This window comes from Phyllostomus hastatus, unplaced genomic scaffold, assembly GCF_019186645.2.
Source record: "Phyllostomus hastatus isolate PE091 unplaced genomic scaffold, TTU_PhHast_1.1 phas_scaffold_1674, whole genome shotgun sequence".
NCBI classification, from domain to species: domain Eukaryota; kingdom Metazoa; phylum Chordata; class Mammalia; order Chiroptera; family Phyllostomidae; genus Phyllostomus; species Phyllostomus hastatus.
Window position 1 is genome coordinate 626,997 of NW_025334011.1, and position 72,089 is coordinate 699,085.

Below are 72,089 nucleotides of genomic sequence, written 5' to 3' on the forward strand. Positions count from 1 at the left end.
TTCCTGTAAGTTCTTTCTTCCTATCTCCAAGTAGCTTTTGTAAAGAGGCTCTCTCTTCACCAGAAGCTGAGTAATAGCTTATTGTAAACCATTAGCAAGTTGCAGAGAAGACATGTCTGATACCCTTCCAGTTAAAGGGGAAAAGAAAGAGTAATTGATGAACTTTTTTTTACTATTTGTGTTGATTAGTGACAGTGTTTAATTTATAAAATTATTAGAAGATAACCAAATCTCTTGGCTACACAGACTTTTGTTCATGTAAGGGTAAAGAGCCTTTTGAACTTATAAAATAATTTTTAAAGAAACAACATTTTAGAAAAAGAAAAACTCAATTTTGAGAAATATTTTCCACTAACATTATAGGAAATTTAAGTATTACTTTTTATTTTTAAAACATAATTTTGGATTATGGAGGTAACCTAAACACAGAATGATATGCCCTATAAATCTGCAAATAAAGGTTTGTTATAAAATTATTATTGTCTGTATTACATTTCTAGTGCATTTCAAAACTTACTGTGGAAGGAAACAAAATACAATCTCCTGTGAATGATACTGGATAAACCAAACTTTCATATAGTAGAGGGATTTTCCAATTCTTGTTTTATTTTATGAAATGAAACAGGGCAATTAAAGAATATGCATAAAGGTTGTTCCTACATATCCATTTAGGTTGTAGCTTTGCAAAAAAGTACTTGCAAATTTTTTAATTGCTTGTCAATTATTTCCAAAAACTGACAAATACAAATCAGTTGTTCAGCAGCATTTAGTTTTTTGTTTTTGCTTTTGTTTTTGTTTTGAACCTGGTTGTTCCAGAAGATCAGAGACTCAGTTCATTTGAAGTGTTGTCTTTTAAGCCTTCTGAAATAAAAATTCATCTGATTTAATTCTCCAAATTAACTCTGTTTCAGATCCCACTGTTCAAGATGAAGAACCTGGTACTGATCTTGTACCTCCTGGAGATGAGTTCTGCAGTGCCGGTAAGTCAGAGTCTTCCTTAGTGTGTCCCTACAAGAGGCACTGTTGTACTCAAACAGTGCTGAAGGACATGGGCTGAGTGTCCACACAGGGACACTTTTGAATTAATCCAGTGGCATAACTCCTACTGAGCCAAAAGTCAGCTTCCCAGACATCAGCTGTACCCTCCAAAAGCAATAAGTCAAACAAATTTTTTTATTCAGAAAGAGATTTAAAATATTCCAAAGACAATTTCTAAGTCTTCTTCCATTCATTCAAAGATGGTGAAGGAATTTTAAAAAGGGAGGGGGAGGGATTTGTGGGCACAGACAACAGTATGGTGATTGCCGCAGGGAAGGGGGATGGGGATAGTAGAAGAGGGTATGGGGACATAAATGGTGAAGAAGACATGACTTAGAGTGGTAAATACATGATAAAATAAGCAGATGATGTATTATAGAATTGTATACTTAGAACCTATGTAATTTTATTAACCAGTGTCATTTCAGTAAATTCAATAAAAAATAAATTTTCAAAAAGAGACAGAATTATGCACAATGCTATGGCACCATTTTCTTAACTACTTGCTACTGTTATGAAATTAAAATGGAGAGAAAAATTCTCCAAGAAAGTGAAGTACATTTTCTTCATTTTTAAAAGAACAATATTAGCCAAATTCCATTTGAAGCTAGTAATTAACCAACAAATTTGCTTTATAAGGAAGATACCATGAGATAGAAAGCTGAAGTTTCTTAAGTCAAAACATGCCATGGCAATGGAGCTAATTATATGCTATAGTCACATACCTGGCCCACTCTATCAAACATTGAGATAATATTGTAAGAATACAATTCTTCTGGGCACTAAACTGCTGCAACAGGCATGTGGTTCTGTTTTCATAAGGACTTTATTCAGCTGCTATCCACTTTTGGCAAATGTTGACCAAGCACATGCCACATATCCAGCAATGTGCTAGACATTGAGACGACAAAGGCAAATGTGGCCTGGTGTCTTGTCTGGGAGCTCACAGTCAGCCTCAAATGCACTTTAAAATATTTCAGTTCCTTGAGAAAGAAGGTTAGTTATTTGGGTTTCTTAAAGTCAACCATTTTGGAAAAAGAGGATGAAAACTGATTATAAGGATGAATACCTCAATTCAACAAATAAAATGTTTCCATTCTATTGTTCAACATGTACTTTAAATGAAAGAGAAAATTGAAACTGCCATTCTAGCTTACCTTCACCTGAAACTGACATTGAGGTCAGCCTTCATCATCATAACACCTTGACACTATGGGGACCTATGCTACTCCACACCAGTAACAGATCCACTCTAGGGAACAAGGCAATTGCTTAAGATTGTCAGCTGACTGCCTGCCAAATCAGATGTTCTTCTCCTTCTGCTTCCACATGGGAAGTGTATCCCCTGCCTATTTACATTAACATAAATACTGTTCTTTAACCCATGACATGGAGCAGTTGGAAGGCAAAGCATACTTTGTACTATAGTTGAATCTGCTGTCCAAGGTATTTTATTTACATACTGGCCAACAAGAGGAAAAAGAGTCTACTCTCACATCCCCACAAATTCTGAACAATCTGCCCTCTGCTGAACACACACCCACATCACTTTTCCTGTCTACACAGCTAACCTTTTTCTCTACTTGGAATATTAACTCATGTTTATAACTCCTTTCCCTCTCCCCATTTCCAAAACTGAATGATTGGGAGCAATTTGCACCATGACTCAGAGGATGGGATTTTACCTATAAAAAAGTAGGAGGTAAAGAATAAATAATACATGTTCAAGAAAATATTCCTGATCTTCTTATTCATCAAAAAAATAATTTAAATACATTTAGTGAAGATTACATAAATATTTGTGGTGTGATGAAGGAAAGAAGGCATTAAAACCCCTTGACCCTAGAAACTAAGAATATCCAAATAACCAGAGACCCTCAAACTCCAACTTACTCTATTTCCTACTCTTCCATTCTTCATTTTTTCCCACTGGTATCTGTTCATATTGACAAGGATTGATTTAAAATGGAAAATACTTTACATTTTAAAAATCTAGTTCAAATATAGCTATGTTTTTAACAGTATTTAAAAAACACATTAGTAGAACTTATAGCTACAATGATTTTTATTTAAGAAAAAATACCTTTGATATGATCCCCAAAATATAAGCCCAGATCAACTGGCTATACATACAGTAATATTTCACTATAGATGATGGAGGATTTGTTAGAGCCCTTTGAATAGCAGGCAAGTTAGGTTTTGCACAGGGTTTTGCTGAATGCCACGATCACGTGCCCCATTCCACAAATCAGCAGTGTGTAGGTTTGTCAAACACACAAGAAAATTGACCACAAGTTGGTCCCTTTGCTTTTCTATATGACAACATTTAAAAATATAAAGCACTCTTACTTTCTATTTTGTTGCTTTATTTTGCTTCTTATGTAACTTTCTAAACTAAAACAAAATTTTGCTTTTAAAGCAACATAGCATTAAAACTCAGGCAAATGGAAGATGATTTCTGCAGGAGCAAAATTGTTAAATAGTATTGTAACTCCCCCAAATAACTTAAATTATTCCTCTCTCTGCCCAAAATTTCAAGTTCTTTGGGTAATAAACCAAATGATGGTCTCTCAGCTATACTTTCTACCAGTGGGTAAGGAAGTTTCTCATCAAAGAAAACACAAAATTGTTTTTCTTTCCATTTAGGTGTTTCCTCAGCAACCTGGGACACCAGGCATGGCTAGCTTGAGCTTGGAGGTATGTACTGTCAGAGCATTTCCATTTAATTTTTCCGTCTGTGTGTTCCTGATAGGGGAGAAATGCAGTGGGCTCTTTCTCCGTTTTCCTAGTCAGAAGTCAGTGGCTGTCCTCCTGTGCAGTTCTAGAGAAGCTCATGACATTTATGAGAGCCCTGTTTTATCATTTTTCTTTAATTTTAAATTCCCAAGTGTTTTAGTCCTTAGAACATCATCTGTGTGTGAATCAAAGCAATACTATTATTTAATACCTGATATAAATACATTAATGTAATTAGTGAATTAATATAATTACTCTATTAATTCAAACACATTGTTTTGGAGTCACAAATGGTTTATACTTAGTTCCCTCTCTTTATACCATATTATATTATAAAGTTCCCATGAAGAAAATTCACCTTACAAACTTAGTTATCTATAAGAACTCCTGTAAACAACGCTAACATTGTACCTGCTACATAACCTGTGGTGGTCTCATTACATGTCTCATAACTAACATATACTCTGTTTAGAATATCCCAGCAAAATGGAACTGCTTGACCATATTAATAGAATATATTGGCAATTACAATTAGAAAAATATTTATGAAATTATAAATTTTTCACAAGACTTTATAAATTTTGTTCAGATTATAACAATCTGAGGGCAATCAGTACCTGTACTGGCTAGATGCTTATTTCACCTGCAAGCTAATTTCACTGAGTTTCCAATTTAAACTCAATCAAAGCACTCTAAACCTATTCCCATTACATTGAAATTGACTTTCTGTTGAATTGCCAGTATTCTTGACAATCTATCCACATACCATTTTCCCCAATGTCTTTTATATTGTTTATTTTGAGGACTTGTTTATCTGGGGAGGAGACAGAGAGTCTCATTTTGTTTTGTTTGTCTGTTTGTTTGTTTTTCAAATTCCTCTTTAGGTTGAATTTTAAAAGACAAAGTAAGGTAAAGGGGGAGTAAGAGTCAATAAAGCAATGTTCTCATGATTGCATTTATATTTCAGTTGAATGAACTATTTTCCCATATTTCAATGTGATCTCAGTTAAATGATGCTTTGTCTCTTAATTAATAATGAAAAGCAACTCACTGCTTTAATGGCAATAATAGCAACAGTAGCAGAACCACATTCAACAGTTCCACTTTTCATGCCTAATTAATGTCTACTTCTGTTGTATTCAAGTTGACCCACTCCAAACTTTGTGCTACTAATATAGATTGAGAAATGAGTTGTGTCGTACAGAAAAAGAACACCTATGGTAAACACGGACCCACTCTTTTTTTTCTTTACAGACAATGAGACAACTGAGTACCCTGCAGGGATTAAACATGCTTTCTCAGGTAACCTTATTTTCCAATATTTCTCATTGCAAGTAGGAATGGTAGTGATGGGAGTAACATTAGCAGCAGCACTGGCACTTATAAAATATGTTTGCAAACAGGTGATATCCTAAACAATGGGGAAAAAATGAGAATGAGTAACTGAGATAACCTGAACCAGAATAAGATTCTGGGTTGGGCTGGCAAGGGAAAATAAAAACAATATTGAATTTTCTTTAGTAAAAAAATCTTTCTTTGAATTATAAATTTTATTGTATAGCCCAAAATATGAGTGCTTCAAAAGCTAAATCTCGAACAAATTTATGAAGATATTACAAGTTGGCTCAGAAGGGAATGTAAGTCTGTTTGAAGAGAGTGTTTACTTAACCATATTAAATTAACCAATATCACTCTTATTTTTTCTTTCTCTACACTTTCTCTGGATTTTCTAGAAAATAAAAACCAAATATAAGTCAATATTGAAATAGAAGTATGCTTCTCTCTCCTTCTCCCCCCCCCCGCCATGTCTTTAGTATTCAAAATTTGGCCTTGGGAAATCACTCAATTCTTTGTGGATGCATGGTCTCCTCCCAGCACATCCCCCCTTCCCATGGATAAGACCAAGGGAACATGAAACTCAACAGGTAAGTTATTTGCATCAATGTGTTTAAAACATCACGCTTTAAAATCTTCCCCTACTTAATTCTCTAAGTTGTCATATATTGCCCACAGACAGGTAAGAGTAATGAATAAAAAATTATCCAGGTACCGAGTACACCAAAACTTGTGCTGGGTGAGAAGGGTGAAGGGATTAAGCAAAGATAAAAAAAGAAAGAAAGACTCATGGACACAGACAATACTGTGGTGATGGCCAGAGGAAAAGGGAGGAGAGGCTGTAGGCAAAGGTGTCGGGGGGATAAATGGAGACTTCAGTGGGGGTGGTGAACACGCAATATGATATACAGATGATGTATTATAGGATTGTATACATGAAAGCTGTATAATTTTATTGCCCAATGTCACCGCAGTAAATTTAATTTTAAAAACCTGTAATTGTCTGCAGTATTTCAGAATATTACGAATACAGTGGTTCAAATTTTCAATCCATTTGAACATTTATTTAGAACAGGAAGATATAGACTCCAAAATATGAGACCTATGTTAAAGATATCAGCAATACAATAGATAAACTATCCTCAAAATGGAAACAAGCTAAATTCTGGTCAATTCCCATTTTAATCAAGATTCCCCAAATAATTAAAAGGCACATTTAAAACGATGCCAAAGTCTGGGTTAAAACATCACAACCCTACAGCAATTAATAACTACATTAGTTAACTTTAACCATTATATACTAGGTGCCTAACACATTAACCAAATTGTAGATTGGGAGTGAAAATGAAGATTTTTAAGAATGGCCCCATGGCACATGGAATTTCAGATCTGACTGAGAAGTAAGACAAAACAACATATTACAAAGTGCTAAGCTGTGAGGGATAAGTAATGAATGAGGAATAAGGAACAAGAGGCATAGGAGTTTAGAGATGGACAATACTTGTTGTAAGGTCCATGCCACTTTGAGGAGTTGGCAATCTCCTCAAATTAAAAATAATAGGGAGCCATTTACCACAGCTAATTTTAAAGAAGATCAACAATATACAGTTGTTTTACCAGGAACTGTTAAACCCAGGTGCCCCCCGCCAGCAACAGGCAGCACTGCCCACCCAACCACACTTAGTGGGGCAGTGAATTGTAGTAATGGCGACTGTTTTTCCTCTTGACTGTTTCCCCTCTTGACTGTTTCCCAAATGGGCTCTGTGGTGCAGAAATTTGATTGGTATTTTATTTAATTATTATTTCTTCTTTCATTAACTCAAAAAATATACTAAGTATCTATCATGTGCCAGGCACTTGTTAGGAGCTATAGTATGTTAAGTCTTGGGCTATAAAGATAAATAAGATGAATCTCTCCCTGTTGACTAGGGAGAAAGATTGATAACAAATCATTGTAATCCAGGGAGAAAATGGTAAAATAGAGATGCACAGGGGCAACTACGAGAACCCAGAGGAGGAAACGACCCGTTCTACAAAGCGGTTCACATAGCTTCCTATCTTCATGACCAGACTCTTGAAATACAAAGTTCCCCAAGTTCTTTTGCTTTAGAAATTCTAGGCACCACAGTTCAGTGAGCCATCACTTCCTGACATTCCTTTCAAATTTCTCTGCAGTATGAATATTCTTTGCCTGTGCATCCCCCACCTCTCCCATCGCAGCCATCCCTACATCCTCAACTGCCAGGACAGAAACCTTTCCTCCAGCCCACTGTTGTAACCGCCATCCAGAACACAGCCCAGAAGGGAGGACCTCAGCCTCCAGTTTACCAGGGACAGCCACCCTTGCATCAAGAAGAGGGGCCAATGATTCAACAACAGGTGGCACCATCAGATAAGCCGCCAAAGACTGAGGTAAGTCCTTCCTCTGAAGTCAGATCAGGACTACCCACTAACATAAGGAAAGAAAACAAATTTGCAGAGCACATTTAAATACTCAGAGCTTTAAGGCATAATGCATGAAAATGCAAATATGTTTTTAATCAGTTGACTACTCTGGGAGTAGAACATAAATATCCATTCCTGTACATTGCCATCAGGAATGAGGAATGAATTCTGAAAGATTCAGTGTCTAAAATTTGGTTTCTTAAGTGCAAAAAAAAAAAGGAAAGCTTTCAGAGAAAATAGGAAAGCCCAGAAAAGTCCAGGCTTCCTATCACCTGGGTCTTTTTCACTATTGGAAGGACAGAGAAAAGTGACTGAACCCTCAGCATTGTAAGGAATATTTTGTACTATTATTTCCCTACCTGCTAGTAGAGAAGGCAACCATGAAAAAGCATCTTGCAATAATGTAGAGAAAAGAATCAAGGACACAAAAGGAAGGTACCATATGTCTAGTATGCTACAGACATTAACATTCCCCTTATCATTCTGACTGTAGTCCTATAAAAATAGACTTTATTATCCTTTTTAAGAAGGAGAAGACAGACTTTGAGAGGTTATAAAATTTTCCCAGTATCACACAAAAATTAAGTGGCAGCGTCAGGATTCAAGCCAACCTGGTATGATCTGATTCCAAAACTCATTCTTTCTAGTGTGCAAGACAAGGCAAACCCACCACAGGCATGCTGCACCTCCCAGCCCGTGCACTTGCGTCATGTCAGAAACAGGTGACGGTAATCTCTTAGTTTGTGGCCCCCAAGACAAGTTAAAGTAAAACTCAGGAAACTTATTTGAGATTGCTTCATCATATTCGTAAATAAGAGTATATTTAATTTATTTTTTCTACTTTCATAGTTTAGTAATTTTTTAACTATTTATCTGTGATGCAGCTACCAGGGATGGATTTTGCTGGCCCACAAGACCCATCAGTAAGTACAGATCTCAATGAAACTTTCTTGGGAAAAATATCTCATTCTTCAAGAAAAGAGTAAAAATTTTAAATCCCCTCACATATTATGAATTAGAAGTATAATGAGTTCCTTTGTTTTCTTAAACATTAAATATTTCTTTGTCTTATGAATACTTCTGAAAATGTGTTTCCTGCAACTCTTAGAAATGGCGGTACTGGAGGGTTTGCCTGTATTGTAGCAAATGTGAATTACTTATTCTGTTTTCTACCCCTTAAAGATTTTCACAATAGCCCGTCTGATCTCTCAGGGACCAATTCCACAAAATAAACCATCTCCAGTAAGTGTTTTTTGTAATTCACTGAAAAGTTTTTCCCTTGGAAAATGCATTTTGTGTTGATTATTTTATTTATATTTAGCTTTTTCCAGGAATGTTTTACATGTCCTATGGTGCAAATCAATTGGTAAGTCTGTATTCTATAAAAAGTGTCATTTTTAATTAAATGTTATCTTAAGTGCTAAAGTTATAAAATCAAATCCTCACACAATAGGTTCCATATTCTCTGGATGCCTAAGTTAGCAAATGAAATGGCAAGGAGACCCTTCCTATTTGGATAATTCTGGCCACACACACACACACACACACACACACACAGCATTATTTGCTGTCTGGATTATCCAAATTGGCTACATTTATTAAATAATACCTATCTCACCACTTTACTCTGCCTCTGGACACAGCCTTAATGCTAAGATTTAAATTTTAAGGAGAAACTACATGACCTTTAACTTTGTCTTGAGTAGCTGCAGTAGGAGCTGGCTAGTTCCTAATACAATGCAATGTTTCTTTTTGAACAGAGTGCTCCTACCAGACTTGGTATCATGAGCTCAGAAGAAATGATGGTGAGTAATATCTTCAACCTTGTCTTAAAATAGTGTCCAGGGGGGACAGTCACAGATGACTGGCTGCAAGAGGTATTGGCTATGAATGTAGCCAAATACACAGCACAGGACTCAGATTGTTCCGCTCCAAAACCAAAAGCTTGATTCCGAAGTGGCATGCAAAGATTTCATCACATTTCCCACATACACATTTCTGAGAGATGACCTTCCTTAAGCATAGGGTTTTGCCCTATTTCTTAACTATGAGGCAAGAAAAAATCTCTCTTGAAAAGTCATCATTGAACAGCAAACACTGCAAACCAAAAAAGATACCCTTGGTTCATACACAGTTCCTGTTCCTTCTCAGACCATTTAACCCCTCAAAACAAATTCAGCAGCATCACAAATCATTTGGACTCAAAACTGAGAGAGCAAAAAGAAAAAGAAAATTAGCTAAGTTTAAAATTTCATTATTATACAATTGGAAGTGCATTAGAAAGTACATTAAAACTACAATTACATAATTGAAAGTACCATAAAAAGTACATTAACATTAAAAGTTAATTCAAGTATATTCCTATTCTGCTATTATCTCTGCATTTTACAAATTTAAAATGTGAAGTCCATAGACACACAATTTGACTTTTTCTCTCAAAAAGTTCATGTCACATCTGTTAGAGCATAAAGCAAAACAAAACCATACTGAATTAACAAATCGTTAGCAACTGCAGATCTTAGCAAATTAATGAAGACACCCACATGCTGTCACTGAGAGAAAATTTGCATCTCAACATTGAGCACTTCCTGTGAGCTAGACACAGCGAAACATACAACAGAGGCAAAATACATAAGTGTCCAGCTCTCAGCCAGTTTACAGTCTAATCCATGGGACAGTCAGTGGTAGGGCAGCTAACGTCGAAATCTTGTGATAAATCTATCAGAGCTATAAAAGACAGAAAGAAGAGGGCCGTTTAGCCCAGCCTAGGGGTTTAAAATGCCACTTTCTGTAGGAGGTGATGCCAAAAGGTAAGAATAGAGAGACAGGAGGTGAGAGAAAACAGTATTGTATCTATATAACACCAGCACAACTGGTTTGAAATTTCAAGTAAGTGTTAATTATCATCTTATAATTTTAATTAATTTGTTTATATTCTGCCTCATATGTGAAAGCCTTTCCTATAGCTTATGAAAAACACATGGTAAGTATAACAAAAAAAACTGAAGATGTAAGTTTAAATGAATCGAAGTTGTGAGAAAATGAGAATACAGATATGCAAGATACAAAGCCCTGAGCAATTCCTGTGAAGAGCCTGAGATTTTGGTTTCAAACTGTTGGGCAGCAAAGAGGAAAAAAAAAAGAAATATGTTCAGTTCTAGAATTCTAACTACCCAAAGAAAGAAAATATTGCAGTTCCTCCAGAGAAATCAAGCTTCTTTTTTCAATACATATTTTTTTAAAGAGGAAAAGAAACAGTCTTACATGGGGCTTCATTCATTCACAGGACACTAAGAAATTATATTGATGCAATCCTCCAAAACATCTCTCAATAGACTCAGGAATGGATATGTTTTTGTTTGTTTTATGATGTAGTATTGCCCACTTTAGTTGCTCATTGCTTTCTTCAAATTGAATTCAAGTTACTTTTTGCCTGTGGGCTTGGTTCTGCCCCACTTGTTTCTTTCCTATCCTTTCAGCCAGGCATGGCAAAGGACCTCCGTCTGTCTCCCTTTCAGAGAAGTGGGCTCCCCCACCAGGAAAGTGCAGAATTCTCTCCTTTGTATTTCAAAGCCAGCTTAGTGAGAAATGTGCTCACACAGAGATGTCAGCCAGCTCCCTGATCCTTACCAGTTTTGTATAGTTTCTCAGTGAATCTGACCTGGTATAATTGCATGGTACAGAATTGTATGTGATAACGGTGTCTTTGGTAAATGTTTTTTTTCCAGGGAGGCAGAGGAGGTCCTATGACCTATGGAGCCATGTTCCCAGGATTTGGAGGCATGAGGCCCAGCCTTGGAGGGATGCCTCACCATCCAGGCATGGGCGGGGACTTTACCCTGGAATTTGACACCCCAATGGCTGCAACCAAAGGCCCAGAGAAGGGAGAAGGAGTTGTGCATAGCTCTCCCGTGCCACCGGAGGCCAATCCAGTCAATCCAGAAAACCCAGTTCTGCTTCCAGAGGCAGTGGTTCCTGGTGCCCTTGGAGGGCTTCTCGCTCTCCCGAAGGACAATATTCCCAGCCTGACTGGAGACCCTACAGAGGACAACAACGGATCCCTCAGGGTTACCCCAGCAGCTGCTGACCCACTGATGACCCCTGGATTAGCTGATGTTTATGAGCCCTACAGTGTTGATATGACTACACCCTTGGGAGAAACGACCATGGATACCACAGTGACCCCAGACACAGAGCAAACATCGATGCCAGGAAACAAGGCCCAGCAGCCCCATATTATGCAAAATGTGTGGCATTTCCAAGAGCCCTGAGAGCCCTGAGATATCAGCTACATTCTGTAGGCACAAACTCCCTGGCTTTGTCCCCATAGCCCATCTTCTTCCCAAAACACTTATTACCCTTCTGCAGCAAAGGCATTATAAGTGCTCAGCATATATTAATAAATTCAAGTGGCAGAAATAGTGTAGGTTCCCTTCTTGCTTTCATTCTCTTATTGAAATAAAATCTGTTGACTCTGTGACATAGAAATACTATTAATCTCTACATTTGAAAATCACAGTTTCTTAGCTGTCATGGTCATCATAGAATTTCTCTTACTAGTGTAATATTGTTAGATCCAGAAAATGTGACACTGCTTTGGATATTTTTCTCTTAGCAAGGCACATATTCTCAGAATTATAAGCTATTTCATTCAAATGTTATTAAATGGGGATGGGTGGACAATCTGACTGGTATTATTGGGTTTGGTATGCTGGATTTTAAATTCTCATCTGTAGAGTATTTTATTTAATCTAGTAAAAACATCTAGCCTATTTTAAATAAAGAATTTTTCTCACTGAAAATATCAGGCATTATATGTTTATTATTTACATATATGTAAATGGTCAGGAAAACCAACTCATCCCCCACCTTTGCTACTCTTTAACTCGTTTTATTTTATTCACTCATTCATTCTTTCACAAAAAGTCCATTGAGTATCTATCAATGTCGTAGGTACTATACTAGGCAACATGGACATAGTCCCTTCCCTCACAACTTATAAGGAGACAGACAACCACAAAAACAATAAGAACAGACACTCTGGGCTGAGCTGAAGTACATTGTATATATTGTCTCACAACAGCACTGCAAAATAGATATTTCCAAACCCACCACACATGTGAAAAGTGCTGTGAAAAAGCCAAATACTCTGTGGGAATTAGGTCTCCCCTGTGAAATATGATGAGGGAAAATGGAGCCCAGAAAATCATTATTACTTGTAACCAAACTAGGTGTGTACAGTGAAGGCCATTTGACTAAATTAAGAGGTTCCAAGGCCAGGCTTGGTCACCCCTGAGAAGTAGCCTCCTGCCCCATTCTCTCCACTTCCTCCCAGGTTGCCCAGTCCAGGTCCTAGACTCCACAGAACTGAGACTCCCTTTCACCCCCCCCACCAAGACCCTGGGGTGTAGAAAAAGAGCCCTGAGAGGGCTTCATATTAGGGTACTTCAGGAGCCTTAGCAGGAGCACGCAGGCGCCACCTGTTGTCTCCCTCTCTCAGGCAGAGCTCTGCTCACCCCACTCGGTGGCTAGAGCCTAAAGTGACATGCAGGAGTTTAACATTCAGTTTGCGTCCCCTAGTGTCTCTGACAAAGGTGCAAGGGCAGGAGGATGACCTCTGCTGGGAACCCACTGAGACCAACCTTAGCAATCGACACACTCTCTTAACAAACACTATGCAAACAGGCACACAGACAGACCTGGGTTCGAACCTTGACATCACATCTAACCACCTATGAGTCTGTGAGACTTAATCTCTCTGCTCCTGTGTTTCCATTTTTATGGTGGAGCTACAACCCAACCCACCTCGCAAGGTCATTGTGAGACATAAATGAGATAAAGTACACAAATAAAATTGCTGAATTGTAGTAGTTTCTTCTTTTTCCTACTGATCTTTTTCATAAAGACAACCTAGCAAAATAGCTGCAGTAACAATGGAAGGATGACATTGTTCTCTCTCCCTGATGAATTTGTGCTTTTCTACTCACACACCACACACTGTCCTACTGATCCTTCTTGATAACTTGGAACATGCATTTGTGGGATCACATATGCTGGTTTTGCTGACAAATGTTATCGTATCAAGGGCTCAAAGTTGGCCTCTGCAATTGGCAGGCCAGGCACTTAATAGTGTTACTAGATCGACTTTGACAAGAAGGGATACCATGTTGTTGAACCCTTGAATAACCTCTGTCCCTGACACCATACACTTTAAATACTGACCCACAGAGCAAACACCAAAGTGGCCAGGGAAAGAGGTTGAATGTCACCCAAGAGGTGAGGGAGATCTTAATTATTGAGAATTTCTCCATCAGCACTTCCCTCTACGAGGCACTTACATGAGAAACGAGTATGTTCATACCATGTCCCATTCCGAGAGGTCTATGCAAATAGCCTGCCTGCTGGACCTCCTTATTACTAATACATCAATTTTATTCTTTCAAAGTCCCTGACCAGCCAACCAATCTAGGAATGACTCTGAGTCAATCTGTATCTCAGGCTAGGTCTCCTTCTAGATGATATAGACAACCAGACGTGTCATTTAAATTCTGCCCACTGAGTGGGGCTATGGCACATTAACTGTTCACTTCCAGCTGATGCCAGAATACCACACAGAAATCCGTGAACCAAGCACACACTCCTCTCTCCATTACTTGATCATAGATAGGATAGCCATATAATTGATTCTCCAAACTGGGACACTTTTGCTAATGAAAATAGGTATTGTGAATGATGAATGGATGTTGAATAACAGGTATAAACCAGTAATACCCAGGAAAAACTCGGACATCTAATTATTATAGTCATATGGAATTCCCCATGAAGCCAAATGTGCAGAATGAGGGGGAGGCATCAAAGTTATAAAAAAGGAGTACCTTAAAGTCTGAACTACTTGTTTGTGCAATTTGCTTGAGCCTTCTAGATTGAGGCCATGCCCATCATTTTAACTTAAAGTGGAATGCTGCTGTTTATATTCAATTTTATGTTCAGTGGATTATCTACCACCTACTTCAAGATGGGCAACTCAGATAGGATACTCACTTGACATTCCATAATCAGGCACATTGTGTCTATCAAGGTTCAGTGACAAAGCAAAAATTATTATGCTTCTCACACACAAAAAAAATCTTAAGGTTCTGTGGTGTTATTCTGTCAGGGCTTTCCCGGGGTCCCATACAGCCAGAGATAGTTCTGACATATTTCAGTCCCTGTGTCTTAATGCCCAAGTGATGGGGAAGCATATACTACAGTATAAACCTCTCTGAACTCTAAGTTCTCTCAAAACTGTCAGCCTTTCAAGTTATATAGTATGTAGTGTACAAAAGGGGAACCAAAAACACTGAAATTATCTTCTGGAGGGCAGGTGCCTTGTCATACATGTTTCCTCGGCTAGGTGAGTATTCTAGGAACCCAACTGTATCAGTGTACTAGCCGGCGTTGTTGTGAGAGCCTGCATTCAACTTTGGTGAATTTTTTTTAAGACTCAAGAATTTGCACTTTTCATGATAGGTGATTTACAGGTGCACCTACCCACACCATGCTGAATGTTCAGCAGTTTTTGACCAAAAACAGAATGACCCCGATGCCCCATCCTCCTATTCACCCAATCTTGCCCCAGTGACTTTTTTTTTGTTTCCTGGATAAAAAAAAATTCCCCAAAGGGAAACAATCACCACTGTAGAAGAAGTGAAACAAAAAATGGCAGAAACACTCAAAGGAATCAAAGTCGGCAAATTCAAAAATTATGTTGGGCAGTGGAAAAAACATCTCGATAGCTGTATTGCATCAAATGGAGAATACTTTTAAGGTGACTGAAGTGTAAACATGTAAGAATAAATACACAATTTTTGATAAATAAAGTCTGGGTTTTGGGGGTCCCTCCCCTCGTATGTTGCCTTTGAAACACAAAGAAGTGTAAGAAGCACTGTGGTTGTCTCTTCTTGTACAGTGCTGCAAGCTGCAGCAAACTGCCTTTCCCTTTCACTATCCTGACATGCCCCAGACGACTAGGCCTTTAGAAGTGTCAGCAGCTCAGTGAACTTTTGCACCATTTATCTTCCACCCTCTGGCTTGCTGTTCCATGCTAATCAAAACCCATTGCATTCTGTCTTCAGTGTAGTGGACTGGTGTGGCATCCTGTAGAAGATGAAGGTGATCAAGGATCCTTAGGACTGTACTATAAAACATTGCAGGGGAGGTGACAGAGTCCTGGGGCAAGAAAGTTTAAGTTTGTATTGGCCCTGATTTTTCTTACCAGTTGGAATAGAAAGAAAGCATCTGCCAGATCAATAACCACATGCTTGGTGCCATGGGTTATACTGATTTCCTCCAAACTTACCGCATCTGGAACAGCTACAACTGCCATCACCATCTTACTGAGTTTGCAGTAACCCACTGCAATTCTCCACTATCCATGTAGCTTTTGTGTCAGCTAAACAGTTGAGTTAAGTGGGGATGCAGTAGGACAAACTCCCTGTGTTTCTCAGGTCTTCAGTGGTGCCAGTGAGCCCTGCCATTACCCCTACAGGAATTAGCATCTTGTTGGGGGTTTGGAGAGGGGGTAGAAAAAAGTTTCCACCGACACCCCCAGGAGCTTCTTCCACTTGGCCCTTCCTACCATGATAGCTTTCATTTCACCGGTGTAGAAACCGATGCAGGGTTCTGCCAGTCAGTCATTAGGTATATCTAGTCTCACTATACATTCTGGGACTGGGGAAATGAGCACCAGACAGATGCTTTGGACCCACTGTTACATGCATGTGGACCCAGATTCCATCTCTCATCCAATTTCTGTAAGCTTTAATTGGTAAACTATAAAGGCTTTTCAGGTGAGGAACCACTATCTAATAACTTCCAGAAAGTCCAGGTATTCCCCTTTTCTGCCTCACCCTACACAGTCATCCTTGTAAACTGCTTCAGGTCCCTCTGGAGAAAGCTTAAGGAGACTTCCACGGTCTATACATGTGACCAAATTCAGTCTTGTCTCATAGGAGTCTGGTCTCCTCTTGGCTGAAGGGCTCTAGGTTTGGGAACTGAATCAGAAAATGTGAATCCCACCATAGTGATTTGAGTTAGGCTCAGTGAAGCTAGAATTTTTTTTGTCTTTTTATGTCAAGTAGCACCTTAAGAGGATGTCCACCAATTTTTTTTCCAGAAACCCATGATCTTCTGTTCCTATTGGTGAAAGCATCCTGATGATCGTTTCATTCTGTGGCTTATTGCATCCTCCTGTCTCTGACATTTTGGCCACACAATCTGCCTTCCATTTTATAGTCTTATTTCTCCCACTGAGAGTCCAAATCAACATCTACCATCATCATATCTGGGCTCCGGAGGATAAAACCACAGAGCCCTTCATAAAACTTAGTGAAGAAAGTGTTTTCTGGACCCTTCTGGATGAGGAAGGGTGAGAGAGTGAATCAGGAGTGTCAAACATAATCTATTCATTATACCTGTGTGTCTCAGGGGATATATTTGTATGTAATTCTTGAATAATCTTATTTTTACTTATATCAAGTGATGCTTGTTTTCCATTTGCCAAGGTAAAGATGAGGTTTCTTTTAAAATAAATTGTTTCAAAAATATTAAGTGAATAGTACAGTAAATAAGGCAGTACATAAATGACTATGAACATGAACAAAGTTTGAAAAGAACATTGATTTAATTCAGTCTTCTCATTTACATGTAAGGAGACTAAGGCCGGAAGAGTACTATCTTTTTTCAAGCTCTGGTTGGTATTAGAAGGTGAAAACCCAGGACTTCAGGTTTCTGTTCTGCACTCTGCTACAGAGAACCACCACAGTGGTCAAGCATTCATTTGAGAATCTAATGAGAGCTATGAATGATCTTTCCTTAAAAATGGAAAGAACGCATTAAATTCTGCCGACATTTTCAGTGACTACTCAGAGGGCCTAAAGTTTGATCACTCAAATACCTACCAGTGTATGATAATGTTGAAGTTGAAGCAAATATTCAAACTGACCCAGACTCACAATCTGAATTTTCTTTGGAACTTGAAAATATTCTCCTTGGGAAAATAAGTCCCAAACACATAAAAACTTTGAGTTCCTAAGTGTGTTCCTCATACACCCAAAACTGCTCAGCACAAACCCTGGCCAGGTAGTTCAGTTAGGTTGTGGGTTTGATCCCTGGTCAGGGCACATAGCACATACAAGAATCAAACAATGAATGCATAAATAAGTGGAACAACAGGTTGATATCTACCTCCCTCTCTCTCTCCCCCGACCCTGGCAAAGAACAAAAAAACTGCTCAGCACTAACGGATTGACTCACATAAACAACACATGACTCCAGACGACATCCACAGACAGACAGGCTGTGCTGCATTTTCTAAAAAGGGAGATCAAACCAGATGTTTAGGCAATTTCTTTCTTCCATGAACATTAGAGACTAGGAGGAAAGTAGAAGTACCAACAACCACACTTCACAAAAGCCAGACATTAGAAACAAAATCCTCAGCTTTGAGAAATGATCATTATGAAGCTGTTTGTCAGAACACCTTTTGCTGATGCCCTCAGCTCTCTTCCTGCGCTTTCATCTTTCCCCAGAGTTCAGCAGCTTTCTACCAAGAGATCCACCTAACAACCAGTTTGATAATGACTTTAAAATAAGCTGTAATGAGCACAGTGAAGGAAATGACTGTGAGTTTTCCAGAGTGGATGGGGATTTACACTCTAATTTATTCACAAACTAGAAACGTCTGGGTGTTATTTAAAGCTGTGTTTGAAAAACTGACATGAAAAGGTCAACCCTGGAGTTATGTGTCCAGTACATTGTGTCTAACATCGTTCCAAATATGACTGTCTAGGCTATGCTACCTCCACAAGGCAAGGAGGACTGAGTCCCAAACAACAGAAGCTACAGCCTTTCTGCAGGTAGCAACCTTGGAAAAAAGAAAGAAATCCTGATAGACACTCTCTGTCTCTCTGTCTTGGATCTCTAAGGTGTTCTTTCATATCCACCCAAAGCCCAAATACGCCAAGTCAGCTACGCTCAAACCAAGCTTTTATAAAGTGTAGTTTTCCCTTAAATAGCAAATTCGAAAAAAATATAACATTTGCCTCCTTTTTTTTGTAGTTTCAGAAAGGTTAGCACAAAGCATACACTTTTGTAAAAGATTTCATGCTGCTTCTGAGGGTTATTGTGTATCCCAATCTTCTGTAAAATATGTCTGTTCAACGAAGATTCATGGGCACACCATGCACTGGGCACTGTTCTAGGCATCAGGAAGCACGAACGTGAAGTCTCTGATATGATGGTAGGTAGTGACAAACACCGTGAAGAAAACTACAGCAGGGTGAAGGAAGAGAGAGGAAGAAGGAACTATGACTGATCAGCGGGCACTCCCTGAGGAGGTAACATTTGAATGTGATGATCTCAAAACTGAAAGGTCCTTAGAGAACAATTAGTCAAACACACACATAAAAATTAAAATGTGGTATCGATTGCTAAGAATTGATCAAAACAAAATGTCACGCAGTGAAATGGACAGTAAATTGAAAGTCAAAGCCCCCATCGGTGACCCTAACCATCAGTGGGAATTTGGAAAAATCGATTTATCTCTCTAGACCTCAATTCCCTTATTCGTATAATAAGTGTTAAATTACCAGATTTTATTTAATCCTGCCAGCATTTACTGAGTTCCTACTACTTTCTAGGTTCTAGAGATTCAGTAACGGACAAAATATACAAAATTCCCTGCCTTTATTGTAGGAAAAAAAGAGACAAAAAATGAATTTAAAAAAATATGTGTTAATTGATGATGAGTAAAAGAGAAAAATTAATCAGGAAAGGGGTTTGAAAAAGATGATAGAGTTACAATTTTGATTAGGCAAAGCTTCACTAAAAAGGTAGCATTTGAATGAAGACATAAAGGAAGCAAGAGAGTAAACCATGTAGACTCTAGAAAAAAGCATTCCAAGCAAAGGGCACAGCTAGTGCAAAGGTCCTGAGGCAGAAGCGTCCCTGGTATGACCAAGATAAAGAAACAAGGCCAGTGTGGATGGAGAAGAGGAAGGACAGAAGAAAGTATGAGGAGGAGGATGTCAGAGAGCTGGCACTGGGTCACATAGGGCCTTGTGGCCAGGTAGTTACTGTCTTTAATGCAGGCTGAGATGAGGATCTACATAGTCAGTATATTTCTCTGGCTGCCAATTTAGAATAAACTGAAGAGAAACAAGAAGTAGAGAGACCACTAAGGTGGTACAACTGGGCCACAGTAGTGCAAAATGGTCCAATTCCGGATCTATTTTGAATGCAGAGCTGACAGAATTTGCTCAGGAATGGAGGAAGAAAAGAGTCGAGGGTAGCCCCAAGGTTTTAGGTTTGTGAAGCTAGAAGTACAGACACACATTCCTGTAAATGATCCTAAGTTCTCTTACAACTCTGAGATTCTATGACTTAAAGAAGCTTTTTCTCTCTCTTCATAGTAGAATCTTCCATTTATTTAGAAAAAAACTGAAAATATTAAATCTCTGTTAAATTATTTTCTCTCTTAAGGAAGCTTTATAATAAAGGAAAAATCTATGACAATAACCTTTCTTAAAAACAATGAAAGAAAGTTGTCCATTTCTTTAAAAAGAAAAACAATCTTTTTCAGCACTCACCTTTTGAACCTAAATTGTGCTGGGTTAGGAATATAGCTACTTTTATTATAGATAAAGCAAGTATTGAATTGCTCGGGGGCGGGGAGTGGGGAGGACAGAATGATCTTATTATCAGAGGAAAGATGGGACAATGCCCAGAAACAGAGGCAAATTGCTTATGACTGACACGGTGACCCACTGACTCTGGCGGCCCTGGTCAAGCAGCGTCCCCTGCCCTGGCGTTTGCCCAGCCTGTGAAGAACATATTGTGGCGAGCGGAAAGTGGAGGCAGACAGCCTTGGTGCAGACCCACACTTGATCTGTGCAGCCTTAGCTCCTGTTTGTACCTTTATCACCCCGAGCCTCCATTTCTACAAGTGTTAAATACCTACTGTTCAGAGGTGTGAGGAAAAGACAACATATCTGAAGTACACACCTTTTTCCCTAGGTCACATGCTGAACAAATAGGTAGCAGAACCTTGGAATTTGAGGACACGTTCGTATAACATCCCAAGGGTGGACGTATGACAGCCATTACCTATAAGTAGAAGGGTGAATTTGTGTGGTGATGGGTAGAAAAGGGAACTCATACAACACAAAAGCCATAAACAGAGGGCTGCACCCCTTTTGTTTAGGAAGAGGAGCTTGAACCAAATATGTGTGTTGTTCAATGCATTTGTGTCCATGTAGATGTTAACATTTCTGAAAAAAGTGATTAGATGATGTCTGGTAAGAAATGATGTGATAGACTCCACAAGCTTCAACTTACTCAATTATCTTGTCTGCTCTAACTGTTTATTTAAAGTTGATTCATCTTGCCCAGCATACACTACACTCCCAGCACCAAGAGAGAGCACCTTGTTTTCAAGAGGAGTAAGAGTTTTTTTTTAACTTTATATGCAATTGCACTTCAAAAATTATAATCCATGTCAGTATTTGGAATTGAAGTTGTACAAAACAATTTCCTTACAGTTCACATCCCATGTCATTTTTATAGGAAGCCCTTTACAGAATCTTGTTCTCACAGCACTGGTAAGAACATGCAGACTGCACACGGCTACACTAGAATGAAATGGTTAGCCACAGGCAGACCTAGTTCCAAATCCCCATTCTACTTCTTAGCCTCCAGCAAGTTATTTAACTTAACTAAGAGTCCATTTTTTTTCAATGGTAAAATGTTGGTGGGGGGAATCATAGCACCTACCTTACAGGTGTTTTATAAATGTTAAATAAGATAAATTGTCTAAAGCACTTAAATAAGTGTACTGTGCCCAGTACAGAGTAAATGATGTTATTACTGTTACACATTTCAAGGTGCTATTACTACAAGAAAACAATAATGACAAGATTTAGTGTCACTACATTATTAAATTTTTATAGCTATCTCTTTTCAAGAAGTGTTTTCAGAGAGTTCACAGCAAGAAATAGTTAATATAGTTAATAAATTTAGAAGGTAGGCACAGCAGAAAGGAAGTTCACAGATAGGTTCAATGTGGAGTCAGAAATAGAGTCACAGTGAAACTCATGAGGCCTGGGCCCCTTCCACGCCCTCAGAGGGGCCCAAGTGGTGTGTTCACGTGGCCATGAGGTTTTGTAAAATTTTCCTGTGATTGTCTAAGAATGCTGTCTCTTCCCATTCTCATAAGTCCCTCCATCCAGCTTCTCCTAGTTCAAATGGTGTTGGAATAGCCATGGGCATTTTGAGGAAATTGTAAGGGAGAGAGATTTCCTTGTGTTTCTTGCAATATATTATGTGATCCACTGTCAATTTCTGTATATGGTGAAAATAATGCTAGCCATTCTCATGCAAGAGTGGCTTTTAGGAATATTCCTACTTCCCATGCCTAGCTCTCAATGCGTACTCATTCTACAGGTGACCCCAAAGATACAAGACCAGAAATCATATTGTGATATGAATGTGTCCTTGGCTGCTGATGCTAAAAGTATGTGGGTAGTGGAGAAGAGACAGGGCTTGAAACATAGAGATGCTTGATAAAGGCTGGACAGTTAGTAAATATATTGTTTCTCCAGATTTTGTGATGCTTGCACTATTTGTCACCTTTTTAAAATCTGACATTCGTTGCAGTCTTCTCTTATCTAAACAAATATTTACGTTCTTTCCTAAATTTTGCTTTTTTAAAGAAAGTCCCTTAAATTATACTAGCTTAAGCCTCATATAACATGAATCTACCATAAAGCATCAAATTTAGCTCTGAGTTTCCTAGTAACCAGAGTGACAGAAAAACACAGAGCATTACATGCTTCTTATGGTGAAGAGGGAAATAAATCATAACAGTAATTGTTGAGAAAAGTGATCAATATTCTTTAAACAAGATGTAGAATACAAAGGCACTAGTCTGGATTCCCCCACTAGCAATGTGACTCCAGAAAAATAAATTAATACATGTCAAAGACAGCAAGGTCTTTCCTGTGTAGCATTTTATATGATATGCATGATGTGATGCAGTGCTGTTTTCAACTGTACTTCATGGGAAAGTCCTTCACTAGGCTTGAGAGTACGTTGGGCTCTCCCTGCTCATCTCTTCTCACCTGGTCTCTCACCACTCTCAGCCCTGGAATCTTTTCCAGCCATTCCAGACCTCGAGAGGCGTTCATATGAGCCTTGCTGACTCTTCCTCCAGACTTCACCAACACTGTGCTCCGCCTTCAATACTTTTCTATGTTCTTTTGGCTACCTTCAACCCAGACATCAGGTTATAGCTGGTATCTCACTTCCTCTGGGATTCCTTCTGTAAATTCCCTCCTCTGCACTCTGAACTTGCCCAATCTTATTTCTTATTACACAGTATGGCATCTGCTTTCCAATGTCTGTTGCACAAATGTCTCTATGAATGTATAGACTCCATTCATGGTGTTCACCATTATAACACCTCTCACTTGCATTGGGCCTGGAACATAGTAGGCACTTAGTTAGAGCAGATTTCCTGCGTATCACTTATTTGGGAGCATTAGTAAATGTGACTTCATGAAGGTGCCTTTTAAAGGAGATAAATGAATCAAAACATATGGGGTACCGATAGTATAATTTAACCCGTAGACAGATCTCAGAGTTTCCAGAAGACTGGGTGAATAGTGTTTTCCCTAAAACCACTTCTCTCAACCAGGCATTTCATCAGAACTGAACTGCACATATTTTAAGGTTCTCTTAGACCGAAAGTCCAGACTACTAGTATTCCGCTCTGCAGGTGAAAGACAATAAATTTCACGTGCTTTGGAAAACATATAGACAGGTTCTTGTCAAGAAAGGGGAAGCAAAATGGGGTCTAATGACATTCCCAAAGTCCCAGAGTTGGTGAGTGATTGAACAAGATCTAGAAACTAAATATTGTGACTCCCTGTGACTTTTTTCTCCACCATTAAAATGAAGACAGCCAAACAGGGGCGATGGCAACCAGTGTTATGAAGGGAAAAGCTAGGGAAGCTGTGTGTTAACCTCATTGCTTCAATCCAGGCCAAGGCAGCATGGAGTAGAGGAAAGAACAGGGATTCTGGAGCCAGACTACCTGCTTTACCCACTTATTGGCTGCAAAACCCTGAACAGAGTACTTAAATGTTTGTGTCGTATAGTAAAATGTGGATAATAATAGAACCTATCTCATAGGCTTGTTGTGAGGAATACTTGAGTGCTAAACCATAAAAAGTGCCTAGAGCAGCATCCGTGTAGTAAACGGTCAATACAGATGGATAGGATGACATCACAACCAGATTATATGACGTATAAGAAGTGTAAGAACATCTAACCCATATGAAGCACTTTCTAAAGCACAGTGTACACATTACTCGGTATTGCAAAGCTCAAGGCCCATGTGCTTAACCACTGGGTTACATTTTCTTCTCAGGGTGAAGAGAGAAGATGGAGAAGAAGACAGTCTTCTTAAATTCTAAATCGTTTTAAAGCCTGTCTTGAGTACATATATGAGAGTGATTACTCAGAGCTTCAAGAAATAAACACTACCTTTGAGGGTGGTCCACAGAAATTGCCATCCACCAGCTGCAACACGCCAACACCACAGGGCAACATTCACTTTTAGACAAAAGCTGGACTGAAACTGGATAAGTCTGATAAACTTTATGATTCAGTTTTTTTCTCTTTTCTAATTATGTGTAAGACATGTTTGATTGCTTGTTGGGAGATTTTTTGTTTCTTTTCTGTTTTTCTCGTTTTGTTTTGATGAATAAGCACAATGAGGTGAAACTTTCCTCAAAACTTGTTTAGGAAGCATGTCCCTGGTCAGTGTTAAAGAAACAATTAAACAATCTCTAATCATAATCATTAATGGGTAACATTTATATATCTATTTATTTACAACATTAATTTGCACAATATGCTAAACATTATTTCATTAAATTCTCAACAAACCAATAAAGAAAATATTATTATTATCATCCACTCTACAAATGAGGAAACTTAGACATAAAGAGATTAATTCACATGATCAAGATTTGAAAACATGTAAGTCATTATATGAAGCCAGAGTTGAAACCCAGTTCTGAGCTCTGACTCAGAAAACTTCCTAACCTAATGTCTCATACAGCATGGGTGGACACCTAAGCTGGGGTTTTTCAAGAGAGGCCATTTAAGAAACGTGTGTGGAGTAAAATGTTATTAATCATTTAGTATGTGGGAGATGAAACGGCACTCCCCTTCTCCTGGGTCAGAAGATTTTCTCAAATTTAGAGCCTGTAGATGTACTATATGAATGGTTCCAGAGAGGTCAAGGTTGTAGATTCTTAGACACTATTTGGTCACCAATAACGAATTCCTGACACACAACTTTACCCCAACTGTCTCAAGTTCAAAAATTCTGCAGTGTTGACGTATTCTACTAAAAATAATCCACGGACCTTCAGGCTGCCTTTATTACTCTGAAGTCCTTAGTAAATCATTGTAAGGTCAAAGGTGGGACCATGCAAGTAACTCATGTATTCATCAGCTAGTCACTAATCATCACTCAGTGCCTACCAGGTACCAGGCATCTTCCATACATTATTACATTTGCTTCTTAGAATAAACTTACTACTCCCTAATTTACTGAAGAGGAAATTGAATAGTTGGATAATTTGCGGAAGGTTTAAACTCAGGTTTGGCAACGTCAAAGCCTGGCCTCTTTTCACCATACCTAAAGTAAAAAATAATCAGAGGACTCTGCTGCTCCCAGCAGCTTAAACTCTAGGGCAGCAATTTTCAACCTTCTTCATCTCATGACACACATAAACTAATTACTAAAATCCTGCAGCACACCAAAAATATATATAAATCTGCCAATCTGACAAAAAATAGGTATAATTTTGGTTCATTTACACCGGATGGATGTTGTTGTGTCAGCTGTTGTCATTTGTTCTATTTGACAGTCTAAGGGAAAAAGAGGTCAGTGCCCCTGACTAAATAGTCAGGTAGTACATGTTTAAAATTTTTTTGGCACACCAGTTGAAAATCATTGCTCTATGGCAATGAGAGGATCTTAACAATTGGAGGAAAAGAAAAGTGGGAAGGTCACAGACCTCTGGAGGATATGAGTTCTTTTTCAGGGAATAATAAAAGTGCATTTGTGTACACACACAAATACTTATATACAGTTTCATGGGTTTACAGATCCTGTTGAGGAAGACTTGTTTTATGGACAAGAAGATGGGGAGGGGAGGCAAACAAGCAACAAACACACAGACACACTTAAACATTTTAAAAAGCCAAATCATAAACACATTTGCCAGCAAGAAGGGGGAAAATTATAAAATAAGTAGAGATGACTGAAGCAGATGGAGAAAGGCTGCAAAAGACTGGTTTCCAAATATTGTATCTAGTTAAGCACCTCTTCAGAGTTCTCAAAGCAAAAAGAGACTCAATCGTTTTTTCTCAATCCAAGCCACCGCTACTAAAAGTTCACCCGTTCAATAGCTTGGCTGGATTTTTAAAACATGGATTGTTTCACAACCACTGACCACTCTTGTGGTAGCAGGAACAGGATAAATAGAGAAGATGATCAATTGTGAGGTTTAATGGCATTTTCCAATAACCTATCCGGCCAAGGCTGAAAGCAAAACTTGAGCCCCTACATGGAGGGCGCAGGCAGAGGCTGGCGTCATCACACAAGACAATTCCTATTTCACCTCCATGAATACACTGCACCCTAGGTGTCCTACCACTTGCAAATTCATCTCACTGTATACACAGTACATAAAATATTATAATTTCTACCCAGCTTCTACAAAAATTAGACAAAGACAGCCAGGCTTAGATGTACCTTTGCACATCTTTGATACCTATAGGCTTAAAAAATATTTAAAGTTTAATTTAAAGTCAAATATTCTGGAGCAATTTTAATTTGTGGTGATCCATACAGGGATCAGGGTGGGGCTAAGAAGTGCAATGTCATCTGGCTCCAGAGACAGGACATGACCCCTCTCGTGACTTGGAAAAACAGCGGCCTGTGCAACCCCTGGATGAACTGATGTGCACAGGCATACAAAATAGGAACCGGCTTTCATCATCAAATTTACATTTTTCACTTTTAAATGTAAACATTAAAAAAGCAAACTCACCGCTACAAATGTTTTCTCTTATGGAGCCATAAGAGGACAGGAGAATTCAAGTTCAGCAAAGATAGCAAAGCTTGTTCTTGTCAATGAAAAGTATAACTGTCCAATTTATTTAGAAGTGAAATCTTTATTATGGTAAGTCAGGTTTCAAAAAAAAACCCATAGTATATAACCCATTCGGTGAATTTCTCAACTCATACTTTTAAGAAGTTGTGTTGTCATAAATAGCTGAGAGTTTGTTTGTGATTTTGCCCATTTCCTCTCAAACTCTGAGTCCCCAGGGACTGAACCACAGCTGACTTCAGAAAGAACACTAGGTCCTGACAGCCTTGTGTAATTGGAACCAAATCAAGCCTGTCCATGGACATGACATTCCAGTTAATTTTAATTATATATATGAAATATATTAATTACACATTAAATTAAATACATATATTGGCCTGCCTTTTGATGATGTTCAATGATATATGACAATAGCACATAGTAAACATTCACCTTTGTTCCTTAAATGTCTTTGTATAAACAGAGTTTCTATACCAGAAAAGCCCAGATTCATCAAGGAATGCATCTTCTAAATCTTGCTGCAAGCTCATTTTCCTAGACTGTTATTATACATAATAAGAGACTTGATTTGACAGCGTCTATAATAACACACTATAAATTTTACATTGGATGTGTTTTTTTACCTTAAACTCTTGTGAGGGCAAAACCATTTTTCTCAAAGCTGATTGGTTGTGCAGGTCAGCAACGGTGCTTAAATGTGACCTTGCTCTCTCAAGCTCTTTCAACAAGGAGGAGCCTTTTTGGTACCGAACATGGTATCTTTATGAAGAATTTGTTTTATTATTCAGAAATAAATGTGTCTTACTTCTTGAAATTTCTCTGGCTTCAGCAATTTGTAGTCATTTCCACTGTAGACCATTAAGAATATACTTCAAAGACAGGCTAACTAAGTTCAAGTAAAAGTTATTTTTTAAATATTGGAGCTTCTAACTGGCATTGGGTGAGTATTGGAGATTATCAACATAAATAATGTAAAGCCAAATAACGTAAATAACATAAAGCCAAAAGTAAACTTAATTCATAGGTGGTTGATTGACTTCTTTATTGCATTCTTTGATATTAGTTGTATAACCATGGTTTGCAGACTGATTTCTGATAAAACTTGAAACTTGGTTTCTTTGCTGTATTTTTTTTCTTATGAGTTTTCTTCCAACCTACTTACATCTCATTTAACACTGTGATGTTGTACATTTTCCAACAGAGTAGCCAAGTTTTATCAACATAGCACTGGAAGTTATCTCATAATACAGTGCCCAAGTCATTTTCTCTCTGATTTAGTTTCTTCTCTACCCTTAAAAAAAAACAGACTAAGCTTGATTTTGAAGACCCTCTAATAAAAGTATAATTGAGTAAAATTAACTTTTTATGTGCTGCCATAGAACTGAAGCTTTGCAATTCATTTTGTTTGTTTCATTCCTATATGAGCTTTTTCTCATGCCAAATCATCTCTTTCTTGAAGGCTTATGAAAATTTTGGTGAAAAATGGTGCTGCTTCAGTGCAGACATGGTGCCTCTTTTCCTAAGCTAGATAACTTGGTGAGTATTTTCACTTATTTTTCCTAATAGACACAGGTTCCATACCAAACTAAATATTGTCAGAAGTACACTGGATGGAATAAAACACTATTTCAATATGTCAGAAGAAACAAAGAGCATCTGAGTTGACAGCTGGAATAGAAAAAGTAGGAACTTACACAGCCATCATATTTTGTAGTGATCATTATGAGTGTTATTTTCTGTTCAAAAAAATAACTAATCACAAATTTTCATCTAATCATGAACTTTTAGAATTGGAAGGAATCTTAAAAGGCAACCAACATAACATATTAATTTTACAAAAGATAGAATGAGTAGCATTTTATATTTGCAAAATAAAAGACCACATCATAGAATGAGTAGCATTTTATATTTGCAAAATAAAAGACCACATCATCCTACATAAGTGTGAAACATTATCAAGAACCTAAGTGACAGCTACCATAGAGATGGATGACTAAGCAACAGAGAAATTAAACATCCAAAAGTTCTCCAAAATCTTAGGCCATAATCTTAGAAAGTCGATTTAAGGTAAAAAGCATTCATCACTATTCTCTTTATTAGCTTCCTTGAATTACTGTAGGCTATACTAAACACATCAGCTTCAGTTATTTTTAATTCTCTACAATATTATAATCCTGAAAATCTTTAATTAGGAAACAAGGGATTTACATGTTACTGCTTCCTTTGTTTAATTACACTCTCTCAGTTTCTCTGATATATAAAAGGTAATTTATTATACCTAAATTTTAGGAAAATGCTGAAGTATCCTTTAATTATATTGCTAGGAAAGAAGCAGCAGGGTGAACATTGGCTCAAATCACTACCAGATGCATTTAATGCCTAGAAAGAAGCAGCAGGAACAAAAGGAATGAAAAACTACTGGCATCTATATGCTTGTCACTATACAGGGAATTGTGTTGTATCTGATATACCATGAAAATAAATCATTCTGATTAGAACGTTTATTTTCCTCTATCATATATGCAAATATTACAGTTTTCTTAAAAAATTATCCAAAGAAATGCTTCAGAACAAATCTTGTTTGAATATGTAAATACAAGCTCTAATTATACAAGGCTTGAATAATTAACTAAAGTAGGATAAATGAAATCCATGAAAATAATCTCTGAGCTACATATATGTCTACAGTTTCAATATCTCCCTCTATATGTTTAATCAAAGTATCTAACAAAGAGATGAAATTTTAGTTTTTCTTATGTTTTTCTATTTGTCTGACCAGCTCTTGAGCAGAAGTGATTTTTAAAAAGATAAAATGATAATAAACAACAATAGAGGAAAAAAGGAAAGGATAGGATTCTGGACTATTCTAGCTTATTTCGTTAGCCTCTATATAACTGGATGTTGTCTATAGCTTCTTAGGTAGGAGTTCAAAGTACTGATGTTGGAGTGTGCCCTCACTGAAACTGGGATTATTCTGAATAATTAATATAGTCAGACATTACTATGCCTTTCCTAATCAAGTGAGCAACTAGAAATTCAAAACCAGCAATATTCATATTTTTCAGGTAAACTCCTAATTTCTAATTTCCACATTCCAGTGCTATGAACCATCTTTCATCTTCTCAAGCACCAATATACTCTCTTGCTCCCTCTCACTCACTCTGTCTCCCTCTCCCTCTCCCTCTCATCTTTTCTTTTTATTTGACCCTTTTGGCAGTTTAGAACGGCTCCAGGTAACAACTATCTAATAGTTTCTTAATGTAAAATAAGAATGGCAGCAGAGGACCCTATCACTGTCTATTTCTGCATTCCCCTTGACAGACAGGTGGGCTGGTGCCTAAATAAGCGCAGAGTACCCCCAGCATAATTATTTCATAGTTCAAAACTAAAATCCATTTTTTAATTTCAGGTACCAAGTGGAAAAATGAAGATTCTTCTGGTCTTTCTAGGTGTGCTTGGTAATTCTACTGCTATGCCAGTGAGTATTTTTAAAAATTTAGGACTTTTTTTGTGTCCTTGTTACATATCTTGGAGGAAATTATTGGGCTTATTTCAACTGATACTCTGACATTGTCATTGATATTCTTTCACTTCCAGATGCAAATGCCCCGAATGCCTGGATTTAGCAGTAAAAGTGAGGAGGTATGTGTGTGTAGTCTCTGGGGCAAAGTTCCCCAGAGCCCTGTTCTGAGAGTCCATTTAAAGAGCAGAATATTGAGAAACTTTCTGATATATAAAATTTCTTATGAAAGAGATAGAGGAAGTGAGATTGAAAGACTTAAACTCTCAAACGAAGGCAAATTGATAATTTCCCCAGCATCATCCTACCTATGTATTTCAATATTCCTTTTCAAGGTAAATGGGAATTTGTGTTACATATAGATAGCTTTTTTGCTGAGTTTTCAAGCTAGCAAATGTAGACATTTGTACCATTTGGCTGTTAGAAGGTAGACACTTAAGCATATAAATAACTTTTACATGACTCATATCCAGGATCATTAGCCAAATTCATTACACATCAAAAGGGAGGATCATCCTTTTATAGAATTATCACACTCTCAAATCCTGAACTCCAAAAAAGTACAGTAGAATATTCAACAACTTCAAAATAAACAAGATTTTTATTCTCTATTATTCTATATCGATTCTTCTCAAAATAAAATTCTGAGTAAAAAATTAAAATCCCATAGAAGTTTTTATTGCATATTTACCTTAAATTTATTAATAACCACTAAAAGATATTAGGGCTCTTATAGCTTAAAATCATAAATTCAACTTATTTATTATGATTTGTGGATTTATTGAATGAAAATATTTCCACTGATGGATTCCTTTGGTTACAGATGATGCGGTATGGTCAGTTCAACTTCATGAACTCTCCACATGTAAGTGATTATTTCTAATGATTTATATTATTTTTTATGATTTCTTGTTTATATAGCCATAATTACATTATAGGGTTTGTCTTAGCTAATTAAGACATCAATAGCTATCTATACATTTTAATTACAATATAACCATTATAAGAGTTTCAAGGGGTAGAAATAATTTCATCTATCCCCTTACATCAAATTTTCTTCTTTCTTTTAGATTTTATTTATTTATTTTTAGAGAGAGAGGGAGGGAAGGATAAAGAGAGGAAGAGAAACATCAATGTGTCATTGCCTCTTATGTGCCCCCAACTGGGAATCTGGCCTGCAACCCAGGCAAGTGCCCTGACTGGGAAATGAACCAGCGACCCATTGGTTGCCAGCCATGCTCAGTCCACTGAGCCACACCAGCCAGGGCTCAAATTTTCTTCTTATTCATTACTATTGTTGTTTCGAGTAAATAAAACTCATTTGTTAATTACAAGTATTCTTTAAATCCATGAGAAATGGGCTTTGGGAAAAGATCACACAAGACTATTCATGAACAATGAGAACATGAAAATAGCATAGTAAATACTCAGAGTATGGATTATCTTGAAAGATAACACCAAAATTATGAAATAAGTTCTTATTTTATTTAAATAAATTAAGATGAAACCACTGTGTGTTGATTCTTACTACAGCAATATCATATGTCACTTTTGACTTGTGATATAACGATAAAAACCATTTTGGGGGAAAATCAAGGACTTCATTAATTTTCTTTTTATTTATCATTCTCTTTTAAAACCCCTCACCTAAAATTATTATCATTGTTAATTTTCTCATCTTCAGCTACTGATTGGACTAACTCTTTTAAACTCTCATTCTTGGTTTAAGTGCCTTTGCCTATAATTTGAAATGTTCACCAACTTAATTGTCATAAAATACTGCATCTTAATGCAAGATTTGAAATTTTACCTTCCGTCAACCCAGGTGGCATTTTCACTGTGTTGTGTGTACATCATCCAATAGACAGCAAGAGATTAATTACTGAAGACTGGGAGAGACACAGGTGTTAAGTAAAGGAACATTTGAATGGGAATTGATGTTGTAAGAGGTCAATTCATACATTAGAATTTTCAGATTATAACTACTTTTGCTTCCCTGTCAACTTCGTAGTTGTGGAGATTCTGATAATGAAAATAGAATTCACCTGTAATCAAGAAGCACGGGCACCATTAAGGGTGTTTACACAGCAGAATTTCTATATTCTCTCTCTCTCCTTTCATTTGTTTTTTTTAACATCCTCACTTTCTTTATCTTCTTTTTGCTTTTCCTCCTCCTTCTCCAGCCTCTAAGAAGCCACAGTGGGTTTGAATTAGACATCAACTCCCTATAAACTGATTTATACACTTCTTACCTGTCAGGGCTTCATTCTTACACTGAAGTCCCACCCCCCCACTTTGGCCTTTTGCTTTGTTTGGTTGGTTGGTTTTCTACAATAGTGAATGAAATTCATTTCTGTAAGATAACATTTAAAAGAATGCTAGATAAAGACCTTGATGCTTCCCTTGTTAAGTTCCATAGGATTTTTAAGATCCCTGGCTGAGGTTAGAGATGAACACAAGAGAGTAGGGAGAGCCGGAATCTCAGCCCTCAGGTGATCTTACTGTTATTTGCTACCCTTGCAGCTAGGACAGCTGGGCCCCTTGTATGGATATGGTGCACAAATTCCTCAGCTCTTCCCACAGTACCAGATGCCCATGTGGCCCCAGCCACCACCCAAAACAGGGCGCCCACGGAAACCTTCATCTCCTTCAGCACCCAAACACCAGAGCAAGACTGATCAAGTCCCAGAGACCCAGAAACCCAACCAACCTCAACCAAAGAAACCACCACCAAAGCGGCCCTTAAAGCAGCCAACACCTGCCCCAACTCCACCTCAAGAGGAAGCCCAGCCACCTCAGGTGAGACTTGCCCAGCAAAATTCCAAACCAAATCCTATGGCCTCAAAGTGATAGCATAGCCTTGCTACTCTCACACAACACACTAGCTTCAGTACTGCTCAACCTAGGTACTACTATGTACAAATTAGAAGCGTTAGGTAGTGTGACATTTTCTTCCAAGGTGATGCTGTCATCACCTATCCAAGATTACCTAGTGAGTCAGTTTTCGTCCTTGTTTGATTAAAAATTACCCCCAAAACTCTTGCTTTAAGGAAGTTCCTTTTAAAATACAGAGGTAACATGAACACTAATGGAAGACTCAGGGAACAGAGATTCGAATTCTATCCCCAGCCCCTATTGTTTGCATGAGCTTGAGCAAGTCACTTCACCTTTCTAGAATCCAGGTTCTCCACAGGTGAATGAAATGCTCTCCAAGTCCCTTCCAAGATCTACACTTTGGTGATCTTAAATGTTGCCCCATAAGGTTGCACTGCTTCCAGTACTTTAGGATGGTCCTGACTTAGAGTAAGAAAATGCATAAGTGGTTTCTCAGGATTTCATCTGGTGTGGAGCTTCTTAAACACTGTCTTTTAGTCAATCAGCATTTATTATTAGACTCTATTATAAATACAGAGAATACAGAAATGAAAGCAAAGACTCTCCTGGATTGAAATCCTGGCTTTAATTGTTTACCAGCTATGCAATTTGGGGCAAGTAACTAAGTTCTCTGAACCTCAAATCTTAAGTGAAATGGGAATAATTGTAGCACATATTTTCTTTGGCTATGTGAGGATTAAATAAGCTTTCCATTATAAAGTGCTCAGCACGAAACCTAGAACATGTGTTCAATAATGCTAATACTAATTGTTGTTATCATCTCTGCCCTAAAATTAAAAATCACAATTTAAGGTAAGACATAGACACTCCCAAGTTTCAAATAATTGTATGTACTAGGTTTGTTTTATTTTTCATTTCTTCTTCTCACTTCTGCATCACTCTGATTCTTTCTTTCTCTCTAGCCATTCCCACCATTCGGCAATGGGATCTTTCCCTATCAACAGCCACCATGGCAAATTCCACATGTGAGTTTTTTCCTTTATGTTAGAAGTAAAAAAATAATATTAGTTTGTTATATATCAAATTACTATGAGTTTATATTGCTAAATGGACTGCTATGTGCCAATCAGTAGAGAATCTGGAACAAAATCATCACATCAGTAATCATGTAGGGAAAAAAGAATTTTTAAGTGAATTTTTTAATTTTTGGTGATAAGAACACAGCTTAAATCACCAAACAATCACTAATAACTTAGTTAATGAATTAATTTTATAGTTGTGCTACTTCATTACCATTCCCTGCTTCCACAAGAGGTTAGAAAACACAAAGATTATCCTTACTATTTAATATAATGGGGAAATTGGAACAAAATGAAGTTTGAAAATCCTGAGATAATTAGACAAACACCTTTCCATCATTGTTTCTAGCCACAGATATTTCATTATTAAAAAATCATACAAAATAATATTTACAAGGATCCTTTAATGTTTAAAGTCATTAAAATATAATATTGAAATCGCATCATAGCTATTAAAATATGAATTGCAAAATAAAGTGTTTGAACTAAAGAAATAGTAAAGGCCAGTTACTGTTAAATTAACAAAAAAAAGAAGAAATATGTCATGACCTCATTCAGCTACAGCACCAGTTTTTCTTGTCTATGACTCTTATCACCAAGAAGGCTTCTTATTAACAAGGAACAACTCATTTCAATAAGAGTTTATTAGTTTTTTTTTTATTAAAGAGCCACTCCCTTTCACTGGCCATACTGAACTAAGGAAGCTGTGGCAGTACCAGGTACATGTTTAAAAATAAGATGAACATGATTCTCATGCTGAAGTAGCTATTAATCTCATCTACACAGAATTTCTTCAAGGTCAATAGCAGTTGAACTGTTTTTCTAAACCCTCCTCTGAGTAGAAGCTCAGCCTTCAAATTTGATTAGAAAAACAAACCTTGATCAAATAAAAATATTATAGTAATAATCCAGGAAAGATTGTCAATTTGTCACCCTAAGTGAGAAGTAGACATTCTTAAAATATCAGCATCATTTACTCTCCATTATTACATGTTCTAACATGGATGTTTGGACCCTGATGGTACTCAACACTCTGTGTGTGTGTGTGTGTGTGTGTGTGTGTGTGTGTGTGTTGGGGTGATTGGGCCAGTGACTGCAAGGAGATGATATTTTGAGTGGGATGACCTACCATCCTTCTGAAGCCTTTGTAGTCACCAGTATTCACTGATGGGTTATAATTATAGTTATTAATAGTGGATTGTGAAAGCTAATGACTCAGATGCTAAAAGCTAATGGTGCTGACACCCAATCACTGATATAAACTATATTAAGACCCCTGTAACAAGCAAATAGCAGCATAGAAAGTGGTTTTCTCTCTTATGTTCACTGTGTTTTTCACCTTTCAGAGGATACCACCAGGTTATGGACGTCCACCTGTCAGCAATGAAGAAGGGGGAGTAAGTATAAGTAAAGTTACATTCCCCATTAGGAATTACAACCTTTTAGTCTCTGCTTTTTTCATCCCTCCCTAATAAGAAAGTTAAAATTTGACACATGAAACTATAGCTCAAGTGTCCATGATATAAGAAGGAAAAAGTGAAACAAACCAAGCCAGTAACCCAAAATAAAATAAATGCGATACATCATTTCTCCTCTATGTGTACTGAAATCTTCCTCCTTCTTTCCCTCCCTGTCTCTTTCTCTCCCTCTCTCTCCCCCTCTCTCAAAGAAAGCTAACCTAATAACCTATGCTCCGGGGAGATGCTGGACCCTAGACAGTGATGCAACCACTACTAAATGGGAAAGGAAGTAAGAGAATCTTAGACTGCTATCCCCACAAGGGAATTAAGTAATCATCTAACTCCCTCATTGTGCAAATATTATTAAATCCCAGAGAAAACAAATTACTAATTAATATCACCTACTGAGTGGATAAACTTTTCCCAGAACCCAAGTCTTCTGACCCCCATGACGTTTTCACTACACCACACTAGGAGAAGAGCCCAGTGCATGTTGCAGAGAGATGCACTGTTACCACAGTCTAGCCCCATGTTGTCAAAAGTCATGGTAGTGTTTGTGGCACAGCAGAGGTGTAAAATGAGAACAGAAGAATGAGAAGGATAGAGGATGGAAACATTTACAAAACCAATTAGGTTCAGAATCCAGGCCTAGGAAGAGAAAGCTGAGAAGTACTGGTCAGAAAGTGCAAGTGCCAGAAGAGAAAACCAGAAGGGAGTGGGGTCATGGAACCCAAGGAGAAGTTAAATTTCAAGAAAGAAAGCTTAAGTCATTAGTTAAAAAGAAGCATGTGACTGATAAGATTCCCTATCACATTAAAAAATTCCAAGCAACACCATAGTGGGAAACAAAGAGTAATTAACAATGTCCATCTTCTTCCCTACAGAATCCTTACTTTGGATATTTTGGATACCAGGGATTTGGGGGTCGTCCTCCATATTACTCAGAAGAGATGTTTGAACAAGATTTTGAAAAACCCAAAGAAGAAGACCCTCCTAAAACCGAGAGTCCACCTACCGAACCCTCGTCAAATTCAACAGTTCCTGAGACTAATTCTACCCAAGCAAATGCGGCCAATCCCAGCGGGCATCCGGGTGGAAATGACACCAGCCCAACAGGCAACAGTGGCCAGGGGCCGAACGCTGTGGGCAACCCTACAACTCAAAACGGGGTCGTTCCACCCCCAGCAGTTAATGTTTCAGGCCAGGGGGCACCAAGAAGTCAAATCCCATGGAGACCAAATCAGCCGAATATTCGCGAAAATTACCCAAATCCTAACGTTCAAAGTTTTCCTGGGGGAAGACAATGGCGTCCCCCTGGTACCGCCACGGGACACAGACAGAATTGGCCTTTTTACCGAAATCAAGTCCAAAGAGGTCCTCGGTGGAATTCCTACGCTTTGGAAAGCAAACAAGCAGTTCGTCCAGGAAATCCAACCTATCGCAAAGCTTATGCTTCCACTGCAAGAGGCAGTTCTCCCAGTCTTGCAGGAAATCCAACAAATTTCAGAAGGAAACCTCAGGGGCCAAGTAAACCCCCTGTGGGAACCAACGTTGCCCCTTTGCGTCCCAAACATAGTACTACTGTTGGCCGCAATGAAAAAATTCAAAATCCAAGAGAGAAGCCATTAGGTGAAAAAGAAAGAATAGTCATTCCTACAAGGGATCCAACTGGCTCCTGGAGAAACTCTCAAGATTATGGAGTTAATAAATCAAACTATAAACTGCCTCACCCTGAGAGTAACGCGCTAGTCCCAAATTTTAATTCTATTGATCAACGTGAAAATTCTTATTACCCAAGAGGAGATTCCAGAAGAGCCCCAAATTCTGATGGACAAACCCAAACCCAGAATTTGCCCAGAGGGATTATTTTAGAACCAAGAAGGATCCCATATGAATCAGAAACTAATCAGCCAGAATTAAAGCACAGTACATATCAGCCTGCATACCCTGAGGAAATCCCTCCCCCTGCAAGAGAACAATATCCTGGTGGAAGAAATACTTGGAACCACCAAGAAATCTCTCCACCTTTTAAGGAAGATCCGGGCAGGCAGGCAGAACACTTGCCTCATCCTCCCCATGGCTCTAGGGTAGATGTGCACTACTCTGACTACAATCCTTATGATCCTAGGGAAAACTCACCATACATTAGAAGTCGTAAATGGGATGAGAGAGATGATTCTCCCAATACTATGGGGCTACCAGAAGATCCTCTGTACCCCATGAATACTCCAGACCCAAAAGAAACAGTCCCTTATAATGAAGAGGACCCAGTTGATCCAACTGGAGATGAACTTTTTCCGGGACAAAGTAAATGGGGTGTGGAGGAGTCGAGCTTTAAAGAAGGCACCACAGTTAGGCATTACAAAGGTGAGCAGTATACCTCGAATCAACCAAAGGAGTATCTTCCCTATTCTTTAGATAATCCAACAAAACCCAGGGAGGATTTTCCTTATGGTGAATATTACCCCTGGAACCCAGATGAGAGTTTTCCATCATATAATGCAGTTCCCACTGTCCTTCCACCTGTGGAGAGCAGGGGCTATTATGCTAATAGAGCTGTTGGACAAGAAGAAGGCACTCTGTTTCCTTCTTGGAACTCCTGGGACCGCAGGATAGAAGCCCAAGGGCAGAGAGAAAGAAGACCATATTTTGACAGAAATTTCTGGGATCAGCCAAGAAACTTACACAAAGCCCCTGCTAGTCCACCACACCAGAAGGAGAACCAGCCTTATCCCATCTCCCCAGCTGGGCTTCAGAGAAATCCAACGTGGCATGAAGGTGAGAACTTGAATTACGGCATGCAGATTACTAGATTAAATTCACCAGAGAGGGAACATTTGGCTTTCCAGGATTTACTACCTCCAAGTTACACACTAGGTCAAAAAGAAGCACATTTATTTCACCTTAGGCAGAGAAGCCCTTGCTGTGCTGGTGGCTCCATTGGACACAAAGACAATCCACTTGCTCTACAAGACTACACTCCATCCTTTGGTCTGGTGCCAGGGGAGAACCAAGAAACCAGCCCTCTGTCTACAAAAGATAGTCATGCAAAGCATGCAAGACATACTGTCTCCCCAACAAGCATCCTACCTACCCAAACAAACAGCTCAGAGAAAAGACAGCCTGTAGAAAGTCAAAATCCAAGTCCTTTTAGAGATGATGTGTCCACTCTGAGGAGGAACATGCCATGTTCTATAAAGAATCAACTGGACCAAAGGGGAATTATGCCATTTTCTGAAGCCAGTTCCCTTCAACCAAAGAACACACCTTGTCTCAAAAATGACCCTGGAGGAGAAGGAAACAATATTTTGGAACAAATATTTGAGGGCAACCAGCTCAATGAAAGGACTGTTGACCTTACTCCTGAGCAGCTTGTTATAGGGACACCTGATGAAGGCCCCAAGCCAGAAGACATCCAAAGTGAAGCGCTAGGAAATGAGGGTGAAAGGCAACAACAAAGACCATCTAGCATCCTACAGTTACCATGCTTTGGCTCCAAATTAACCAAGTATCACTCCTCCAGCCCCGGAACTCCATCTAGCATTGGAAGACAAAGCCCATTCAATGGGGATTCATTAATGCCCACCGAAATTCCTAACTCATTGGCTGGATTAGCTACTGGGACTGAGTTTCAGAGTATAAATGTAGACCCACTTAATGCAGATGAACACACTCCATTTGATTCCCTTCAAATAGGGACCAATCCACAGGACCAGGTGCAAGACTGCTTATTACTTCAGGCCTAGGGATTATATCAACTGAGTATTCTTTGGAGAAGAAAAATGCCTGATATCCCACAGTGGTTCCCAAACTTCCCCCCAAGACTTGATTAAGTATCTGACCCTCTTGGTGATCCTTAAGTTTTTCCCCATTCCAGCAATAGGAGTGAGTAGTGGCCCAGGTGATGTGATAAGGTTGGGTTTCTGGGTGTCACTACGTCTAGGGCTATCACTATTAGCACAGACCTTTAAAAAAAGGCAGGAAGACTATGATCGCCGCCGCCTTGAAACATGGAAGCCACTGGTCAGGTTAGTTTCCCTTTGCTTGCTGATTCTTCCTTTTTCTCTCTAAGTTCTGTACTTACAAAATTCTCTGATTTTGCAAGACAGAAAAGCAGATGAATTTTCCATTTTATGTATGGAGATCTATATAATCCTGATGATTGTACATTTTTTCTTGTGTTGGTCTTTGTCAGTTTTTCTCCTAGCTAATGTTCTCTTCCATTACCTTTTTTTCACCTTTATTATTTCCTTTCTTATCTTCCTTTTTTTTTATTTCTCTCTTAATCATTCTATATTTAGCTTTCTATTTTTTCATTCCCATCTTTCTACTACTTCTTACATATTAAGCTATCTCTAACCATCACTAGTCTTTACATCTGCCTTTTCCATTCCGTCTTCCTCTCTTCCCACCTCTGTTCTGTCCCCCAACGTGTCACTTGTCACTCAATCTCTTTCTCTGACTCCTTCTTCCCTTCAATTAGTCTTTCTCCTTGCTGCACTATTTTAATATCTTAAGATTGCAAGTCTCTCTCCCTTTATGGTATTTACTCTCTAAACTCTAACCAAACTTTTTCTTGGCCTAGCCTAACCTTCATTTTAGAATATATTTCAGGAATAGTAGACACTAGTACCCACTTTTGTTTTTAATATTCTTATGTTCTTTAGCAGGTAGACACAACTCAATCAAAGGAACACATTCAAGGACAAGTTTAGGGGGAGACAAGCTAGTTACCCAGAACTAGCAGTCGGGGACCACGGCTCGGGAAGGTAGGTGGGCAAGGACTGCCACTCTGTGACTGAGCATCCAGACCAAAAAGAGTAGGACTTGCCATTCCCCATCAGCAACTCATCACCTGTAGGATTTGGGAAACGCTGTCCTAATCAATTAAGGGAAACGCTCAATGGCTAGTTTTCTTTAATAGTACAATATGAGTGATTCTAGCAATATGTGCTACTAGTAACAAAGACTTTTATTCTTTATGTCCTGGTAGGATTATTTGCAGACCCACTTTCTTCATATCTTGATTAAATAGTGTAAATTATTTTGTAAAGCAGACATTTCTATATTACCTTGCTTAGAAGACAAGGTGTTTTGCTTTTATTAACAGCATTTGGCCTACTATCTGTATATTCCTGCCTAGAGAGAAAGAGTTCTCAGAATTATCAGGAAAGTTATCTTCTAACTCTAAGGAATTTCTTAGGAAAAAAAAATTCCTGGGACAGAGTTCATAAGTAGATCTCAGAAAGCTGGAAAAATATAATGTTGAAAACTTCCTGAGGAAATGAATCTTGTCCTTTTAGTTTTATAAGGTTCCCAGTACAGTGTCTTGCACACAGTAGATACCCAGTAAATATTTACTGATTGATTCTTAAAACAGCTTCTAAAGCTCCCATGAAAATACAGCCATGTGTTTTTCCTGCTGGTAAACCACAGAGGATGCTGAATGAGCTACCACATTCTGTAGCTTAAAATATTCAGCAACATTTGCATTGTAGAATCTCAGGGTAAGAAGGGATCTTAGACATAAACTATTCTAGGCCATCCACTAGTTGCTTAAATCCACCACCACCACCAGTTGTATGTTTTAATCATTCATTGCAAAATCATTAACTTATTCTATATAAAGTGTCTCTTAAGAATTATCCTCATCAAAATAAAATTACATTTTATGTTTCACTACTTTTTTCAAATGATTTTTTATATCTATATGTGAATGGCTTTCACTGTAAAATACTCTTTCACTTCAATAGTTCATCAACATGTATGGATCATACATTTATTTTAGCAGATATGTTGACACATCTTCACCTATGTGTCACTGCAACTTAATTGATCACCTGAGACCTCTGTAATGTAACATGTAAATACACTAGGGAACAAAACACATGTGTTAAATTTGAGACTATAGAGGGGAAGATGTCCCTGTGGAAAATGACTTCATTCTATCAACACTAGTATCCTTCTGCAAACCTGATACCAGGCCTGAGTTCCTGACAGAAAAGAAATTATTCTGTGTGCCCTTGTTAAGTTATTGATCAAGCTTTGAAAGTCAGCTCTGAAGTTAAGGTGCATGCAGTGGGGGTGGCAGGCTGTGAGGTGACCCCCTCCTGTCCCTAGTGCTCTTAGCCCCCTGTCACGGCCTCGTTTCTATGGCAAGTTCCTACACCTAGTGGTCATCACCTGCTCATTTTAAAATGGGTGGATACATCCTGGTGATGTCTTTCGATGATAAAGTAAATAAATAAAAAGAAAATAACACCTGAGGACGACAACACAGGACATAATCTAGCAAGGCTAACACACACCTGCCTTATATAAGCACTTCTGTCTCACACCCTGTAATAGATTTCTCTAGAGCAGTTGTCCCCAACTTTTTGGCACCAGGGACCATTTTCACAGAAGACAATTTTTCCACAAACCAGGGCAGGGGGGTTGTGGATGATTCAAGCACATTACACTTAAGCTCACCTCCTGCTGTGGGGCCCAGTTCCTAACAGGCCTGGACTGGCACCACCCCGAGGCCAGAAGGTTGGGGACCCCTGTTCTACAGGGTAGTTGGTCATTGATCCAGTTGTCTGGGGGAAATCTTAAGCTTTTGCACTTTAAGCAGGAAACAACGCAGGAAGAAATGTAGGGTCCAGCCCCCTCTGAAAACTTAGCTTGGAAGCCATTATCACAAAGGCTCTTCCTCTGGCACTTCGAATGCCTTGACCATGTTTGCCTTTAGTCACTCACATCAGAGTCTCTTAACTTTATACATCTTTAAAGAAAATTCACAAGAAATGACCTTTGAGTTGCTTTTACTGCTTGTTTTGACATATCCCAGTCTGCTTTTGTCATGACCCAATGGACCCTAAAGAAGATCTTTCTTACCCTCAGAAAACCAAACTTTCATTTCTAAAAACCAAAAAGGGAACCAGAAATGTGGGATTTCAGGTGAACAACTGTGACCTTCCTTCACAAAACCTCAAAGGTTTCACTGTGACTCAGACCAACTGCCCAATTAAAACTCAGAAGAAAACTGCACTTGGTGGAAAATAGGTAATCACTATTTCACAACGGAATAGAGCTTCTGGTTTTGTCCACGTGTTCTTCCTTAGGCCAGTCACCTTAGCCACTAGACCTTTATCTCGCATTTTGAAGTCATAGCCGATAAGATTTAGAAACAGGGTTCAGCTGGTAACTAACACAGTTCCACTCTGGCAGAGCAGAATTCTTCAAATAAAAAAGGAGGGAGCTGAGCTGTAATTTGACACAGACATAATTGTGAAATAGATGGAACAGCTCTCAAAGCCCATTGCTTCCCTGTTCAAGGTCCTCTGCACTCAGTGTCCATTATCTTCTGCATCCTCTTTTCTGTGCTTTATCAGAACTTGGACAGTAACTTTCTCTTTGGGTCTTATCCAAATAGCCATGTTGCACTGTACAAAGCAGGTATTTTCTGTGATTGACCAGGTAAACAATTTCTGCTCAAGTGTTGGCTAATATGTAATCCTCCCAAATCACCCACCATGCCCATGAACAGTGAGCTCAAATCATGGTGTATGCAGGAAAGAATAATGGTAGAAAACATTGGGGCTGTCCTAGTTAGTCCCTTAGCTGTTAAACCACACTGGTAGCTGCCCCTTTTACTCAGGATGCAAGCTGTCTCTGACAATACTGCATGCTCTGTAAGCATTTCTCAAGCTTCAATATGCACATGAATCTCGATAAAATGCAGACTTTAATTCTGTGATCTGGAGTGGAGTCTGCAATTCTGTATTATGGACACGCTTCCAGGTGACGATGAATCAGCCAGTTGGTAGACCAGATTTGGAGCTTCAAAGTGCTAGGCTATTTCTCACAAAAAAGGGTCTACTGCACACTCATAAAGGAGGAAGAGAAAGGTCTTGACTCCTGAAAAATCTGAACATCACCAATTTGGGGGGCATGTGTATAAGTGAAGCATGTAAATGCAAGTTTGTTAGAAACACAAAGAGAAAGAGGAGCAAGACAATCCCATCTCTATTCCCACATTTATGTTGTGCTTCTTCCTGTCTCTTTGTGTGGCTCATGTAGCTCTAGGAAGTTCTGCTTCCATCCATGAAGGCCCTGTTACATTAATATCTTCTCCAGATTACCCCAGCTTTCCTAAAGGCTCATAGCACATCCTTTTTTATATTTAATCCCATATTGTCTTGTATCATCTGCTGATTTTTTTTCTGTGTTAGTTCTGTCCACATTAGGGGGAAAATACTCCTGAAAAGTGAGGCCCAATTCTTATTCTTCTTATGTATTGATCATAGCATCTGGAACTGTGCAGAGCACAGAGTAGATACTAGGTAAACATCAATTTTTCTTTAAATACATTTTGTAAATGAATAGAAATTTAGAATTTTCAAAATTTTAACATAATTGATTAAAAATTAATAACGAATATTTTAAGTATGAAATGCACACTCATTGCAGAATATTTGACACATACTGAAAAGTAAAAGGAAACAAAAGCAAATATTATATAATCCTACCATCCAATGTTAATATTTTGGCCTATTTTCTATGTGTGTATTGGAAGGGCCTTAAAGTGCTTCATTTATGAAATATTCTATTTTCCCTTTTCATGTTATACAATTTCCACAACACTAAAACTATTTAAAGCTTCATTTTTGCTGTAAAATATTGGGAAGTACACCTATCTTATCTTTCCCTTTAACAGTGGACTTAAAGTTTATTATGACTTTTCACTATAATAAATAATGCTGTGATAAATATCCTTATGCTGTTTTGTCTGTATCTCTTATCTCCTCAGAAGTGGAATTACTGAGGAAATGGGCTGGAAGTGTATTTTAGACAGGGCAACATACTGAATGACAGCAATGACTTTGGAGTTTGAGAGTCTTGGATTCAATTACCACTTCTCCATACACTATTTTTAAAATCTTCAGAAGATTACTTCAACCTTTTGCATCTCAGTTTCATCATATGTAAAATGAAGATAGTAATTATGTCATAGGGCAGTTATGAGGATTAAATGAAACAAAAATGCATATGAGTTGTACTTCACAAATGAACCACTAGGTGGAGATGGAAGTTTATAATTCTAAAACAGGGATTCTCAATTCCCTTGCAGCAGGGAATTTTTTTAGAAATGCAGTTGCTCCTGATGTATCCCAGAACTATTTAATCATCATGGTGGAGGGCAGGGGTTCAGCAATCTGTTTCAAGAGTCCTGCACATGAGTCTCATGCATTCTAAAGACTGAGAATCAGTGATCCAATACATTTGCATTTTTCAACTGATTTGTTGTCTGGGCAGAGAGAAGAGCCAGATGTCAATGAACACAAAACTACATTCTACTGAAGGTTACAGAATGCTACAATAGCTGTACTAAGTGATACACACACATCATGGCATGTATCCTTATTTTCACAAAAATGTATGAGATAGTTTTTACCCCTGTTTTCTATCAGATTGAATGAACTTGCCCCTAGTGACTTGTCCTTTAGTCATGAAATATAGTCTGTACTCCACCTAGGACACAGAGTACCCACTATGTTACACAGCCACCCCAGAGCCAAGACCTGGAAAGTCTATTACAGGGTAATTTCCTAACCCACTGACTCCAAGTCAGGCATCCCCACATGTCTGGTTATGAGTGTGTACACATCTGTGTGTCTGTGACTGCAGCAGCATAGTTATGGTTCATTTTGAATATTGAGTTACACAAAACCATTCAAAATGAGAAATATTCAGTCAGAAAACAAAATACTGACTTGGGTCTACTGGTTTTTAAGGTCTTGGTACAAGATGAATGTTATTCTAGTTATTAATTTATGTATTTTTTCTCTGGTTGTTGTTGAGTGTGCTCACTTAAGCAAATGGCTAAGAACTAAGCAAAAGGAAAACATTTGCACCCATAATACTCCCTTATGCCTGTCTTGTTAAAATATCCATTTAATCCAAATTAAAAAGGGAGGAGAAATAGTACACAAATAATTGACTTACAACAGATCCATGAATTGGTCACATTAACCTCAAAATGCCACATGAACTGTAAGAAAATGCTATAGTGGGCATAAATGATTATTAAAGAGCTTCTGTTGGTATTCATTATGGCTATGGCAGTGATTGGGTTTTCATTACCATTTACTAGACAAGTGAACCAGTCAAATTGTTAATTATGCACTGAGGTCACTTTCTCCCTAACAATATAAAAGTAAACCCAAGAGCTATTCTGAGGTATAAAATGAGATGACATAGGTGAATCATTTGGCAGATAAAGAATATTCAGTATCAATATCATCATTAAATCAGACACCACACAATTGGCTTCTATGCTAATAATTCAGGCCCTCTGGAAGCAGAATCCAAGATGAAATTAAAGATACAGAAGAAAGTGGGGTGGGAGCCCAAGAAGGCTGGGAGAGGCTTCAGACTCTGACTCAGATCTGACCCACATTGAGCAAAGGTAGGAAGGAAGGCTGGGCAGGTGATATCTAGTGGTGGTACAGTGCTAAGAAATTGTCAATGAAGCTGATGGGGAGTCTTCAAGTCAGTCATCCTAGAGAAGTCCTGTGTCTCCCAGGACCTGGCCTGTCTCAGTACCTTGACACTTGCAGTCATCACATGGGGAGCAGCCCATGGACCTCATACACCCACAGTGCTGGGTACCAGAGCCATCGGTCAAATATACTCCCTGCAAAGAACCGAGAGTCTCCTTTCATAGCTGCCTCATCTCCATTGATTCCCCAGTGTTTCCCCACTAAACTGTTGACTAGTACAAGCAAATGCATGGGTAAAACTAAGCACAGGAAGCCTTTAATCTTTCTTCATTAACTCAGTGAAGAGCCACCAGCTACTCTGGGTTTATGTTGAATGAGTTAAGGTTTAATAAAGCACCGATTGATGCCTTGGAGGTGGTGAATGCTAAATTGTTATTAATATGATGGTCTTTGAGTTTAGTCTGAACTTTTGAAAGAAGGAAGATCTACAGGATTCAGTTTGAGGTGCTCGTCCAGCTGGCATTTAACGAAACAATAATGCTGGGATAGGAGTCTGCAATGTGGGTAAAAAAACTTTTTCTATCAGGTACACAGAAAAAATAATGGCAAAGATGAGGAGAGCTCAGAGGAGCCTCTCCAGAGAAAATCTCCCCCTGAAAGTTCTTATCACAAGGAAACAAAAAGAAATTTTTGTAACTGTAGGTGATAAATGTTCACTGAGCTTATGAACATTCTGTTTGTTGGGAGGGACCTTGTCTTTTGTTTGTTTGTTCTGTTTTTATTGATTTTAGTTTTTTTCATTACCATTTAGTCCCCTTATACACCCTTCCCCCCAACAATCTTGTCTTTTTAACTTCAGTTTAAAATCACAAAGCTACCTTAGATATGTATGTGTACGAATTCAGTGATTAATGCAAAATTACATCATACTTACAAAAACTATCCATAAGCAATAAATTATATTTAACTTACAGATAACAAAATTAACACAGTCTTTTTTCCAGTAAATTATTTCACACAGGTATATGCTTAAGAATCTATTTAATTATTCAAACTGTGCTAGAGAATACATATTTTGAAATAGATATTTCATTAGATTCAGTTACAACATTGACAATTTCCAATGGGAATTTCTTATGCTATCCTGATTATCCAAAATAGATTATCCTAAAAAATTTGTATCATCTGCTATCAAATCTGTATTATGTCAAAACATATTTTTAAATATGGATTTAATTATGTCCCTTTCAGCTCACTGATTTCATAAATATTAAAAACCCCAATTTAACTATTTTTATAAATATTTCTAAAGCATGTTTTCCAATCATTTTCATAATGAAGACCTATAATCAACCTATGTTTACACGTTACTTTTCTCTACACAGTTTTACTTTTTAAAAAGAGAACAGCATAGAATGTGCAAAAGCTCTGGCTCTCCAAGGCAAAGCAAAAAAAAAAAAAAGACAAAATTTAATTCTGTATCCTGATTTTCACTTTGAGTTTCATTTTTTCTTCTTACCTATCTTTTAAATGTTAGGAATTATATTCTTAAGATCATACACCCCAGAATGATAACAGAGTCAACACTTAGAATGTAATTACCTAATAAAAATAGCAATGTTACTATTCCAATTACTTTGGGGAAAAGTTTTATATTATCAAAAAAATATGGTTTCAAATTCATTGGTGGTAAATATATTAATTTTCTGGGTCAAAATGGAGAGCCTTTCAAGACAGGGAGCTGCGCAGCCAGCAAGGACTTGAACTAGTCGGGATAGCAGGATTCCGGGGTCAAGGCTGTTTCCACCATCACAGTCTTACCACCATATGAAAGTGGCACCCTATTTGTGTAGCACTTGTTTCTGTCATAAGCGTAGCAGGTCTCGTTGTCCTCATTACAGATATTGCTCTGGGTGGCTGTAACTACTTGATCTTCCAGTTCCACTTCCACAGGATCACATTTTTTGCAGCTGGAAAACAAGTACATGCATCAGACAATCCCCGTCAAATGCTGTCTCAGCATTTCAGTGACTAAACGTTTCTATCCAAAATCAACAGCTCCTGCAGCTCTGGCCTGATGACTGACAAAGGGTGACTCCTTTCAGAGCTCAGCTGCTCTACATTACAGAATAGTTTACAGGATTTTTCTCAATCTTCAATATAAAAATTAGTTGAAAGTAACCAATATGATTAATAATTTCTACTTTGTTAGATTTATTACATATTGTGTACTAGGATTGAACAAGTTATTTATACTGACAGAGAAGGAAGAACTTTAAAAAATTGTTTGTTATTGGATTCTATAGTGTCCAAAGAAACATCTGTATGTTAATATGCCTGAAATCCAGTTACTGAACTATTAAGACAAATTGGCCCTTCCTGTACTAATGGAAAATATTTCTTCTTTAGAATAAACTCATAGCTAACTTGTATCTGTGATAAAGTTCTATAAATTTATGATATCAATATTTAATAATTAACATAAAAACCAATGTATTCAAAAGTACAAATTATATTGCTAAATGTTTATATCCCAACCTGTTTTCCAAAAACATTCTAACAAGCTAATTTTTAAAAGTTATTGACTTGCATATACATAACTATGAATATAATAATGTGAATATACATAATATATGAATACATATACATGTATATATTACTATGAATATATACATATTACTATGAAGGACAATCTCTTACAGGTCGGACAAATGGTACACAAATTTGGTTCTCATTGGCGTGGTGGGATCAGAGATGTTCTCCCTGTTGCCCAGAGGAACACTAAAAAAGGAAGGAAAGAAAGAACAAGTCAAAATAATGAACCTAACAGATATTGCTACTTTTTGGTAACAGATGTATTGCTAGGACAGTACTTTATGTTTGGTACATTTAGCACTCTCTAAGAATCTATACTAATACCAGTACTCAGATTTCACAGTAATTTGCTACATTTTAAGTATTTCCCATCCAAAATCAACCTCACAAGAATTCCTCAGTCAATGGTCTTTGCTTACTTGGCAAATCTGTTTTCCTTTAGCAGCTGGCTCAAGTTTTCCCCTGTCTCTGAGGTTTACGTTGATCCCCTCTCCAGACCTCAATAAACCCCTTCTTCTGTAGCCTCATCACCACTCACAGACTTCTGTTACAACAAAGACCGTATCATAGTTGCTCATCTACAGAATAACTGCTTCTCTCGACTACATAAGTTCATTGAGGCAAAAATAAGTATGCATTCCCAGTGCCTTGCTAGATTTGTGGCATGTGGAATGTGTTCAATATTTATGGAATGAATGGACAGATAGTATTAGCCACATTTTTTGAGATGCATAAATTATAAATCAGACAGGTTAGCAATCTATCCAAGATCACACAACTACTGAGTCGTAAAGCTGTAGCTGGAACCCACATCTCTTGACTTGGCAATTTCCTTGAAAAATTAGATAATGCTTATCAACTAGTTCAGGTGATTTCATTAATTTTTACATTCTTATTATCTATATCAGTATTCCTCATCAATGCACCCCTCCCTTCCAAAAGATACAAAGAAAAACTCATGTTTTTTAACTCAGCTTTTAGCAATAATATCCACACAAGTATCCAAGCAAAAACTTGGACACCATTCCTGAGTCTTCCCTCTGTCATGAGGTCATTTAATCCATCTCACAGGTCAATTGACTCCAATTCTTTGCATCTCTGAAATCTACCCACTGAGTTCGGAACACCACCATTTCTCTCCTAGCAATACCCTCCTCGAGTCTTGACCCCTCCAACGCATGAGCCACATTGTTGCCAAAATGGCCTTTCCACAATAGGAGCCTAATTTCCTTCTGTGCTTAAAACCTATAGTGTCTCCCACAAACGGCCGGGTGTCCTTAACGATATGCCTCTCACTCTCCAGGCTCATCTCTCAGCATGCCACCCTCTTTACACTACAGACAACTATAAACAACAGCTTGCAGTTCTGCAGATTTACCAGCTTTTCTCATCTCCAAGTCTTGGCAATAACAAAAACAGTTCTAACATTTACTAAGTACTCAGAGTAGCCTCGTACTATGTAAACATGTTACATGATGATCTGGTGTAACCCTCACAGCAACCCTGTTTCTTTTTCCTGGAATGACCTGCCCTGCCTACCGACCCTGTCATGCCCCACACACTCACCCAGCAAACTCCCAAGCAGCCAGCTAACTGCTGCCGTCCACTTCCACCACTTCCTCCCAACGTTCTTGCCTGCCTCCACTGCCACTCTCCACCAGCCCCCAGGATTGGACCAGGTGCCCTCTAACACCCTATACCTGTTTCTGTCATAGCACTTACAATACACAATTGTAACTGTCTTTTTAACTGTTTACAGTTCCCTACTGAACTGTCAATTCTCCAGTGGTCCCCCAACTCCAGCCTCAGTGGCATTCGCTAGCACTCAAAATATGCTTGTCAGATGAATGAATGAATGAATGAATCTATGAATCTATTCTTTATTAGACTGAAAAGGCTCTAATAATATCAAAAAAAGTCTTTAAGTATTGACAGAGATAAGAGAATAAACCTATATGAATGTCTACCATGGGTCAAACAACATTCTAGATACTTTTACACACTATCACATTTAATCCTCCAACTCTATAAAGTATAGTGTATATCTACATACTTATACTATCCCTTTTTTACAGTTTAGGAAACAGGCTCAAATTAGTTAAGAAACTTGCCCAAAGTCATATGATTAGTAAGTGATGGAGTTGGGAATAAAGGCATGGCAATGACAATAGAACTTTCAGAAATGAGATCAGAGAAACTTCAATACACATCAGGCAAAGTGGATGAAGTAACTGAATTATCTGAATTCAGAAAATGATACACAATCATAAAAAAATAGTCATAGAAAGAGATGAATCAGAGAATTATGGAGTGCCATTTACAAATCTGAAGGTTTACATATAAGATGGACACTCGTCTTCAACATAGGCTAGGTGCCAGTGCCACAGACGGTAACCTCTCGAGTCACACTCGTCTCCAGTTGCTCTACCTCTAACAGCGGGCTAAGTGGTACGGAGCCTGAACGGTCAGAGAAAACCTGCTAGAGGAAGTGATATCTAAGCTAAGACATGCAGGTTGAGGAGAAGTTAGCCAGGCTAGGAGGGCTGGGAAAAAGGGTTCTTCAAGCAGAGGAACAACATACACAAAAACAGAAGAGAAAGAAAGCACTATGCATGCGGAAAAATAAGGACACAACAATACTGCTGGATTTTCACACATAAGGTGAAAAAAATGTCAATAGAGTTATGGCTCAGTGTTGTAGGTTGGGCTGAGGCATTTTTAATTTATCGTAATAACAATGTTGAGTAAACCAGCAAAAGTATTTTAAGAAGTATAGTGACATAACGATAATTGACACATAGGGTAAGCAGATAAATCACAGCAAATATTTTTTGAAAATATGCCAGGAATTATACATTCTCTAAAAGGAATAAATTTCAATATAGCTTTACAATAGACCAATGAGATATATACTATTAAAATTTAGAGTAGAGAAGTAACTTGCATACAAGAACATACAGCTATTAAGTGGCCCAACCAGAACTTGAAACAAAAATTTTAAATGCATACAACTTCTTCCATTGATTAGATGGAACTGAATGTTATGTTGTTTCAAGAAGAGGCACTCATTTGGGGGAAGACTATTCAAGAATTGTTTGCATCCAATAGAAATCTCACTTTTTAAATATTTTTAGCATTTTGGCTATTGAACATCAAGATGCATAGCTTATAACCTGGACTATGTGTGAAATGATTATCTTAAGTCCAATGTGCAAGTGAAGAATAAATCAAATAAGTCAATTTGATTAGTCTGCCTTACCTGTATCCAGACAGTTGAGTACTATGTAAAGTACTCTGTCCAGATGTAGTACAAAATAAGGCTTTTAGTGTTATCTCAAGTATCAGTTTGAACTAGTCAAGAGCAACTAAAAGTTCTGATTGAAAATGAAATGATTCCATATAAACAGGGCATGCTGATGACTAGACCCGAACCTTCAGTTATCGTCATTAGATCTAGACGACCAGTTTTTGACTGCATGGAAACCTCGTTCCTGCTCTCAACTTGTAGGCAAGTGGCTCAAGCACACTAACCACATTCAACTTCACACCAGATGCTACACATCAAAAAGAGGGGCAAAGATAGAGGCATTACATTCAAACAATGGCTAATGTGACAGAGTATCTCTGCTTACAACATGCAAAAGCGAAACATGAAATACCACGTACATGATTCTGATGTTTCTCTCTACAATGTCCTCACTAGGGTCTTCGGGAGAAGGGATGATCCGGGAAGTCACGCGGGCACACTTGCACTTGTTGTTCACAACAATAGTCCTTTCCTCTTCATCTTGGGCTTGAAAGATAAAACAGTGTTGAGAAGAAATGGAAACGAAAATCTACAGATCAACTTTGTATTGAATTCATCTTTTTGCCTGAGGAAAAAATTGAGTTTTACAGTTGGTAAGTTTTATGGTTTGTTCTCCTTCCTAATCTAAAATAGCAGAGTAGAATCTCACAGCATAGTGAAGGAAAGGTACTCCAAAAGGATTTCCTCTTCTTTCCTTGGACCAGTCTATGGGAACCTGAACAGAAAGAACTCTGGTTTTAATCCAGGGCTTTAAACAGAGGCACAGCTCTCTGAATGATGTAGCCTTCGCTAAAATGAGCGCCAGATGCCCAAGTAAGAGAGAAAGCAAAAATGTAGACTGCAGACCAAAGCAATCCATTCAACAGTGAACCAAAATGACATGTTTTTGTAAACCCAGGGAAGCACCACACCCCTGCTGAGCTCCCGCTCACACACTGTTTGCTCACCCTGCATCAGAGCTGAGCACAGGCACACTTCCCCACAAGACAGCCTTGTTTTGTAAGGCTTTCAATACTCTCCACTACAGCTTTCCTAAAATTAATTATATTTTTCTTTCTCATAATAATGATCTGGTTATTATGATATAATGATTCAATCAAATAAAATATAGGTGCTCTATTAATATATCTTATAAAAATTATTTTTAAAGTTATAGTATATATGGACATGAAGTGTTGTAAATTTGCAAAAATAATTCAGAAAATATTGAGAAGTACAATCGCTATTTCATTTAGTATGCCTGAATGCAGAAAAAAGTGAGTAAATGAATGAGTCCAGAGATGACCACTAAGGCCTTAACTTTGTGTCGACATTTATTGTCTAATCTGAATATTACACAGAAAGATCTAGTAAGTGTTGCAAAGAATAAACAAAGTAGGTCTATTAATAGCTGGATTTATACCAATTAACAGATATTTCAGGAGTCAATAATAGCTTTTTTTAACAGTGCTAATCAAATAATAATGATGTTAAATATCTTTTTTTAGTCCTGCAATATTAGCTAAGCAACCTTTAAAACTTCCATTCACCAAGCCTCAACTGAAAAAAACAAAAATGTAGCATTTAAATTCAAGTTATCAGGGTTAAATGATTGGGACAGATCACTGCTATTGGAAGTCTAGTTATTCCAGAAGTGATCCCAGAGCACAGGGGCCCTAACTGCTGTATTTCAGTCTCAATGATAATAGTCATTACAAAAACATTTTAAATCATTGTTATTGTGCTTATAAACTGCTTGAAGTATTTTAGAATACATATGATGTCATCAGTCACAACTTCCTAATAAACCCTCTGGTACAAGTCTGTGTGGTGCTGGAGAAGAAGTATCACAACGCCGGGTCAAGAGCATCATCAACTCCTCCTCACGCTGTGGAGGGTGGGTGACTTCAGTGCTGTCACCGTACTGACTGCTGTATCATGACTATTAAATGTGTTTCTCAATAAAATACAAATAAGCCAGCAGTGCTGGTCCAAAGGAAAAAAAAGTCAAATTAGTATGCGACTTGACAATTAAGTCTTCAATAGAAAATGTCTATATTTTATCTATGGTATACAGTTTATTTTCTTACCTGAAACCTAAGGGGGGAAATAACATTAGTGTTGTTATATAAAATTATTAGGCAGCCCAATATTCCTACTAGAAAATATATAAATGCCTTCAATTCACCAAGACTTACATACCTCTAATATTCTCTCTCACTGACAGGCAGCATCTTTCCTAATAAACCTCTTATTAAAGACTGTGCCTTATTTTATTCCAAGAGCACCTGAGACATAATAGGTGCTCAATAAATATTTATTGCATTTAATTCAGTTCAAACAAATAAGAAAATAGACTTAATAACATACTACATATGAACATAGTTAATTTACTAATTATTATAAGGTGATTCTCTCATACAGGCAAAATAGGATAGTAGTTAGGAGTGTGGGCTGTTGGGTCAGAGGGTCTGGGCTTTACCTACCACTGCTTGCTGTGTAACCTCGGGCAAGATATTTGGCCTCTCTCAATTTCAATGGGCTCAACTATATGCCAGAAATTGGTACCTGTCCTCAAGCAGTTGTTGTGACAATTAATTAGAATAGTATACATAATTAGCATAATATATACAACATAACATGTGCTTAATAATTACAGATCATATATGTGTGTATATGTGCTTGTATTTATACATACATATAGATACATATACTATACATGTTTTATTACTCTTTATATTATAAATATTATTAGAAATTCATTATTCTTGATGTTAAATTAGTATAAAATATATTTAAATGATTACTCTTAATTATATAATATTCAGTCTTAAAATAAGAATAATAAGCTCAGTAAATGTTAGAAACAATCCAGCCAAATTATATCACTTCTAATTCATGTGTGTTCTGGATCAAAATTATGAAAAACTGTACCTCTGTTTTCAGAATGTATTCCACTTTCTACAGTACTTTGAAGGGTTAATAAACAAAATACCCAAAGTTCAGCCATTTAGCTATAGGCCCTGTGGAACATTAAACATTGTTAAAGGGTCATAATAAATCTAGAGAAATAAAATCCCAGTGCATTCTATGTTGTATTTACAGTAATATTATTTCATTTTTCCTAATACTAATTTAAGACACTCAACAAGAGGACTACTGATTTTTAAGAGTCAATATGTACATTCATACAGGTACAGTATTCATATCAATGCTTACCTGGAAATATTATTTTAATTAGGGGTGTCCAAACTTTTGGCGTCTCTGAGACACACTGGAAGAAAAGTTGTCTTGAACCACACATTAAATACACAAACACTGACAAAAACTGATGAGCAAAAAAAGCTTTTAAGTAAATTTACAATTTTGTGTTGGGCCACATTCATTGACACCCTGGGCTGCAGGCAGCCCACTGGCCACAGGTTGGACACCCCTACAAGACACTGTAGTCAAACAAATAAGAGAAAAAGAAAAAATAAGAATTATGAGTCTTGTCTGCATAAAGATCACTGCCCATACAAAGATTAAGGCAAGTTAGAAAAAAGTAGCCAACTAGCTGGCCAACTAAAGCACAAACATTAATGTTTCGCTCTGAAGAACAAATCTGTGTTATATTTTTCCTTTTATCTGGGTTTATTTTCAAAATACCACATACCTGTCACAAGAAAAGCCTTAACAAAAATGGCCAGGACTCCCCAGAAAAGCAAATGGTTCTTCATCTTGCCTTCACTTCTTTCAAAAACTGGAGCCCAAAAAGTCAGGGTTAAGGTGTGTGATCTGTAAGGAGTGTGGCAAACAGTGGTGCTTCTGCTTTCTTAAAATAACGCTCCAGGCAGCTAACAAACTAAAACCAATCACCACTGCGGCTGAAGTCTGAAATTTCAATGCTGCACTGGAAAGAAATGTATGACTCACATTTACCTATTTTCTTCCAAAGCATCCCCCCAAGAGTCATGTTTTGATGCAATCACTGTTTTATTTTACATTTACTCCATATAATTAAAGCAAAAGATTAATAATAATTTCAATGCAGGAGTCCATTAAGAATGTTTAAATAGGGGTTTTCAACTTTATTCCCTAGATAATAAAGCTTTCAAATATACATGACATTTGCTGTGCTTGGAACAATAAATGAAGGAGGATAAATGAATTAAAAATCACTAAGGTCCCAACTGTATCTTATGTCAACTTTTCTTCTAGCCCTTAATTAACCAAGCAGATATATATAGATATAGATATAGATATAGATATAGATATCTATATCTGCTCAAACAGCAGATGTATATACATATGAGCTCAAACATGGAATTGGAATTAGAAACAGGTGGATACTAGAAGTCTCAGTTGCCACATTTTAATTTGATAGCATTAAGGCAGACCTTGTGTTTGCTCATCTAGTAACACCTTTCAGAATTGTAAACCCATAAAATGATTTTCATGTGAGATGCCTCAACAGAAAACAGAAGGCTGTAGTATTTCTTGTAAATATTTTTTCATTAATTAGTGCAAAAAAACACAAAACAAAACAAAAACTGAGCTTTTGGACAAGCTTCGCCTACCCCACCACTACCACGCCCCCCACCCCAACATACTAGAATTTTCTGCCTCAGGGAGGCTTGTTCCAAGAGCATATGGTTACATTTACATGCAACATCAAATCTATGTTACTTTTGGTTCTTTGTTCTCTAAGTTTTTAAGGATCTCCTAGAATTTTGAGAGGTACTAAAGAAATACTTCAGGGTTATAAGCAGGCAAGCAGATTTCATAGCCAGCAGTGGAATACAACAGAATGAAAGCTATAAAGTCAAGCACGTAGTTGCTCTCCTTAAATCAATATGTATTAAAAGTTTTGCAATATGTATTGAAAGTCAAGCTGTAGGACATACAACATTACTATACTGTCAGAATTTACTTTCATGTTCATGTCCACTATCATAGCATTTAGAAATTATTTGGGGTTAAGAAAATATACTGGGTTCACATGAGCAATTATACCTAGTACAAGAAGAAACAGATCTGAAAGCACATTATTTTAGGTATGTGGTCAGGATGTAAAAACAAATACCAACCACTTAAAGAGTTCCTCATCTTTAACTGTAGTTTCTAAATAACTGATTTATTCCATCACTCAAAAAAAAGAGTAATTACAAGTTAGCTTAATACTGCTTTAGAAATTATTACTTCCTTGAAAGTAAACTCAAAACTAAACTGCTTCCCAAAAACAATTGGATAAATTCCTGGGGCCAAATTAAAGCTTTCCCAAAAGCTTATTTTGTATAAAAGCAAAGATTGCCAGATTCATAAATACTAAAGGAAAGCTCTCTATTTGGTGTTTATATTCTTTCAATATTATAATTTTATATTTCTATCAGGTAAGCTGCACATCTAAAAGTAATTTTAATAAAAAATAAGGTGTGGAGATCCATGAGGCACTTTTGCCACTGGAAGAGTTACCTAGACTTGCAACGTAGTATCAGGACCAGTGTTGTGCCAAGTGTGTCCCAGGGATCATCTTCCCTGGAAAGACTTGGAGTACCAGTCAAAACATTGCTTTTCTGGCTACACCCAGTCAGAATTTCTGGAGATGTAACCTTGAAATACATATTATTAAAAAGTCTTCCAGTTGACTGTTAGGTACACCACAATGTAAAAATTGGTAGACTAGAAGCCTGAGGGAGGGGAGGGGAGGGGGGCAGGGAATAACTAGCAGCATTAACTATAAAAGAGCAAGAAGTTAATAAAGGTAATTTTTAAAGCAAATTTGTTTACAATTCTGTGATATAGGCAAATTGGTTCATCTTTTTAGCACTAACCAAATACATCTATATATTGGCTATTATATAGTTATATAGATATATTCTAACCAAATATATCTATATATATATAATAGATTGCAGTTTAATTTTTAAATAATTTCATCTCCAGATTTTGTTCTTCCCATTAAAAAATGTAAAATGTGAATAGAACTCTTTCTAAGTAAGTGAAATAAATAATTGGGAGTTTAGCTACATGTTCCAAATTTTTCACCAAAAATGGCTTATTTTTTCACATCCATATATGACATTCTTACAGTAAGAGGTTCAGTGATAGACTCATCTGAATGAAAAAGATCTTATGGTAATTTGTTTCACCTTCTATATTTCCACTCCAGTTCTATTTCAACTTCCTATACAGCAGACAGTCTGAGTTTAGCATTTGTTTAAAAACCACCTGAAGTAGGTCAATGCTTCACTTCCTCTGACACAGCTCATTATATTTGAGACTCTCAAATCATGACACTTTATTCTCTTGGGACATAGAGAATGCACTCCCCTTGTTTTCCTGCTTTCATTGGTGATGCCTCAGTCTCTGCCTGAATTTTCCTCAATCTCCAGCCTTCTCCTTCATCTCAGCCTCTGCCTAATTAACTTTATCTCATCCCATGGCTTTGAATATAGGACATGCTGTGACTTTCAAATAGATAACTTTGGACTTTACCTTGCCCGCTGCGCTCCGGCGCTCTGTTTGATATCTCTACTTGGCTGACTGACAGGTATCTAACAGGTAAACGGGAGAATAGCACTCTTGAGGGCCAAGTCACCCTCACACCACCGTTCCAAACTCTCTCTGTCTTTAGTCTTCCTTGGTCAATGGCACCTACACCCAACGAGTTGCTCCAGTTGCTCCAAACCCTCTTCTTTGATTCTTTTTTTTTCCTCTCCCCCACATTCAATCTATCATCATGTCCTATTGGCTTTTTCCCCAAAAATATCCCAGATTTATCTGAGTCTCTCCATTTTCACTGCTACCCTAGTCCAAGCCTCCATCCTTTTTTTCGGACTACTACAGTAGCCCTGGTAATTAAAAAGTGGTTTTTCTCTTTGCCCCCAGCACTGGCAACTAGGACTCCCAGCTGACACATGACAGTGGCTAAGTACCCCAAATTCTAAGAGAGTCAGACACATCCTCCAAGGCTTAACAAGAGGCAACAGAACTCAGCTCACTGCCATCAACCACCACCCCACCTCTTCCCAGCTCCCACCTCCAGTCTTTAGATGATTTGGGGGGCAAAAGGAGAATGTTATCACAGGAGCTGTTGACCTTGTGGACATAGGAGTGTTTGTGGTAAAAGACATTCCCCCCTTTACTCTTAGGAAAGAGAAAGACATGGTGTACTTCTTTCCTCATAGTCAGTGAGGGAGAGATTCAAGAAAATAACTCAGAGAGATCAGGGACCTTGCAAAAAGGGGAAACTGAGAAGCAATATAGCATAATAGTCAAGGGAAAGAATTCTGAGTCTGCAGCTTGGGTTTGTCTCCCAATCCACCACTTACCAGCTATGTGACAATTTATCCTCTATGTTTCAATTCCTTATCTGTAAAATGGGGACGATATCAATATCACAGGGTTGCCATGAGGCTTAACATGTATTATTGCATATAAAGAAGTTAGAGCAGATCTTGGCCTATGATAAGTGCTATGTAATTATTAGTGATCATTAACATCATCATAACCACTATCAAATCATCATCATTATGTTGGCCACTCCTTGTTGAGTTACAGAAAATGCAATCCCAACCTGAGGATATCAACTCTAATAAAGTTTGAGGAAAGCATTTCTGGGAGAGCTTGACATTTCCCTTTGGATTACAGGCATGTGGGAACATAGAAACTGATATGTAGCTAAATGGCCCTTATAAAGAATATTAGAAAATATTCAAAAAACTAGAGTAGTAAAAACAGTATATTACTGGCATAAAAAGCAGACATATGGACCAATGGGACAGAATCAAAAGCCCAAAAATAAATCCACATGTATATGGTCAACTAACATGTGACAAGGGAGAGAATACTCAATGGGGAAAGAATAGTCTCTTCAACAAAAGACGTTGGGAAAGCTGGATATCACAAGTGAAAAAATAAAATTGGGCCCCTATACACCACTCACAAAAATTAACTTGAAATGGATTAAGGACTTAAATGTAAGACCTGAAACCATAAAACTCCTGGGGAAAAAAAGGCTCCTTGACATAGGTCTTGGCAATGATTTTTGGGTGGAACACAAAAAGCATAAGCAACAAAAGCAAAAATCAACAACTGGAACTAAATCAAACTAGAAAGCTTCTTCACAGCAAAATACACAAAGCAATCAAAAAATAAAAATGCAGCTTACAGAATGGGAGAACAATTTACAAGCCATATATCTCATAGAATGTTAATACATAAAATAATAAGAAACTCATACAATGAAGTGGAAAGATCTGGTTTAAAAATTAACAGAGGACTTAAGTACACATTTATCTAAAGAAAGCATTCATATGGCCAACAAGTAAATGAAAAGGTGCTCAACATCACTAACCATCAGGGAAATGCAAATCAGAACCAAAACAAGATATCACCTCACACCTGTTAGACTGGCTATTATTTTTAAAAATATATATGAGCTAACAAAGGCTGATGAGGATGTAGAGAAAAAGGTACCCCACACGCCACTGGAAGAAATGTAAGCTAGTATAGCCACTATGGAAAACAACATAAAAGTTCTTCAAAAAATTAAAAGTAGAACTGCTATATGATCCAACATTTCCACTTCTGTGTATATATCTAAGGAAAATTAAATCACTATATTAAGAAGGTATCTACATTCCCATTTTCACTGCAGCAATATTCCCAAAAGCCAAGACATGGAAACAACCTAGGTGTTGTTGACAGGTGAATAGGTAAAGAAAAATGTACACGCACTCACTGGAATATTTTTCAGCCATAAAAATGAAGGGGAGATTTCATTTTATGGCCAGATAATATTCCATTCTATATATGTAGCATCACTTTTTTATCTACTTGTCTATTGAGGGGCACTTGGGTTCTTGTATATTCTGGCTAAATAAAGTAGCAATGAACATAGGGGTGCATATACCCTTTTGAATTAGTGTTCTGGATTTCTTCGGATATATAACAAGACGTGGAATCGCTGGGTCATAAGGCAGTTCCATTTTTAGTCTTTTAAAGACCCTCCACACTGTTTTCCACAGGGGCTGTACTAATCTGCATACTTAGAGGACATTATGCTAAGTGAAATAAGTCTGGGAAAAACAAATACCATATGATTTCACTTATGTGTAGAATCTAAAGAGAAAATAAACCAAATTGAAACAGACTCATAGATACAGAGATCGGACTGTTGGTTGCCAAAGCGGGGGAGGGGTTGGGGGACTGGATGAAAGTGTGAAGGGATTAAGAAGCACAAATTGGTCGTTACAAAATAGTCATGGGGATGTAATGTACAGTGTAGGAAATATGGTCATTAAAATAACTATGTATGGTACCAAGTGGGCACTAGAAGTATTGGGGGGAACACTTTATAAAATACATGATTATCTAACCACTATGCTATACACTTGAAACTAATATAAAATAATATTGAATGTAAACTGTAATTAAAATTAAAATTTGAAAAAATATATAATTTTTTTTTTCTTAAAAAAAGAAGGGAATCCTGCCATTTGTGTCAACATGGATGAACCTTGAGGGCATTGTGCCAAGTGAAGGAAGTCAGACAGAGAAACATAAATACTGCATAACCTCATTCATAGGGGGAATCTAAAAACATTGAACCCATAGAAACACAAAGTGGAGTGGTGGCTGCAGGCAGGGATGGCGGGGTCAGGGTGAGGGGAGCTGTCAGTCAAAGGTTACAAACTTCCCGCTCTAAGATGAGTATGTTCCAGGTTCTAAGGTACAGCATGGAGACTGTAGTTAACAATGCCGTATTGTACACAGTCGCCCCACCCCTTACCTGCAGTTTCACTTTTTGTGGTTTCAGGTATCCAAGGTCAACTGTGCCCTGAAAATATTAAATGGAAAATTCCAGAAATAAACAACTCGTAAGTTTTAAATTTTGCGCTCTCCTGGGTAGCATGATGAAATCTCCTGCGGTCCTGCTGGATCCCATCCAGAATGTGACTCATGCCTTTGTCCAGCACGTGCACGCTGCATGTGCAACTCACCCGCTGCTCAGGACCAGTCTCAGTTATCAGATCTACCGTCACAGTATCGCGGTGCTTGTGCTCAAGTAACCTTTATTTTACATAATAATGGCCCAAAGTGAAACAGTAGGGATGCTGGCAATTCAAATATTCCAAAGAGAAGCTGTAAAGTGTTTCTTTTAAGTTAAAAACTATGTATGTACAGGAAAAAAGCATAGTATATACAGGATTCAGTACTATGCAAGGCTTCTAGCATCCACTGGGGGTCTTGGAATAAACCCCCACAGCTAAGGGAGGACTGTACTTGAAAGTTGCTATGAGAGTAGAGCTTTAATGTTCTCACCATAACAACAACAAGATGGTAATTATGCAAGGTGAAGGATGTGGTAACTAACCTTAGTGTAGTATCCATTTCACCATATATATGTGTATCAAGTCATCCCACTGCACAACTTAAACTTACACGATGTTATATGCCAATTAATTTTCAACAAAGCTGGGAAATATAACGAAAAAGGATATATCCAGAGTTTTTCTGACTTGCAGGAGAAGCAGAGGACACTTAGAAGAAGTGTTAGCTTTATTTGTAACAGCCTAAAATTAGAAGCAAACTAAATGTCCATAAATAAATTGGAAAAACAAATTGTAGTATATCCATTACTCAGAAATAAAAGTAAAAAAAAGTGTTGAAATACACACATACGGATGAATCTCAAAATAATTATTCTGAGTGAAAAAAACCCAACTATTGAAAAGAAAGTACATACTATATGATTCCCTATGTTATATACAATACTTAAACATATAGCATAAAAAATATTTAATTCTATTTATATTAAATATCATATTATATTAAATTAAATATTATATATTTCAATAAAATGTCAGGAAACACAAGCAAATCTATAGTGACAGAAAGCAGACCAGTGACTGCCTGGGAAGGAAGGTAGGGAGAGGAAGATGGGCAAAGGATTACAATGGTATATGAGGAAATTTTGGGCAAGGATGGGTATGTTTATTGTCTGGATAGTGGTTATGAATTCACAAGTGTGCAAATATGTTGAAATTCACCATATTGTTTGGCTCAAATGTATACAGTTCATTGTATATCAATTACATCTCAATTAAGCTGTTAAAATATTCACATCTTCAGAATTTAGCATTTACATATCATTTTGGGTTTTCCTTTCACGTCCTTTATCAGGGTAAGAATTCTTTTCTGTTCCTAGTTTGCTGAGAGGTTATTTTAATTAGAGATGGATACTGCATCTTTTTCAAATGCTTTTTCTCTACTGAAATGACCATATGATTTTTTTTTTAGTTGGCTAATGTGGTGAGTTACATTAATTTTAAATGTTAAACTAACCTTGCATTCCTGGGACAAACCCAACTTAATATGTAATATCCTTTTTATAAATGAATGGATTCAATTTATTAAAATTTTGCTTAGAATTTCTGCTTTTAGGTTCATAAAAGATAGTGGTCAGAAATGTTCTTTTCTTGTAATGTCTTGGCCTGGTTTTGTTATCAAGATAATGGTGGCCCAATAGGATGAGTTTAGAAGTATTTCCTCTGCTCCAATTTGCTACAGGAGTTTATGTAGAATTAGTATTATTTTTTTCTTTAAATGTTGGCAGATTTCACCAAGAGGCCATGGCCTGGAAACTCTTTCAAGGCAGCAAACTGAGGCAATTGCAGAGGCCGCCTCCTGGTTTTCTGCCTCTCAGAGACCGCTATCCTCGAGGCCTAATGTCCAAAGTCTTAGAAATCATTGTTTTACACATTCTGTCAGTTGTTTTCTTGCAGTTGTTTCAAGTGGGAGGGTAAATCTTGTTCTGTTATTCCACCTTGTTTTGAATTGGGTGTCAGAGATTTGAAATTAAAAGTGAGTTTGAGATATAAGTTTTTAGACCAAAGTAGAGTTTTATGACTACTTTTTAGAGCAGTTTTAGATTTATAGCAAATAAACCAGACATTTGATGATAGAAAACTACCAAAATTATTGAAGCTTCTTCTTGGCCAAAGTCACATGGCAGATTTGCACCAGACCTGGGACTAACCTCTTCCCTGTGGGTTGGGCGGCACTGTTTGGGCCTAAAACTGAATGGCGGGTGCGGGTGATGGGTTAGGCTCAGCAGCGTTAGGGAGGCCTCCAGCAGGGTCTGAGCAGCTGGTACTTTCAGAAGTGGTCAGGGATGGGGATAAGAGCCTGGGCTTGGGTTGTCGAGCATCTGAGAGAAGGCCCAGGAGGGCTCTGGCAGCTGTATGCTGATTGCAGTAAGGTGTCCTCCTGGCTTGCACTCAGGACGTGTGGCCATCTCCCCATTCTCTGTCCCTTATCTCACTGCTTCAGCTGAGTCCAAGTTGTTTACTCTGCTCCTCTCCAGAGAGGCATTCAGTCCCAGTTGGACAGCTTACCTTTGGGACATAAGCCTTTGTCCCACAAGCCACAGAGAGGACCAAAATTCAGCTGCTTGACCCACTGTCTTGCTGCTAGTCCAGGCCTGCCTGCCAGCCAGAGGATTCCCTTATATAGCCCAGTCCTACCAGCCTGCTTCTGGGAACCAAGAGTGGGTAAGGCACCTGGGAGAGCCCCGGTGAAGAACTGGACTTAACCCAAAGGGTCAGAAGGAAGAGTTAGCCCTCTTGCATTGTCCAGCCCTAGGGGAATAGCCTTCCTCATTTACCTTTTCCCCTTGTACCACCAAATATTTTCTCTTCCACAGAGGATGGAAATTGGCAGACCACACAAGAAAGCCAGAACTCTGATCCTCACCCATATGGGTCTGCGGCTGCATGTAGGCCTTCAAAAAGGAGATACCAAGTGATGGAGAAGTGGGGACTGCCCGCCCCACCCAGTGCCTTCCTATCCCTTAAGCAAACACAAAGAAGATGAGGCAGAGAACTGTCAGAGCTGAAAGTTCCTATGGCTGCTTACAAGTCAGGTATTCATGCTGTGGGACAGCTGAGCAGCGGAGCCCTACTTGACCAACAGTCCCGTGCACCTGCACCTGTGGCCAGATTGTGGACTCTGGCTGCCCAAGGCATCGCCTTTTTGCATAGCATTCTCCTCTATTCGTAACTACAGCTGACACACCCATCCTCCACTTTGTGCACACTGGTTCTGCCTTTGTCCTTGTAAGTTGATACCTGGCATTAGCATGAAGCTTGTGGGTATGGAAGGGTTTAGAGAGAATTCTAACACAAGACATCCTATTAAATTCTACTTGGCAGATGAAAAAACTGTTGTATTTTGATAGAATTATTTTTATTAAAATACACATCCATGAGCAAAAGTAAACAAATAAATAAAATTATTTAAGATTTTTATAACACTCTCAAGGGAAGTCAAAGGAAAATTTAAGTGTAGTAATTTAGAAGAATGATTGGGAGAAAAAATGATTTCATGCTTAAACTCATTAAACTATTCACTGCTCCAAACTCTTCTCTACATCCAATCTTACCCTTACAAATCACTGTCACTCAGCAGACAGCAATCTTTTCAAAAGGAAAGTCAGACCACATTTGACTTAAAGCCCTCCACTGGCTTCTCATTGCACTTGGAAGAAACTCAAACTCCTTATCTTGCCTGATTTCCCACAATTCTCCCTTTCACTCATCCTCTCCAGCTACTTCCGCTCAGGGCCTTTGTGCTTCCTAGTCCCTCCGCATAAACGCTTTCCATATCCTTGCATGGCTGGCCCTTCACCATCATTCAAGTCTCAAGTCAAGTGCCATTGCCTCAGAGAGAACTTCCCCGGTTGCTAATCCTCCTAAGCAACCTGCCAGTCACTGTCATATTGCCCAAATTTATTTTTTCATAGTATTTATCATTGCTTAAAATTCTTATTTACTTTATGTAGTACCTATGTCCTCCTCATTAGAACAAAAGCTCCTTGAGAATGGCATTATCTTGTTGCTCACTCCTTCCAAGAACCAAGCACAGGAATGCCTAAAATGTATTGACTGAATGTAGGATGAATGGAAAACTTTTTCACAAAGAGTTGAAAACTGTCTCTGATTTTAAGTCCTCTAATGATATTAATCTCTTTTTTGGACAGTCTCCATATTGTCATAGTTGCTTTTTTAAGTATAGTATTCAGAAGTATACAACAATCCAAGTATATCTGACCAAGGACAAAACATAGCAGAACTGTAACATTTTTTCAATAAATGTGACTTAAAAATGATAGTATCTCTTTTTGGCTACATTATGCTATTGGCTTTCATTAAGTGTACTGTCAACTAAAATCCTCTTTTTAAAAAAGTGTGTTCCTATAAAGTAATAATTTTCCCACATTTAATAATAGTTGAGATTTAGATATGTGCTTTAGCATTGGTCTCCTAGTTTTATCCTGCTAAACTCAAACTAACATTATACCTGTTTAGATTCTTTTTTGAGTTCAGACTCTGAAATCCAGCACATTAGTTATTTCTCTCAGCCTCACAGCATCTATAAACTTGATATGCATGCTATCAGAATCCTCACTTAAGTCATTAAGAAAAATGCTCAAAGTGGTAGTGCTGAAGACAGACTTCCATGGCATACATCTAAAGTCCCACCTCTAAGCTAACACCAGTCCATTGACAAGCACATTTGGGGCATAGTAGTTCATTTCAAGTTAATTCTTATTTACTTTACATAATAACATACCATCACACAGGCTGTAATTCTCCATTCTGTCCACAAGCATAGCATGAATAATTATAAGTAACCAATCTCTCCTTAGCCTCTGTCTTTAATATGATATGATTATTTCCCTTAAAAATCTTCCATAAAATAAAAGGTTCCTTGAATCCTAGCATCTTGCCACATGAACACTTAAAAGAGGTGGTGATATTTTTAAAGAACTTCTTGGCTTTAAATACAAGATCTGGCTGAATTGTCTTGATTTTCCTTTTAATGGATTAAACTTTGGATTTAGTGTAACAATTCATTGTTCCTACTTGTCCTTAAACTTTACATGAAAAACAAGTTTTGGTATTGAATAGTGTTACCCAAAACAGCTCCAAAACCACAGCTTCTGAAATGAGTTACAGGGTCATCAGAAACACAGCCTTTACCCCTTCCCCATACACACTCTATCTCTACCTTCTGTACCTTTGAGACACTAGACAATGGAAAAGTAACTTTTGATTCGACCCTCAAAAATTAACTCAGGAAAGATCACATTAGCGCTGGAGGAAAGATCTTTGCCAAGAGAAGCTAACAGCAAAAATAATCTCCAAGATAAGTGAAGCAAGATAAAGCATTCAAAAGTGGAAAATACTTTATGTGTGTATATATATAATATAACAAATATGTAATTGTTATCAGTTTACTTTTAAACATTCAAAAAGTCCCAAAACATCCTATAGTCACTCAAAGTTCCACAAATGCACTGTACATGAAGTTACTCACAAAGATTGAAGAGAGGTTTTTCTACGACAAAAGTGAGCTAAGGGCTGATCCCACTGGCAATCTGTTCCTCCCCGCAGAGATCCTGGCTGGGTTGCTCTGGACTTCCCAGAACTCTTGGGGAGCACTCTCTCTCTCTCCAACTCCACAAAAGCAAGTGTGACTTACCAAGAATCATTATAACAAAAATTTTAACATATGTTTAATAATATTAAGGAGGATACAAGATTACAACTATATTTGACATGCGTTATTTCTCAGAAACCAAGATGTAGGACACGAGTGTTATATTACCCTTTACAACTTGTACTTTCATAATAAATTTAAAACAATGTTGAGTTACTATCCAAAGAGACCAATTATCACTCCAAACAAGGGATGCCTATCCCATCCCTTTCAGAACCTTTATTGTGAATCTATTTAGTCAGCTAAGAATTAACTAATGACCCCATCTGTTGAATATTATTATAGGTTAAGTAAATGCTTAGTATTAAGTGCAGAATTAAAAATACTAAACTTTATTTCCAAAATTAACTTTTAATCTTTAAAAACATGTATAATTGCATTTTACACAATTGTACTTTTTGTGCAAACTATTTTGTGTTCCTTTTTGTCACGTGTGTTTTATATACCAGTTTCCAAAAATTGATATACAAGGTCTGTCCAGAAGGTATCCAGCCATGAAATATGAAAAACAGAGACATTTATTGAAGAAGATACAAAGTATGAGAAACATTGTACATAGGACAATGACACCTCAGTTCCCTTCCAAATAGGCACCTTAGGACCTCACACAGTTCCCCCAATCACCATCAGCTGCCTCATTGTATTTTCCTGGATCTCAGTGACAGTCTAAAATCTCTTCCCTTTCAAAAGTGATTTTAGTTTTTGGGTGAAACCAGAAGTCACAGGGTGCCAAATCTGGGCTATAGGGGTGTCAAGTCAACTGAGTGATTTGATGTTTCACCAAAAAGCTCTGTATGAGACGTAATGCATAAGTGGGAGCATTGTTGTGATGAGGCTTCCAGTCACCATTTGCCCATAGCTGTGGCCTACTGAATCATCTGAATAGTTTCTGGGGAGGAATGTTCAAGCATAACCAAAATCTGATGCAGATTTATTGCTCTACGTGCTCAGTCATTTCAAATGCGACAGCCACACAGTACACATGCTCACTCAATGGTGTCTACTGCCTCCACTAACTAGTACAGTGAAGTCATCATTGTTAACACATACACATTCTGGTCCACTCTACTTGGCTACCAGGTTACATCAACATCATGCAAACTGCTCTCGTTATATCAACAATGCCTGGACTTTTTCCAGACAGACCTCATAGATGCCACATTAACCTTTGATGTAGTTATGTAATATTCCATAATGTTGATATACCATGGTTTGCATAAAGTGTCTACTGCCCCATTTGGGATTACCCCATTTACTTTAAATCAAAAACTATTTTTCAACAAATGTATGTTGTAGACCTAATATGCATCTGATATGTTGAACCCTTGGTGATAAGATATAAATGACGGCGAACAACTAGGCTCTGCCCTCCCAGAGATTATACTCTAGTGAGGAATACAGATAAGAAAAGCAAATAAACAATCAGTCAAATAAATGCAATGAAGGAAATAGACAAAGCATTGTGATAGAGAGCATTTGCCATAGGGTTAAAGTAGTCTACTTTAGAAGACATACTCAGGAAAGTCCTCTCAGAAACAGTAATATCTAGGCTGAAACAGGGGCAAATGAAAAGAAGCCTGTACTAGCATAGAGAATATAGTCAATAATATTATAATAACTATGTATGGTGCCAGGTAGGTACTGGAACTATTGAGGGAACACTTTATAAAGTATATGATTACTTAACCACTACACTGTATACTAATACAAAATAATATTTCATATAAAATATATATGCACTTTTGATTAAAAGGGCAAAAAAAGAAGAAAGGGAGTCTGTACTACTTTTCTGTGCCCCTAACAAATTACAGACTGAGTGGCTTAAAATAACACAAATGCATCATTTCAAAATTCTGTAAATTGGAAGCCTGGGTAGGCTAAGCTAACTCCTCTTCTCTTTCACAATGTGGAAACCCAAGGTGCTAGACACCTTAGCTCTTATCCTGAGGCTCTGGGAGAGAATCTACTTCCAATCTTATTTAGGTTGTTAGTGAAATTCGGTCCCTTACGGTTTTAGGGCCAAGGTCCCCATTCCCTTGCCTACCTCATAGAGGATGTCCTTGGCTTCTAGATGCTGACAGCATCCCCTGGCTAGTGGCCCCCTTGATCTTCAAAGCTAGCAACAGTAAGCCACAGTAGACCAAGTTCTTCTCATGCTTCAAATCTCTCTGACCTCTGCTTTTGCCTCATCTCTCCTGCTTCCAGCCAGAGAAAGCTCTGTTTTTAGGGATTCGTGTGATTACATTGGGCCCATCCAGATAATCGTGAATAATCCTCCCATTTTCAGGTCCATACACTTAATCACATCTGCAAATTCTTTTGCTAAATAACAGGCAACACATTAACAGGTTCTAGGAATTAGGGCCTGCAGATATTCTGGAGGGATATTATTCTGCCTACCACAGAGTCAAACAAAGTTGTCTTCCAAGTAGAAAGGAAACAGCAAGGAAAAGGCCCAAGACAGGAAAGAGCTTGATCTGCACAGGGCAGGTAGCAGGGAGCATGGCCCCTGGAGGGGAAGTAGAGAGCAGGGGGAAACCACAGCAGATGACACCGTGTACTTCTTTAGTACACAGTGTCCTAAAGTACGTGAGAGTAACTTTTTTCCCCATTTGAATTATAGAAGTATAGAGTCTTCTTTGAATTTTAGAATCAAACTTAGTCCATTTTTTTTATTGTTTTATTGTTGTTCAATTACAGTTGTCTGTGTTTACCCACCACCACTCCCCAACCCATCCCAGCCAAACCCACCTGCCTCCCTTGCTTCTATCCCCCCCTTGGTTTTGTCCATGAGTCCTTTATAGTCTTTCCTGAAAACCCTCCCCACTCCCTCCCCCACTATCTCCTCCCACTTAACTTAGTCATCCCAAAGCTGAAGCAGGAGCACAGGCTTCCTAACTTCCAGTCCATTTCGCCTCCCACAAAACCAAAAGCCATTATTATTTCTTTTGCATCTATACGATGAAATTTCTTCTAACTGGACAGTTTTCACCCCTAAACATTTTGGTTCTTGCATGCAGAATTTCTTCAAATATGCTTCTGTATCCAATCAGTGTATGTAAAATGTATATTTAGACATCAGGAGGCAACAGCCAAATTAACAAAAAACTCAAAACATGAGGGAGACCCGCATCCCAAGTTCTTTTTAAAAATTAAAAAATTAAGACAAACAAAAAAATGAATTCTCTTTTTTCCAACGGCTTTCCACATAGACTTTAGGGTACTGTTTTGTGGTTGAATGTTTATAAGGAGAACGGCACCTGTGCTGTGGTCTGTTTTTAAATAAACTCACACCTGCAGGGGCTTTTCATAGAACAGCTGTTTGGGATATTACATGTCAGTTATTTGACCATTATGCAGAGCTCTTCCCCCTCACCACACTACCTTCTGGTCATGTCTTAATTTACAAATAGGCTATTTCCAAAAATGCATTTGAAAAACAACAGTTCCGATTTCATGATCATTTCCCTAGAGATATAATAGTAAACAAGGCTCCCAGGAAACCTCTCAAACAATATCTCTTTCAATTCATTAACTTCAGTGGGGTGGTCCCTCCTTGTTCTAAGGAAATATTCATCTATTTTCAGGGGAAGCCTCTGCTCTAATCAAATATATCTGTTCTCCTCTTCATGTATATGATCAGCTAATTCTTGTTTCAGAATCTTTTTTCTCTGTCATTTTCCTCACTGTAGTTTATTTTTCCTTCCTGTCAACCCTTGTTAAAAATACAAAAATCTTTAAACTAATTCTACCAAGGCGTCCCTGCTTAATATCATCCGGTTCTGTTCACCACATTGCTCTCTGTTTCTTCATTGCCAATAAATTAATCTTACACCTCTTTATATCATTTTACATGATCTGGCATATTACTTTACATTTTCATCCTTTTTCTTCATATGTGAATAAAATTATTTCTTATACTATAATTAATGCCTCCTAGATGCATAGAAGGTATCATGAAGAGGAGTCACAATTGGATAAAAGGATATGAGGAAATACCAAAAGACAACTATAAAGATTCAGGAAAATGGGTGATAAAATAAAATTGTTCTTGTTCTAACTCTTCTATTCCTAGTTTTTACATCATATGTAAGTGCCATACTAACTGTTTACCTTAATAACAAGGAAAAAGCATAAATCCACAGTGGACAATATCCAGTTAATTATTGTAGAAATATCTAATGCCTTCTTTTAATATAATCATAAAAATATTTTGAATCTCTCTCAAATTTCAAATAAGTTGCTTTAGCCCAAAAGATGTGTAAAAATCTATTATTTTCCAACTAATTTTGAAATATTATAGCTATAAATATATTGTATATTCAAATAATTAATAATATGTAAAACAACATAATACCTTGCAGTGTAAAGATATGTCTTAAGAGACATATCTACTCCATTCAATTACTTTGCCATCTTCCTCCTGAACAAAGAACAAAGGCCTGGATGTCAGATTGTTTGGGTTCAAATGGAACTTTAGTAGGTTATTTAACCTCTCTCT

The 72,089-nt window shown here is 37.8% G+C and overlaps 3 protein-coding genes across 3 annotated transcripts; 2 read left to right on the plus strand and 1 right to left on the minus strand.

Moving 5' to 3' along the window:
* Positions 1–899: 899 nt before the first annotated feature.
* On the plus strand, positions 900–11,825 carry AMBN (ameloblastin; the record flags this gene model as incomplete). The annotated part of the gene is made up of 10 exons (XM_045857702.1): positions 900–980; positions 3,685–3,735; positions 5,029–5,076; positions 5,589–5,699; positions 7,285–7,521; positions 8,439–8,477; positions 8,737–8,796; positions 8,876–8,920; positions 9,315–9,359; positions 11,283–11,825. Coding segments are annotated over 10 exons (1,260 nt in total), but the record flags the coding sequence as incomplete, so codon positions are not given.
* A 16,437-nt stretch (positions 11,826–28,262) lies between these two features.
* ENAM (enamelin) lies at positions 28,263–39,420 on the plus strand. The gene is made up of 8 exons (XM_045858158.1): positions 28,263–28,316; positions 30,190–30,258; positions 30,378–30,422; positions 31,124–31,165; positions 32,824–33,099; positions 34,098–34,160; positions 35,561–35,611; positions 36,559–39,420. Exons 1-8 carry the CDS (start codon positions 28,263–28,265, stop codon positions 39,418–39,420), a joined length of 3,462 nt encoding a protein of 1,153 aa, XP_045714114.1.
* A 7,762-nt stretch (positions 39,421–47,182) lies between these two features.
* On the minus strand, positions 47,183–55,907 carry JCHAIN (joining chain of multimeric IgA and IgM). The gene is made up of 4 exons (XM_045858019.1): positions 55,695–55,907; positions 52,420–52,546; positions 48,859–48,939; positions 47,183–48,128 (listed from the first exon to the last, which is right to left on the minus strand). The coding sequence occupies exons 1-4, from the start codon at positions 55,756–55,758 to the stop codon at positions 47,924–47,926; spliced, it is 477 nt and encodes a 158-aa protein (XP_045713975.1). The 5' UTR covers positions 55,759–55,907; the 3' UTR covers positions 47,183–47,923.
* Between the last annotated feature and the right edge of the window lie 16,182 nt (positions 55,908–72,089).

Bases quoted from the DNA above. Each gene is read 5' to 3' on its own strand.
- ENAM (XM_045858158.1), top strand. From the start codon at position 28,263: ATGGTGCTGCTTCAGTGCAGACATGGTGCCTCTTTTCCTAAGCTAGAT. The intron at 33,100-34,097 runs GTGAGACTTGCC...CTTTCTCTCTAG, and splicing joins AGGAAGCCCAGCCACCTCAG to CCATTCCCACCATTCGGCAA. The intron at 34,161-35,560 runs GTGAGTTTTTTC...TTCACCTTTCAG, and splicing joins CACCATGGCAAATTCCACAT to AGGATACCACCAGGTTATGG.
- JCHAIN (XM_045858019.1), bottom strand. From the start codon at position 55,758: ATGAAGAACCATTTGCTTTTCTGGGGAGTCCTGGCCATTTTTGTTAAG. The intron at 52,547-55,694 runs GTATGTGGTATT...TTATCTTTCAAG, and splicing joins TAAGGCTTTTCTTGTGACAG to CCCAAGATGAAGAGGAAAGG. The intron at 48,129-48,858 runs GTAAGAGATTGT...CTTGTTTTCCAG, and splicing joins GTGTACCATTTGTCCGACCT to CTGCAAAAAATGTGATCCTG.